General features: G+C 37.0%; 3 protein-coding genes across 3 annotated transcripts; all 3 read left to right on the top strand.

Annotated features, from left to right (window-relative positions):
• Positions 1-15,380: 15,380 nt before the first annotated feature.
• LOC145157267 (uncharacterized) lies at positions 15,381-21,375 on the top strand. Its single transcript, XM_079076329.1, has 11 exons — positions 15,381-15,705; positions 16,104-18,990; positions 19,284-19,422; positions 19,504-19,626; positions 19,854-19,966; positions 20,065-20,198; positions 20,306-20,387; positions 20,461-20,551; positions 20,633-20,787; positions 20,862-21,256; positions 21,332-21,375. Exons 1-11 carry the CDS (start codon positions 15,381-15,383, stop codon positions 21,373-21,375), a joined length of 4,488 nt encoding a protein of 1,495 aa, XP_078932455.1.
• Positions 21,376-24,940: 3,565 nt separating this feature from the next.
• Positions 24,941-28,331, top strand: LOC145158933 (mechanosensitive ion channel protein 6-like). Its single transcript, XM_079077794.1, has 5 exons — positions 24,941-26,755; positions 26,856-26,979; positions 27,096-27,389; positions 27,520-27,722; positions 27,824-28,331. The coding sequence occupies exons 1-5, from the start codon at positions 25,050-25,052 to the stop codon at positions 28,110-28,112; spliced, it is 2,616 nt and encodes an 871-aa protein (XP_078933920.1). The 5' UTR covers positions 24,941-25,049; the 3' UTR covers positions 28,113-28,331.
• Positions 28,332-30,829: 2,498 nt separating this feature from the next.
• LOC145157265 (uncharacterized) lies at positions 30,830-58,640 on the top strand. Its single transcript, XM_079076328.1, has 6 exons — positions 30,830-31,457; positions 55,403-56,227; positions 57,304-57,593; positions 57,654-57,869; positions 57,960-58,436; positions 58,533-58,640. Exons 1-6 carry the CDS (start codon positions 30,830-30,832, stop codon positions 58,638-58,640), a joined length of 2,544 nt encoding a protein of 847 aa, XP_078932454.1.
• Positions 58,641-72,089: the final 13,449 nt, after the last annotated feature.

Raw genomic sequence — 72,089 nt, 5'->3', positions numbered from 1 at the left:
CTCATCAGACTCTTCCAGCCATCCATTATTTCCCTGATTGGGAAAATAAGGATCTTCGGGGAGGTGGAAACCAGCCATACTGACTGCACGATAGTGCAGGAACAAGTCATGTTTTGATTATTCCTATAGTATATTTTTAGTTATTTAACTTTTGGGTTCCCTAGAGTTTTTGGAGAGTGAGGTAGGCTTTTGGATTCATTTCCCGCTATGATTACTCCCGAACACATGTTGGTCATATTCTTAACAAATATAGTTGATCATGCTATATTTATCCCTAATATGACTACATAACTGCCCGGGTTTAATCATAGTGTTCAATTTCCTCCAGAAGCTTTTATTAGATATTGTTAGATTGCTATTCAAATTTGCGCACATAAGTGTGAAATTTTTGTTTTGTTCAGAGTTATTTAGTCCCATTGTGTTTATAGTTGCATATCATGTATGGTTAGATATGCTAGTTCACTATAAGCATTGCTCTGATACCAACCTGTCACACCCCCGAACCAGACGGCGGAAACGTCTGGGGGATCGTGTGACTAACAATTGAATAATCATCACAATGAATATACATGAATCATAACACGATCATCACCAACATTACATAGTACAACTAGAATTGTTCACATCAAGTACATTGTTAAAATACATAAGTTCAAATTGTTAAAAGTACGATAAGTGTTATTACATAAAACGAAACCATACATACTTGCATATCTTCCAGCTTAACGATTACCTGAGAATACAAGTTATTTTGAAAACGGTCAACATATATAATGTTGGTGAGTTCATAAGTATGTTTGAGTAAAAGTCTTTGTATCTTTCATAAAAACCCAGAAAATCTGATATTTTCTGTAAAATGTTTGAAAATGTTGTGAAAATCAAGTATAAATGCATGTGTGAATTTCATAGTTATAACTTATAGGAGTGAAGTTTAGATTCATTGTATTGTGAATAAATGATAAATGTATATGAATAATTTTCCCAGAAAATCTGATATTGTCTGTTTTATAACAACGTCTGGATTCTTATATCGTTAAATAGTTTGTTTTGCATTGACACAATCGAAGAGTTTATCTTCGAAAGGTTAAACTTTTGGTATTGAATCCCTATTGGAGCCGTTATAACCATGCATGATAATGACTAAGTCGCACGTCTTGGTATTTTTCCAAATGTCGGTCTTGCTAAGGATGTTGTCGCCCTAGACTGGCCTAGTCTAGCTGTAGCGAACAGCTAAGGCGTGAGGGAGGGGGGGTCACCCCGTATAGATCTATACACAAACTACCGCTTTCCTACCAGGAAACTCTGATTATAACTACAGGCCACGATTGTACACTCAGAGGTGACAACCGACATGTCTCACTAGATTCTCAACCTCTTTTCGTACTATGTTTAATGTTTACGTGTAATTGATAGGTTTTTGTATTCGAAAGGTACATGAATAAGTATACTAAATTTAATGATTTCGTAAAGGTATCGTTACGGCTTACTAACACATGAAATTTCCATTCCAAGCCCTATTAGCATGTAATTAGGCCACAAAGGCCCAATCACATGTAAAAGGGTAATTTAGGCCCAATATGCATGTAAATGGGCCACAAAAGCCCAATAAACATGTAATCCATAACTTAGGCCCAAATTAACATGTAAGTGGGTCGCAAGACCCAAAATACATTTCATGGAAAACATTGGACTCAATATACACTTAATTGGGCCCTTAGGGTCCAATGGCCAAGTAACGTGTATATTAGGCCCAATAAATAGTTATCGACGTATTCCGTTTGTTTGTATTATTCTGTTGTTTGTTTTAGCTCGAGGTTTAATAGATTGTTGATAAAAATCCTCCTCTTTGTAAAAATGACGTTTTTGGACAATAATCCTCAAATTCTTAATTAAGGCCCAAAGTTTTGTAAAAATGACACTTTAGTCCATAGTTTATAAAAACTTGCAATTTTGTCCCAAATGTCTAAAAATTTACAGTTTGAGCCCAAAAAGTTATACTTTCACATTTAGAACCTTGTTTTGCAAAAAAGTGCATTTTCAGCCCCTTGTTTGTAAAAATTTACACTTTCGACCCCATTTTGGAAGATTTTACATTTTTGGTCCAATTTGAAAATAAATGTTATTTTCACCCCTAAATTTGGTTTATTTATATTTATGACTCAAACTCTGGCCCTATAACATTTTTAACCCCAAAACTTCTTTTTTTCACAAATTGGGCACAAAACCGTGAGGCCCAAAAGTTTTGGCCCATTAAGCTTAAATTTGCATTTTTGGCCCTTTTTAAAGTATGTTTAACATAAAAACCCCTTTTTATACATGTAGGATCTGTTTAGCCCTTATAAAAACATAAATGTCACTTTTTGCCCTTCTCTTTTGTTTTCTTGACAATTTTGACCTCTAACAAGGTTTTTGTTGAAATCTTTTGTGTCTTAAACATGTAATCACTTTGGCTTGATAATGTGATGTATATAATGTCATAGTTCATAGATCTTTGATAAATAATACTTAAGATTTCGAGATTTACTAAGTTCTAACACATTATTACCAAATAAGCTAAGTATTCACACCAAACATGCATATAACACATAGATCTACACATTTTACTTGCATTCTCCCCCAAAATCATATGAAAATCGAAAACAAGGGGGGTATGAACTCACCTTAGCTTGATGTTTTGGTTTTTGAAGAAGAATGGAAAGGGATGAAGTGATTTTCGGCCCTAGCAACTTTCTTAAATGGATCTCGAGCTTAAGAAGTTTTCTAGGAGTATGATCACCAAAATCTTGTTTAGAAGGAGTGATCTAACATGAGAAAGAAGTTATATAACTTGGATATGTAAAGACTTACCAAGAATGATGATTTTTGGTGGTGGATATTGGGACCCTTAACATAACATTTTTCGGCCCATTGGGCCCTTGGAAGCATTCACGGCCCAAATAGAATAAAAGAATGGGCTTATGGCTCACTAAGGTTAATTGGATTAGTTTTGGCCTAATAAGGCCCATTAGGGTTAGAATGAATCATTCTAGGCCCAAATGGTCCAAAATGTTTTAGATTTATGAATTGGGTCCAATTAGGATCCAATTAGGGCTTCTAAGTCCAATAAAGTTGAATTGGGTGCTTATTGGTCCATTAGGCCCAATAAGGAACTCCTAGTCCAATATGGACTTAAACCATGGATCTTATGGCTTTAGACTCTTTGATAAACATGAATGGTGAATCTAAATGAGCATTGAGTGAGATTTACTTAGAGTATATGTTTTATAATAGTTGAATGGTTACACATGAATAGAATTTCCTAGCTAAAATGCCAATTGTGACAATACGTCCTATACTCACTCTCTCAAGAGTGGCTAATCACTCCTTACGTTGTCCTCCTAACAACCATACTCACTTATGAAACTTCCATTAACCCTGTAGCCACCTTATGTATGCTAATCATACATAACACTAGATTCAATAGACAATCGGATAATTGATTCTACCCTAAGTCCACAATTAGACAAGGAACAAGAAATAAGGCTAAATAAAACATTCTCAAGCTATAAAATCTTAGTTATGCATAACTATGATGCACACACCAAGAAACCAAAGTAATAATGTCAGTTCCATATAGCATATCAAGAATTCCTTTTATGCTACTAGGCATCAAAAATCAGGCAATTCTATCATGCAATTCTTGAAGATCCCTAGCCTACATATCATCAATACACAAAATAGTTTGGGTATCTTGGGGAATGCTTTCCCTGGCTCTGGCTGATTGACACATCGCATCCTCTTTGTCGATCATTTTAAAGTTACTTTTGGAAAAAATATTTTGCAGATCCATAGTTTGAGTTTGGAACCATAGTTTGTAACATCCCAAAAATCATGATAAAAATTTTTCATTTTTGTAAACCATTTCCACAACCATAATATAATAAACCATTGTTTTAGAAAAGATCCATAAAATCAGAGTATCAAAAATCTCACAAACATATATCAACAAGAGGATGTGTACGATCACACATTCGTCTTGCCCTGATCATCTGATGTACCTGAAACCATGAAACCAACAACTGTAAGCCAAAGCTTAGTGAGTTCCCCCAAAATACTCCACATGACAATACATATACAATGCATGCATATTGGGCCTACAACATCAGACTGGGTTACCCTTGAGCCCACAACTTGAGATTGGATTTCCCACTCCCGGCCCACAACTCATGACTAGCTTGCTCCTGATCCCACAACATAAGACTGGATTCCCCTCCCGTCCCTCAGCTTATGGTTGGATTTCTCTCGAGTTTGTTGGCTTACATCACAAAGCAATACTGCCTCAACCCACCCGCACTATTTCGACATATGCAACAGGTAAACAATAACTAGCAAATATAGGTAATCATATAGATTTACCAATCTAACAGATCACTACATCATAGCAATATCATATACACAAGGATACATAACAAAATCTAGTGGGTCGGTATTGGTGTCTTCGACTCACGAGTACAGTGAGGAAAACTCACCTCAAAGTCTAGAAGATAGCTGAACTAGTCACAGATCCAAACACTGACTTTACAGGTCACCTATACAACAACCAAGGACCAAGTCTCAATCTACAGCTCAAAATACTCAATATGAACTAAAGTCAAACTTGGTCAAAGTCAAAGGTCAACGGTCAAAAAGTCAACGGTCCACTCTGGTTAGTCTACGCCCAATGTAGTAGCTCTATGCCTTACATAGAGCCTAAGGTGGAAAAGACAAGGAAATTCAGGGCTACGCCCAATGTAAGGAGATTTACGCCCTGCGTAGACCCCTGATGCCCTGACTTAATTATTAAGCCCTTAATACAAACCAACAACTCTTCCAACTTCCATATTTATATCTTATGAATGTATTAATGGATAAAGTCTCTGACTTTATCCATTTGCATGTATACAAAGAGTACAAAACCATAACCTACGTGTAAAAAGCCTTCTATTTCTCAAAAGCTCATGCATGGATATATGAGAGTGACCAAGATCTCATTTTTATGACTTAACAATCCCCAAAACGTATGGAAATGGTATGCCAATGGTATGGAGTAGCTCTTACTCATATACATCATGGATATGGAACAAAAGCATTAAATCCTAAAGCAAAACTAGATCTAACATAAAACAACATCAAGGTTGGAACTTTATACCTTCTGGAGATGGATGAGTAGATGAAAATCCTGAATCTATACAGATTTGAGCTCCCACGTAATTCCAAAATGCTCTTATTTCTTCAAAGGTGAACACAAAACACTCAAAATGCTCAAATCTCAAAAATAAGGATTAGAGTTTCTAAGGAGGCCGTTTGGAAGGATGGAGGTTGAGGATGGAAGGGCCTCGAGGGAGTTAGATCCTTTAAATAGGGCTCAAAACCCCAAGATTAAGGTTTTGGTTCTGGGAAGTTGCGCGTTGTGTACCTTGATCTATGTCATGCGTAGATCATTTAAATCCAGTGAACATGATCCCTCCTACCTGCGTAGGAGACTACCCTACGTCCCGCGTAGGACCAACTCTAACAATTAAACATTGAAAATAAATGAACATTTTTGAATTATGGTTGCATGGAATATAGGACACACTGATTCCATTCCCTCAAAATGGGAAGTTTCGGCCGAAACCGTTCCTTTCCATTTAAGATTCGAATGTTTCCTCTTCTTTCCAACAACATTCAGAAAGGCGATAACTAGAATTGGATAAGAAATCTAATTCCTTTTCAGTTTCTTCATTTTGTTTAAGAATTCCATAAATGTTTTCTCCATACTATTTATATGATAAATCAAGTTGAAATTATCATAATAACTAATGAAAGATCCAAGCACAAGATTTATAGCAAGACTCTTGTCAAGGGTAACATTGAGATTCTTGAGTTTGTCTATGTAGCTTTCATTGATTACATAAAAACCCTTTTCTTCAATTCGAATGTAATTAGGAACTTTTGACGATTTTCAAATCACCCTTGCCTTGCCTTTTGGTGAAACATTTCACTCAATTGCAAATTCATTTCATATTTTCACACGTCCACAAAAAAACTTTTGGAACATCGAGGACATAGACATAATGATGCAAGAGACCTTATTTGACAAATCTACATGATTATGGGAATAACAACTTCTTCCAAGTTGACACATTATTGATTTGAGGGAGATGCTCATCATGGACATCTTTCCCAATGTCAAAATTAATGAAGATTCCATAGCAAATGAGTTATTCCCGATAGAGAACAAAGAGAAGTTAGGATTAGAAAGTGACGAGGAGGGGGATAGGATTTTCATCTAACCTAACATAGAAAGTTTAAAGAAGTCGATTCAATCCTTAATTATTAACCCAATTTTAAATTAAGGCTAGGATCCATAAATACGATTCGTAATATGAAGAGGGATGTCTTAATGAAATCACAAAACTGTTTTAGGTAGGTAAAGCACTTTACCAATTTCAATCATAATGAAATTCATAGATCTTTTGAGATTCATTGTATAATCAATGGCGTGTTAATCTCGGATTATGCTCTTCGATTTATGGTTGGGATGTTGAGGATCACAAACAATATGTGAATAACCATGCAAACCCGTGCGACACTCTCGATATCGTTTATGATCTCACATTGACATGCCAGTTAACAAAACACGCTCCATCAACAATCATAAATTTCGATAATGTTCCATCATTTTCACTTTGTAGTCCCACATTAGTGTGACGGTTGACCACCTACGCTCCAGTAACGAGTCACAAAGAAATAATGTGCGTTTTCATGGATTAGCATATAATTTCTCATTTTTCCTAAATTAATTAAAGGAAGATTTTTATAGAAGGTTCTAGTACTTTATACATTATATTTTTAATGTAATTTAGTGTCATATGAAACTCGTTCGGCTAACGACCCTCCACCACACAAAGAAGCGCTGGGTGAAAAGGACACCCATTCAGCGATTATTTTATAAGTCGTTTCCTTATACATCTCTTATAGTGTGGCTTTGTTTTTTACTGTCTTTTAGTTATACATATAGTAATATACTATTATACATATGTATAGGGTGTATTTTATAACATTTTTAATTTACAAGGTTCAAATCATATTAATTCAATTAACCTTTAATTAATTAATATTTGAACTAAATAAGATTTAAGAATTATCTTTAATTAACTGATAAGAACCAGATAATTAAGCAGGCAAATGATTCAAACTTTTATAAAAGGAAAGCCAAATTCGAGATGGCAGGTCTCCAATACAAACAAGATGACAAAAACTGAAATATTCAACAACTGAACTCAAAAAACTAAGCCTGCTAAAATATTAAAAACTGAAGTTAACTGCTCCTGAACTGAAGGATTTGAACTGCTCCTCTCCCTTCAGTTTTCTCGGTAGTTTGTTGACCCAATGGGTCTAACCAAAATCCGAAAATAGTATTAAGTTGCTCCTCATCTGCTGATTTAACCCGTGTCTTTCTCCTAGAGTATACCTTGAGGTTCTTATCATTACTTCCCCCTGGTAAACCGACTTGTCCTCAAGGCGAAAATTAGGAAATTGCTCAGCTAATAAGTGGTATGTCTCCCAGGTAGCTTCTTCTACAGGTCGTTGATACCAAAATACCAGTAATTCTAGCACCAGTTGGCCTGCCTCTCTCACCCAGCGATGATCTAGAATTGAAGCAGGTTGGACATCAATTTCACAATCTTTTTTTATGGGTAATGGCGCAATCGAATTGGAAGAGACTGATTCATAGGCTGGTTTGAGCATGGATACGTGGAAGACAGGATGAATCTTAGCATTATCTGGTAATTCGAGCTCATAGGCAACAGGTCCAATGGCACGTTTGATACGGTATGGGCCAAAAAATCGAGGAGAAAGCTTTTCATAACGACGTTTGGCCAAGCTTTTTTGTCGATAGGGTTGAAGTTTCAGAAAGACATGGTCTCCAACCTGATAAGTTACCTCTCTTCGTTTAGAATTAGCTTGATTGCGCATGCGATCCTGAGCCTTAGTGAGATTGACACAAAGAAGCTTTAACATATCATCACGATCAATCAGTTGATGTTCCAACTCAGCATTTTTTGTCTCCCCTTTGACATACAGCAAGAGAGATGGAGGTTCTCGTCCGTAAACAACCGAGAAGGGTGTAGTGCCCGTAGATGTATGGTATCCTGTATTATATGAATATTCTGCTCATGCAATGTAAGAGCTCCATTTGGTTGGTTGTTCATGAGCGAAACAACATAAATAGGCTTCGAGACATCGATTGAGTACTTCGGTTTGACCATCCGTTTGAGGGTGGTAGCTAGTACTTAGCTGTAACTTGGTCTGGTTCAAACGAAATAGTTCCTGCCAAAAGGTATTTAAAAAAATAACATCCCGATCAGAAATTATGGAACGAGGAAACCCATGTAGACGAATGATTTCCTTACAGAATAGGACAGCTACGCTTTTGGCTGAAAAAGGGCGAGATAAGCATAGGAAATGGGCATATTTACTCAGACGATCCACCACCACTAAGATAGTATCAAATTTGTTGGATATAGGCAGTCCAACAATAAAATCCATGGAAATATCCTCCCAAATTTGAGTTGGAATTGGTAAAGGTTGTAGTAAACCTGCTGGGGATAATGTTTGATATTTCTGTTGTTGACAAACCAAACAGTGTTGTACAAATACCCTAATTTCCTGCTTCATTTTCGGCCAATAGAATTGAGTAGACACGCGTTTAAAAGTCTTTTAAAACCCGCCATGGCCACCAACTGGAGAAGTGTGACATTCTTGAAGCAATTTGAGTTTGAGATTGGGTATATCAGGAATGACCATTCTGCCCTTAAAAAATAAAATCTGATCATGCAAATAGAAATCTGGAACTGATGATGGGGAGGATTGAAGTTGTCGGATTATATTTGTTGTGTAAGCATCTTGTTGGAGTCCCCCTTTTATGTCGGTTACCTCCACACAATAAGGAATCGACATAATTAATAACTCACCAGAATGGGGTTTCCGTGAGAGTGCATCTGCTCCCTTATTCTCTTTCCCAGCTCTGTGAATTATAGAAAAGTCATAGGGCATAAGATTGAGTAAGAGTCGTTGTTGTTCGGTCGTGGTAATGCGTTGCTCCAATAAAAACTTCAAAGTATAATGGTCTGTACGAATTAGGAAATGACGCCCCAATAAATAATGATTCCATTTCTGGACAGCGAGAACCAATGCTAATAATTCCCGATCATAAGCTGATTTAAGCCGATTAGACAGAGAAAATCCTTTACTGAAATAAGCTATCGGGTGATTCTCTTGAGACAAAATAGCTCCAACTCCTGAAGAAGATGCATCACACTCCACAACAAATGTTTTCGAAAAATTCGGTAATCTGAGAACAGGAGTAGAAAGTAATGCTTGTTTCAATGTAGTAAATGCGATAAATGTCTCATCAAACCAAACAAACCCGTTTTTCTTTGTAAGGGCTGTTAGGGGACGTGCGATTAGACCATAGTTCCGCATAAACCGTCTGTAGTAACCTGTAAGACCAAGAAATCCTCTGGCATCTTTAAAATTAGAAGGGACAGGCCAAGATTGTACAACTGAAATTTTTTCCTGCTCAACTTGTACACTCTCTGCAGTTATGATATGCCCGAGAAAGGAGACTTTGGACTGACCAAAACAACATTTGGAGAGTTTAGAGAGAAATTGATGGTCATGTAATAACTTCAGGGTTTGTGTAAGGTGTGAAAGATGTTGTTCCATGCTGGTGTTGTATACTAATATATCATCAAAAAATACCAGTATGAAACAACGCAAATAAGGGCGAAACAAGTCATTCATAACAGCTTGAAATGTAGAAGGGGCATTAGTTAGGCCGAATGGCATAACTTTGAATTCATAATGCCCGGAATGAGTCCGAAAAGCTGTTTTTGGTATGTCCTGATCGAATACCCTGATTTGATAATAACCGGAGCGTTAATCCAGTTTAGAAAACACTGTTGCGTCATATAACTCATATAACATTTCATCAATATTTGGAATTGGGTACTTGTCAGCTACAGTTATTTTATTGAGAGCGCGATAATCTACGCACATCCTCCAAGTATTATCCTTTTTCTTGACCAGTAAAATTGGGCTTGAAAATGGACTATTGCTCGGTTGAATAAAACCTGCTGCTAACAGTTCTTCCACTTGCCTTTCTATTTTAGCCTTTTGAGAATGGGGGTATCTGTAGGGTCGTATGTTAGGTGGAGTTGAATTTGGGAGTAGTGGAATAGAGTGGTTTTGTAAGCGGTTTGGAGGTAGAGTTTTAGGTTCTTCAAAGACAGGGTTGTATTGGTTTACAATTGGCTGTAATATCAGTGGAATTTTTGGATTAATACCTGATTCAACAGCCAAATGTTGAAAACTAGCTGACTTTTGAGGTCCCGTTGAAATACCCTGCCATTTGTAACGTTTACCATCTACATAAAAGATCATAAACATTTCCTTCCAGTTAGCTTGAACCGTGTTTAATGTTGCTAACCATTGCACTCCCAACACCACATCTGCTCCATCAATAGAAAAAGGATAAAAGTCTTGAACTATCTTTAATTCATCAACTTGAAGTGGAGTATTCTTACATACATCGCTGCACTTAATTACATCTCCATTTCCTATTTGAACGCCAAAAGGTGCTACAGTTTGGGTCTCGATTTTCAACTCAGTTAGCAATACATCTGAAATGAAATTGTGTGTAGATCCCCCGTCAACTAAAACAAGTACCTCGGTAGAATTAAGCATACCTTGTACCTTCATTGTTTTGGGCTGGGGTTTGCCAAAAATAGCATGTAAACTAATCTCAGCAATTTCGTTAGTTTCCCCTTCAACGTGACTGACTTCGTTTATTGGTGTTTCATCCAGAGCTTCCTCCACTTCCAGCACCTTGAAAGGGCCAGTTTTACATCGGTGACCCGACCCATATTTTTCCCCACACCGAAAACATTCTCCCTTGAGATAACGGGATTGTTTTTCAGCATCTGTGATTCGTGAGGGCGTTTTGGAACTGCTGTTGGACAAAACTACGGTGAAATTTGAAGTTTTGGGTTCTGATTGAGTGGGTTTTGAAGGTGTTGTCCAGGTTTGCCCTTTCACGGGACGAGTATGACTGAGTTTTGATTTGAATTCCAAGGCGATACTCACAGCTTTGTATACCGTTCTTGGTTTCTGAATTCTCACATCCACCTTTAGTTCTTCTTTGAGACCATTAAGAAACACCCCTAGGAGGCAATGTTCAGGCCAATTAGAAACCCGAGAAGAACGTTTAGCAAATTCTTGTCGATATTCTTGTATCGTCCCTATTTGTTTTACATTGCACAAATGCTCGTCTGGGTTTTGAAACTCAGTAGGCCCACAGTTTTTCTACAAAGCATGGACTAGTTCTTCCCAAAGCTCTATTGTTTGATCTGTAGAAAGCCACGAATAAAAATCTAAAGCATCCCCTTCCAGGTGCATTGAAGCAACATCTACTTTCTCTTCTTCTGGTATGTCGTAATAATGGAAATACTTCTCAGCCTTAAGGATCCATCCTCGAATATCACCATCACTAAAGGTGGGAAAGGGAATTTTATTATTTGGACGATCCCTTTGATAACGCCATGAAGACTCCCCTTCGTCATGCTTTCCATAACTGTTACCCGATCTATCCATGTTGTGTGATTGTGATTTAAGAGCTGCAACATCCTTCTGTAAGGCATCTATAGACTCTAATTTCTTCACTATGGCAGCCAATTGCACTGCCACTGGATCAGGCGGTTGACTGCTTTCTTCTGAATTGTTCCGGGTCTGCACCATTCTTTCGAATTCCCGGCAATGGAACCAATGATAAGAACCAGATAATTAAGCAGCGAATGATTCAAACTTTTATAAAAGAAAAGCCAAATTCGAGATGGAGGGTCTCCAATACAAACAAGATGACAAAAAATGAAATATTCAACAACTGAACTAAAAAAAACTAAGCCTGCTAAAATATTAAAAACTGAAGTTAACTGCTCCTGAACTGAAGGATTTGAACTGTTCCTCTCCCTTCAGTTTTCTCGGTAGTTTGTTGACCCAATGGGTCTAACCAAAATCCGAAAATAGTATTAAGTTGCTCCTCATCTGCTGCTTTGACCCGTGTCTTTCTCCTAGAGTATACCTTGAGGTTCTTATCATTAACCTTTTAATTAATTAATGTAAAACTTATTAAAGGATAATCATATTATCTAATTATCTTATAATTGAATAATTACCTTTTTTTTAACTTCTTTATATTCAAATTAGGATTTCTAAATTATTTAGTTATAATATTCATATTATAAACATTTAAAATAATATTAAATAACTAATAATTATCCTATTTTTTAAATAAGGTAAAAAATCACGAGTTTAAATCTCAGGCAGTTCCCACGACATGGCAGAGGACTGCCTACGTTGTGGTTTCAGCATTTTGACGATTTTTCTTTAGTTTTATGGTTTCATCTTTATGCACTAATAATTGAACAAGCATGGCTATGATACCACTAATGGGGTTTTTTAGGTTACAATAATATTATACATGCGGAATTCCACTTAACAGTTAAGGGCACATGCAACCTAAAACATGATCTTTGGTCTTTCACTATTATTAGCAACATACTTTATGAAACAAAACATCAAATATATTAGAATCGAAATTACTATTAAGAGAACATACCTTTAACATAATCAAATATGTTAATCTCCTTTGATCTTCAAAGTCCATGGAAAGCAAGTGCCAAAAGTATGAACACCTCTAATAGTTCATACCCAAAACCCTAGAACACTAGAAAGACAAGAGGATAGAGGAAGAATGAAGAGAATATCGTTCTGCACCTTATATGTATAAGAGATCATGAAAATATGATGCACAAGGGTCCTATTTATAGTTTAGGTAACTTGTAGATAAATCTAGATTTGAACAATTAAATATTAGATTTGATCCTAGTTCAAATCATTTCCTTATCAGCAACCAGGAGGCTTTTAGAAACCCTAAAATTCTCCTTAAAATTGTCCATGCTTGGATGGTTCTAAAACTATTTCTTTTGTTCAAACACTGAACAATTACAATTCACCATTTGCACCTTTATTTAATTCCAATTAGTCTAGAGTTAATTTCAGATTAATTCAGATTAGTTTTTAATTAATTATGACTATCTCTAATTACTTCATAATTAATTATTAACTATTTCTAATTAATTTATTAATCACATAATAAATTAAAAATCATTTTATGTCTCTATCAAAGTCATTTCTAGATATTTCTAGATTTTGAGGGCAATCCAAAAAAGACTTTACTTTTATTCCATAAAGTTATATCAATTTAGTTATGACCTTGAACAATTTACTTATGATTTTAGACACTTATTCCAACAAAAAATTTTTACACCAAAACCTTCCTTGCTTCAACTTCAAGCTTCATAAAAAGAACCAAGATCACCAAAAGAGATGGAAGGGGCTAGTGTCTCAATGGTTTGAGGGTTTCTTGACATTGAGGTTGATGAAAATGACTAACCCTAAACATTTTATTCCTTAAATAGGGCTTAAAAACCGAGACCTAGGGTTTTGAGTTGTGGTGGCCACTACATCATGACTAACTACCAATAGCGTCACTACTTAATGACGTTGCACGCGCCACGAACACCAAGCAACCGCAACACGACCCAACCATAAACCCAATTCGAACTTAAAGATGATTAATAGATAGACCATAACCCATAAATCGGGTGTAACAGTTTGGATTGTCGGAAGAAAACATTTTTTTAAAAAATATTGAGAGAAAAAATATAGAGACATTGAAGAATGTATTGAAGTGTGGTATGTATGGGCACTGGAAATTTTATCTATAGGTAAAAATCGAATTAGAAAAAATGGTAACATTGAAGAGAGAGAGAGAGAGAGAGAGAGAGAGAGAGAGATCGTGGCAAGTTTTGGTCGAGCTCAGTTCAAACCACGCACCCACACGCGGTGTACACCGAAAGTGACGTGGCGAACCGTACCCGGTACCAAGCCTACACCCACAAGCCTAAAAATCAATGTTAAATAAAGAAGTTTACTTTAACTAGAAAATTTTGAATCAAATAATTAGGCTGCCGTTAATAAAAATAAAAATTATTTATAAACATATTAATAGCAGGTTCCTTAGCCAACAGTAAACGCCTCCTATTGGCTTTTTTTTTGGATTTTTTCTTTTGTCTCTTTTGTCTTTTTATTCAAAAGAATTGAAGGAGGGGGGTTTTCCTGTAAACGCCTTAAGTGAAGGAGGGTTTTTTTTGTCCACGGGGGTTTTCTTTTGCCACCTGCTTCTCTCTCAGGCGTTTTCTCGGTTCTGCTTCCCATTTGTTCCCGCCTTATTGGCTCCACCGTTTATGCGAGTTTACGTATTATGCTGATCTCTTTTCTTATCCTCTCCCCCCTCAATGACCATCTTCACTGTCCCCGCTTTCGTCTTCTCCAGGTAAAACCCCCTTTTCTTTTCTTCGGTTTATTTCTTTTATGATGTCTGTCATTTTCGTCGTCCCCTTCTATCCTTGCTTTTCCCTATGCCTAAACGTAAACACGCTTCCATTCCGTCTTCCTCCTCTGCATCGCCTGATGGATTCCTACGTTCTTCCCGCCGTAAGCGCCTTATTAGTATCTCGGCTATGCCTCCATTCTATGACTGTGGAGATTGCATCTGCATCTGCGAGTTCTGTGGAGCTCTTTTCTGGTTTGCTGAAAGAAATATTACCCATTCCACGGTTAGTCATCCACAATATACCCAATGCTGCAGGTCTGGTTGTGTTGTGCTTCCGTATCCTCTCCTCCCACCGCCCGAAATTCACACTCTGTATATGAATCGTTCTTTCATGGTTGACATTAGGGCATATAACAGTATGTTTTCATTGACCTCTTTTGGAGTGACTGTAGATGAAGAGGTTAACAAAGGTCGTGGTCCTTACGTTTTCAAAATATCAGGGCAGATTTTCCATTCCATTGGGTCTATTTTCCCCGATAATGATGATGCACCAAGATTCCTGCAATTGTACATACATGATACCCAAAATGAAATCTCTAACAAACTAAATGCATTCAATACCCCTAAGAAGCATAACCTTGACCCTGCCATTATACAACTTCTTATACACTTTCTGACGGTCCATAATGAATATGTCCGGACATTTAAAACAGCAAAACAAATCGCAGATGAGATGGGTTTAGAAGCTTATTCAGTTTGTCTCTATAATATTGTTCCTGATCGTTGTTACGGTCCTCCAGCTCCTGGTACCCTTGGTGGCATAATCATCGGAGATAAAAATAATGGTGCAAGATATGATATTATTCTGCAGTCCAAATATGGCCGTCTGTAGCGTGTTAGCAAGCTCCATCCCAGTTATATGCCTCTACAATATCCTATTCTTTTTCCTTATGGAGAGGAAGGTTGGTCCCCCCGCCTCAAACTCCACAACACAACAGGTGATACTCCAAAAAATCTCACTGTTAATATGTATTACAGCTACCAGATTCATGCACGTCATCACATTCATTCTCACATTTTACACTCTGGTCGCCTCTTCCAACAATATTTGGTCGACTCTAACACCTGTATTGAGGAGGAACGTCTCGACTACATATTGCACCATCAGGAAGAGTTGCGCACAGACTACATCAGTGGTCTTTATGATGCACTCTCCAAAGGTGATAGAGACAGCCATGTTGTAGGTAAACGCGTCTACTTGCCTGCATCCTTTGTAGGCGGTCCCCGCTATATGTATACACATTACCAGGACGTCATTGCCATATGTAGAGTATATGGCAATCCGCAGTTTTTTGTCACCTTTACATGTAATGTAAAGTGGCCAGAAATCAAGCGCTACATGGATTCCCATCATTAACACGATGTCCACAGCAGAGCAGATATAATCGCACGAGTTTTCCAGATTAAGGTTGATGCCTTCATCAAATTTATTAAAGAAGATAACACATTTGGCAGTGTTCACGCATGTATGTATACATTTTTTTGCCTCAAATACTTCAACGTCTTTTTTTTCTACGTTAACACTTTCACTAAGTCATTACTAGGTTAACACTTTCACTAACTCTTTCCTAAATTATTGCAGATCTCTATACAATAGAATTCCAAAAAAGAGGCCTTCCACACTGTCATACATTGTTATGGACAGCACCTTTCGATAGAATCAAAGAGCCTTCTGATATCGACATATACATAACTGCAGAGTTGCCTGATCCAATTTCAGAACCATCACTATATCACATAGTAACAACCTCCATGCTTCATGGGCCATGTGGTTTATTAAACAAGAATGCTCCGTGTATGAAACAAGGAAAATGCAGCAAAAAGTTTCCAAAACCATTCCAAGACGCTACAGTGTTTGACAAACAAGGGTATGCACACTATAAAAGAAATTGTCATGCACGTTACATAATGCCAAACGGTATTGTAGTTGACAATGGATACGTTGTTCCCTACAACAAAAGATTGTGTTGTAGGTTCGGTGCCCACATAAATGTTGAATATTGCGGTTGGAACATGATGGTGAAGTACCTTTTTAAGTACATATCAAAAGGTGTTGAAAGAGTCAGGTTTCACATCCAAAGAACCGAATCCAACGACGTCATGTCTCCAAACGTCCCACCACGCCCTGTCAACGAGGTTCAAAACTTTTTGGATGGCCGTTATATTTGTCCCCACGAATCAGCATGGCGGATCCTCAATTTCAAGATCCACCTCCGTCATCCATCAGTGCATAGACTTCCTGTACATCTCCCATATATGCAGCATGTTATCTTTAAAGGAAACACGAGATTAGATCAGGTTCTTAGTAATCCTACCTTCAGCAGAACTCCTCTTCTTGCATGGTTTGATAGTAATGTAAGAGATCCTAAAGGTCGTAATCTCACTTACATAGATTATCCAAACAAATACAAGTGGGACAGTCGATCAAAAGAATGGTCACGGAGGGCCTTTGACTCTTCTAAGGCTGTTGGAAGGCTTCTATTTGTACATCCATCTTCCGGAGAATTATTCTTTCTCCGGATGTTATTGTGCCATCAGAAAGGATGCACCTCTTATGAAGATGTTCGTACAGTATCTGGCCATCTGCATCCAAACTTTAGAAGTGCATGTAACGCTTTAGGATTAGTAGGCAACGATGTAGAATGGATGACTTCTTTTATAGAAGCATCTTCATGGGCAACATCTTCTCAGTTGCGTTCCCTTTTTTGTCATTTATTGTTGTTCTGTGAAGTAACCAACCCAGAACTGTTATGGGAAATCGCATCACAAAAAATGAGTGATGACTATATTCATAAGATGCACGTTGATTTTCCAGACACACACTTCAGCATAAATGATAACATCATTCAACAACAGTTACTTTTGGATTTGGAAAACATACTCCAGTCCTCCACACCATCAAAATCTTTGATTGACTTCCAACTGCAGATGCCATCAACTGCATCCCTTGATATCCTACACAACCGTCTTCTGTTAGAGAAAAGCACATATGATAAAGAATTATTGAAAAGACAACACCTGCAGATGTTATCACAGCTAAATGTTGAACAGTCAGCTATCTACCAGGCTGTAATCACATCTGAAAGCCAGAAACAACAAGCCCTTCTTTTTGTGTACGGACATGGCGGTACTGGAAAGACCTTCCTCTGGACGGTTATAATTGCATACTTTAGGTCTATCGGAAAAATTATTCTGGCGGTAGCTGCTTCTGGGATAGCGTCACTTCTACTTCCATCCGGAAGAACGGCACACTCAAGATTCAAGATACCAATCGACTTAACAGAAAAAACATCATGTGATATCAAGAAAAGAACCTCCCTTGGACAGCTACTCTCTCAAACGTCAATCATTATCTGGGATGAAGCTCCAATGAGCGATCGATGGTGCTTTGAATATGTTGACCACTCACTGCGTGATGTTCTTGAGTGTGATACACTGCCCTTCGGTGGAATCTCTGTTCTTTTAGGAGGAGACTTTCGTCAAACACTTCCAGTTTTACCGAACAGCACACGCAGTGCTATTATCTCTTCGACCCTGCCAAATTCGTACCTATGGAAATCCTTTCGCTTATACAAACTACATGACAATATGAGGTTACATAAATCACCTTCCCATACTAACCATCAGTTCTCCACATCTGCGTTCGCTGAATGGATACTAAATATTGGGGACAGAAATATAGGTGAACCTGATGAAGACAATCCACACAACACATCATGGGTTAACATTCCATCATCTTTTTTGATTCCTCCAGGTGACCATTCATTGCATTATCTCATACAATTTGTATATGGAAACAAACTGCTTGATAACCCATCTGCTGCAGAACTTTCAGTTAGGGCAATCTTTTGTCCAACAAATGAAGCTGCTGATGAAATCAACAACAAGATACTCCAAATGACAACCTCCCATGAAAGGCTTTATAAAAGCACATATGCCATGCAGCCAAACGGAAAATACACATCAGATTTAGAAGGGTTGTATCCAATGGAATACCTAAATGAATTACACTTTGCTGGGCTACCGCCACATGCACTACTATTAAAAGTCAATACCCCTGTCATCCTACTAAGAACCATCAACCAAAGGGATGGTCTGTGTAACGGTACACGTCTTATAGTCTCCCAGCTACTCCCTTTTGTGATAGAAGCAACAATCATCACTGGAACATGTGCTGGCAAGCGGGTGTATATACCTCGAATAAAGTTCATCCATAACCCACCAAATCTACCCTTTTCGTTCTCACGAAAACAATTCCCAATAAAAGTCTGTTATGCGATGACAATTAACAAAAGCCAGGGACAATCACTACAGAAAATTGGAGTGTACCTCTCGCAACCAGTTTTTGCTCATGGTCAACTTTATGTTGCGTTATCTAGAGCAACATCCCCTGACTCAATCAAAGTTGTCATAAATAATAATGAATACATGCCATATAATGTAACAAAAAATGTTGTCTATAAAGATTTGTTATCCAAAGTTGATATGAAAAGGGTTTCTACCCATATTAACTAAGAAGTCCTTTCCTATCTCACTTTCTTCTTCCATTTCGCAGCTTTTTCTTCTTTCCTTTTCTATATCACGTTCAAAACAAAATTTTGTAATAAACTACTGTCCTTAGTCAAGGTTCAAATCTATTTATTGTTGTGTGTAACTGATTGAAAAGTATCTACATGATAAGCATCTACTATCAACCCAATCTTCTTATACTAACTTATTTTCTCTTACTACCTTTAACTATTGTATGCTTCTTTCTTTTTAGAAACAGCCACCAGAACATGACATCTATTTCAGACCTAAAGTATGCATGTGTTGGAGATGCAGTACAAGTACGGATACTACGTAAATGGAAGCCAGATAAACGTCGGTATGAAACTTGGTTTCTCGGTGTTGACAAATATGTAGGTTTTATTATATTATCCTTGCTCTCCATCATATATATATTTTTACATGTACAATTCTGACATCTGAAAATGTGTTAGGGGGATGCAATACAGATACTAGGACAAAGAACAAACCAAGAATATATAGAGACGATCCTTACTGTATCCAACTGCTACACCATTAGTGAATATACATGTCTACTGTTGGACGAGTATCAAAAGGTTCTTCACAATGACATATACATTGATGTTGGGATTGCCTCTACAATCAGACCTCTACCAGAAACATCAATTATCCCTAAGACCTAGTTTCACTTTGTTTCAAAATCTCAGCTGCTGGAACTTGGAGAACATCCACCATACCTTCCAGGTACATATATACCCCCAGCTTAGCAAATGACCATATAAAATACAAATGATTTCTTTATTTTTCTTATTGTGTACTTCAGTTTGTATACATATTTTCTTACATTTTTGTACCTTTTACCACAAAGATTTCATCGGTGTCCTTACAAAAATACGAAACTGCACAAAAAAGAATGGAGCACCTTTTGTGCTTCTGGTACTTACTGATGAAAGGTTGATAAACAAACACTTCAGATATTATCTCTTGCAATTATCTGAATATCTCCTAACCCTTATGTTATAAATTGATATTAGCGGGGACGAACTGGCGATCAACCTCTGGAAAGAATGTACCATCTCTCCTGAAAAATTCAACCTTGAACAGCTGATACCACCACCTGCAACAACGGTTGTTGCAGTCACTAACTTAAAAGCATCAAAGAACGAAGGTACGAATAATAAAACAAAGATGATATAATTATGATATATACATTCCACATTCTCACCTAAAAACTAAATTAAAACTACCATCACACCCCTTCCATTTCTAATACAGGAACGCTAAGGCATGGATCATCCAGTGCAACTCATATATATGCAAATCCACAAATTCCAGAGACAACAATCCTTATCAATAGGTAAATAACATTTGGCATTCATTGTAACTCTATCATGCAGAAATAGGTTGTATCATTTCATTTCACTATGCAGATTCACAGGCCCCTGTAGACCAATCCAAGCCCCATCAGGTGTTCCAATAACTTTGGATAAATTGACAACCAAATCACGCTCTGAATTGCAGGTATGTGAAAGATAAAAATATTTACAAACCAAATATTAACAATATTAGATACACCTGTTCATTTTCTTTTCTTATCTGTAGGACAAAACCTTTGCAGTTAGAGGATCCATCCTGGAAATCTCATTCAAGGATTATTGGTGTCAAGTGATGTGTCCTACATGTAAAGATCCGATTTTTGAAAAAAGAATGCATTGGTTTTGCAGTGCCCATGGAACAGTGCAGTCACCAACATTTCTGTAAGTGTCAATTCTTTTTGTTTATATACAATTGTTATCATTCCTCCTTACTAACTAAAACAACATCTAAACAGTTATAAATTAACCGCAAGAGTCACAGACAATATTGCCACCATAACTGCATCTATCACTGACAATGCCGCACGCAAGATTACTGGAACAACTCCAGACAAGATTTTCTCTGAAGATAACCGCACGAACCGAAGAACTATGCCTCCCATAATTAGCCAACTAAAAGGGTCACTGAAAAACATATCAATTCAATTGTTAAAAACATCACCACCAGAAACTATCCGTTTCTTGATTGTAGATATGACAGACACCAATAGCCTTACCCCATCAGCACTTCCAACAACCTCTACACCTCCATCTCATATGAAACACATCACTTCCAAAGATACCTATGGTGATTCATCATCAACTCCACAGACATCAGACAGTAGAAGAATGCTATCATACGAAACTCCAGGTATATACCCATGTTCCCATCTTTTCTATATGTATTTAATATTGCAGCACATAATTTCTTTTTACAAATATACAGATGACACTCCACCACAGAAAGTACAGAAACAGTCTCACAACTAAACAGACGAAACAAGGATCAACTGACTTCCGTACTTTCATTTTGCTGAAATCAAGACTGAACAATAGTATCCTGTGTTTTGAAAAATCTTTGTGTTGTGTGTTTTCTGCCCCTAAATGACATATGAGACACGATTGTGTTTGTAGTTTTTCATACACTGCTATGTTCCATGCTTTTGATGTCGAATCTACTATTACAAAAAAATTATTAAAGAACTAAATATGCATATTATTATGTTCCCTGTAACCAACAAAAAAAACATTGTGTGTGTTCTTTTTTCAAAACATTTATGAGGCTCACCAAGAGTCGCCACGAAAACAAATGAACAGTACCAAACAAGACCTGTAAACATCTATTACACGTATGTACACTACATGCATACACTTCACTATCCAGATTCCAGCTACCGATTTCTCATTCATATATAAACCCTGTTATTTCCCAATCCCTTTAAAAAAAACCAACTAAATGTCTTCCCAAGCTATCGATAAGGTTCTACTCTCCCTAATCGCATACCTCCGAGAGATCCAAGATCTGATGGAAGCAACCGAAACAAAGCTCCAAGAAGGATTCAACATGGACGACAACTCCTACGACATCATCTCAACCACAACTGATGAACAGAGGTACAAAAGTCTAAAAAAAATCCTTCAGGACGCAAAATCAGACGACGAGTCCATGGAAGACAACCTAGCGTTCATGATTGCATCAATCCATACAAGAATCGGAGCTTACAAACGTCAGATGAAGAAAAACTCTACCGACTAGATGAGCTTCACCTTTTGCATAATATATCAATGTAGCATGTATCCACCGATAATTAAATAACGAAACCATATATCGTTCCCTGTTGTTGTTCATGGTTTGATCCGAATGTAACCCCCGCTACACGGGGGCTCTTTTCTAGTTATATATATTAAAACAAAAGTTCTTAGGAATAGTATAGTTTTTGTGTTTTATATTTTTGACACAAAAGTTTTTTGTTTGAGATTTTGGCTTTAAGAAGATTTAGGAATATTATAGTTTTTGTGTTTCACGCTTTTTACATAAGAGTTTTCTATTTTAGATTTTGGCCGTAAGACTTTCTTATTTTAGATTTTGGTCATAAGATTTTTCTATGTTGGTAAGTTTTATTACTGGAATTTTATATGTTGACACTTTCCACCGCTACTTTGTATAACGACATTTTTCACTCCTCTACTTTGTAAAATATCATTTTCACCCCGTCAAATTTAAACAATATTTTCCACATTTTACCTTTCATACATCGTTTTGTAAGAATTAACGCTACTCCTCCACCGTATTTTAAAACATGCTTACATCCACGAAAAAATACCTATAGAATAAAATTAACATCAAATCAAATTACGCCCTCTCCCTCGCAAACCGTGCACATAGAAGCAAAACTTCACATACGTCCCTCACGAAACCGGAAGGGGGCAATTTCTAGTATATAATTAATTTTAAATTTTAAATTCATCTCGAGAATCCTTTAAAAAACATATTATATCTATTTTTCGAAATATTATTGAGAATCAATGTTTATTTACATATTTTATAGCTTTAAAATAAAAAAAATGATTTGGTCGCCAGATAAAATCCCAACGACCAAAGTTCAATCTTAATATAGGTAACCAAATATATTTCAATATGAATTTATATCATGCTTTTATGTGATCAAATCTCTTACATAATTACAAACTGACCTACATATATTAACATATAGAAAATAATAAGTTATAGATACATGTAACAAATATTTGTAAAAATGGCAACACCATTAATTATAATATCTTGAAAAATTTTATATTACATTCCATGTTTTCTCGCACGTAGACTATGAGACGTGCAATTATATGCCACTGTTCCCACAGACGCGGCTTTCAGACAAACGAAAAGATTGTTGACAACTGTTACTATGGTGTTGATTGATCTGAAGAGACCCTTAACGTTTAAGACCATTTGCAATATCAACCCTAATAAACCATATTTTAACAACTACAAGTCCATCAATAAGACAATAACCACTGGATACTTTCAAAAGGCATTACGTACTTTTAAATTTTAATAGGCAAATATCATTGTTGTAGAATATAATTTTATAATTAATATTCATAAATATATTATTATATTATTATAACTAACTATAAGATTATATTTTGTACATGAAAATGATATAAAACATCGTAATAATTATGAACAATGTAATAAAAACGATATCTATTAAAACTGCAAAATGATTTATATCGTGATATAATTAAATATAATTAAATATAATTTACGATTTGTGTTCAATAACACATTTAAAATAAGAAATTAATTATAATTATATCAACTCAAACGTTTGTAGCATAAAAAATGACGGTAGTTTATATCTAAAAATATTTAGCTAAAAAAATTAAATATATTAGATAAAAAAAGTAAATAGTTAATGTTAAAATTAAATTATAAACACGTTTAATTTATTAAAAATCCAATTATTGTGATTCCAGATAACTCTTTATTTTGTAGAAATGAAAATGATGGTCTTTTATATAAGATAACATATTTGTGTCCCTTGGTTATACATGATTATAATTATATTGTAAAAGTATTAAGGATCTTAGACTAATACTATATGGGAAATAAAATCTTTTATTTAATAATTTACAAGGCAATTAAAAATGTATAAATAAATACAAGAAATAAGTGATGATAATGGAAATAAGTCAATAAGCTACTTTATAGGGTGTCTAATGTTTGAACTTTGAGAACTCCGTTTATACGTCCCCAACTGTTATCTAGAATTCTTAAAATCGAAAAATATATAATTATAGATGAAGTTTTTCTATTTATATATTATTTATCAATGAAAAGAAATTATATTTTATAAATTTAATAAGTAATTCTTTTATAGTAAAACAACTTGTACAAAAGAAATCATTTTTCAATTGATCCATTAAGTACCATTAATTAAAAAAAAAATTGTTGGTCACATAAGTATAATCAATCGCTCAATGTGTTTATAAACACATAGTAACATCAATGTGTTTATAAACGCAAAGTAATATTTTGAAAGTGACGTTATAATTTACGGATTGATTAATGAAAGTTTAATAGTTCAATTAATAAATGTGTTAATTGGTAAGTGGATGCTCATATATTAATTAATAATTCATTTGTTAGACATTTTTTTAAAAGAAATGTAGTGTTAGAAGTTTAAGATTAGTTTTAACACATTAAAATATTAAATTTACATTAAAAAATAGTTATTTTACCATGATATCGGGAATGATAAATTCAAAATCAGAAATGTTACTGCGAGAGGATGATATGTTTTATAAAAAAAGTTTATTTTACAAAGTGATGAGTGATGGCTTTTATTAATAACCTCATTAACGGTGATTAGTTTAGTTAATAACCTAGAATACAAACGTTTAAGAAGGTCGGGTCTCGGAGCTTCTAGAGAAAACAATATTTAGAATTTAATTTGAAATAATGATTTTATGAGGTGTAAAGTGCAAACTAATATAAAGTTGAAGGTATTTCTTCTTCACAAAAAACTGTGTCGTCCTTTTTAAAATTAGTAGGTGCTTTGCCTTTGATGATTCATCACCTTGCTTTGTGCACCGTTCCTGAAGAATAATAATTTAATCTGACGCTTTCGATTTAAATTCTTCGAACATTGTTGACTGTAATGGACAAATTCAGAAAATCTTTCAACAAATCTCCCCAACACGAACCACAGATCGAGCTTGAAGAAAAGCAAATCCTGCTTCACGTGAACGATAACGCCGTTGATCAGTTTCCATCAACTACTATGTCTTCCTCTCTGCCACTTCCGGATTCCGGCGAACGCCGGAGAGATACAGGTAAGGGTACAAACGGTAATGTCGATCTTATAAAAGAAGCAGAGCTGGCGGCATACAAGTTCAACTCTGTTGTGGACCAGCAAAACCCTAACAAAGTTTGGAGAGAATCGAGTTACGATTTCTCGAAAAACAATGATAACTTTGATTTCATGACTTCTGATACGCCATCGACGCAACAGTCTCCGCCGTTATCAAGGATAGCCGAGAGTCCGAGTAACTACGGCATGCTCTCGCCTAAGGAAGTTAGGGTTTCCTTTCATGAGGAGGTGATTGAGCCACAGCCTCTACGGCAGAGGTCTAATGGTAGTGGTAGTGGTTGTGGCGGCGGCGGCGGTGGCGCTGGTGGTGGTGGTGAAGAAGTGTTGATTTGCTCCTCGAATTCTTCGTTTAAGAGAAAATCGAGCTTAATGCGAACGAAAACGAAGTCTAGATTAATGGATCCACCGGAGATAGATCAGAGGTCCGGTAGACAATCGAAGTCGGGATTTTTAGGGAAAGGTGGTAGTGAAATCGACGAAGACGATCCATTTTTGGACGATGATTTACCTGATGAATATAAGCAAATAAGGTATAACAAATGGACTGTACTTCAGCTATTCGGTTTAATCCTCATTCTTGCTGCTTTAATTTGTTCTCTCACAATTCCTTATTTCAAGAACAAGGAAATCTATGAACTTGTCTTGTGGAAATGGGGGGTTATGATGTTAGTTTTGATCAGTGGACGATTGGTTTCAGGGTGGGGGATTAGGGTTCTTGTAAACTTGATAGAAGGAAACTTCTTACTTCGGAAAAAGGTTTTATATTTCGTGTATGGATTACGAAAAGCAGTTCAAAATTGTGTTTGGTTAACTTTAGTTCTAATCGCATGGCAATGCATATTTGATAAAAAAGTTGAACGAATGGCACATGGGAAGGTTTTGCCTTATGTGACAAAGATTTGGATATGTCTTTTGGTGGGGACAATCGTTTGGCTATTGAAAACATTGTTAGTCAAAGTTCTTGCATCCTCTTTCCATGTGAGCACATTTTTTGATCGGATTCAAGAATCTTTATTCAATCAATATGTAATTGAAACCCTTTCGGGCCCACCGGTGATTGAGATCCAACAAGTACAGGAAGAGGAGGATCGAATGATGGCAGAGGTTCAAAAGCTTCAGAATGCTGGTGCCATTTTGCCACCTGATCTTAAGGCAAATATATTCAAGAAAAGTGGGAGGTTTATAGGCACTTCAAGAACCAGTACTCCCATGGCTGGTAAAAGTGGTAAATTTTCTGAAGCTAACACGCCTAAGAAGGCTGAAGAGGGGATCACAATTGATCACTTGCATAGGTTAAATCAGAAGAATATATCAGCTTGGAATATGAAAAGATTGATGAATATTGTTAGAACAGGAGTGCTGTCTACTTTAGATGAACAACTTGAGGGCGCAACAGGTGATGAAGATGAGTCTGCAGTGCAGATCACAAACGAGAAACAAGCCAAAATTGCAGCCAAGAAAATATTTTGTAATGTCGCTAAGCAAGGCTCAAAGTAACTTCTTAATCCTATTTTGAAACCTTAACTTTTATCCATTATTCCATTATCAAACATGTTTTCAGCATATCTTTTTTTTAAAAAAAAAACTCCACAGGCGTATTTATCTAGAGGATTTAATGCGTTTTCTGAGAGACGATGAAGCATTGAAGGCAATTCGACTCTTTGATAGTGATTGTGAAACCAAAGGAATTAGCAAGGCACTTCTCAAGAATTGGGTGGTAAGACCTTTTTTTCATCTTTTTTCCAATATCAACTTTTTTTTTTCCATATTTAATGATAATTTAATTCACACGAATTGAAAAAAAAAAAAAAAAAAAAATCTTTGTTTATCCAGGTTAACGTATTCCGAGAACGAAGAGCTCTTGCATTGTCTCTCAATGACACAAAAACAGCTGTAAACAAACTCCATCAAATGCTGAATATAGCTGTCGGGATCTTAATAATCGTGATCTGGCTTCTTATACTTAAAGTTGCAAGCACGCATTTCTTCATATTCCTTAGTTCACAACTGCTTTTGGTTGTGTTTGTGTTTGGCAACACATGCAAGACGACATTCGAAGCCATTATTTTCTTGTTTGTAATGCATCCGTTTGATGTCGGTGATCGTTGTGAAGTTGACGGCGTTCAGGTGAATATTAAAAATAACAATGTACTTTCACTTATATCTCTATACATTAGCATTGTAAAGTAGTATTTACGTTGTGGTTATAAACTTTGTTATTGTCATGGTTGTAATTTTTGATTTTGTGATATTGCAGTTGATAGTTGAGGAGATGAATATATTGACCACAGTTTTCTTGAGGTTCGATAACCAAAAAATTATATATCCGAACAGTGTCTTGGCCACAAAACCAATAGCCAATTACTACCGTAGTCCGGATATGGGAGATGCTGTTGAGTTCTGTATTCATGTATCAACTCCTAGCGAAAAGATTACTCTCATGAAGGAGAAGATAACAAGGTATATCTCTATACTAATCTTTTTGTCCGGTCCGAATAAGCAAATGACCATTTTACCTTTCTATTTGATAAATGGTTAATGACAATTTGTTGGGATTGCAGCTATATTGACAACAAGAGTGATCATTGGTACCCGGCGCCTATAATATGCTTGAGGGACATAGAGGACATGAACCGGTTAAAGATATCGATATGGCCATCACATCGTATGAACTTTCAAGATATGGGTGAAAGATGGCAACGAAGAGCTCTTTTAGTTGAGGAGATGATTAAAGTCTTTAGAGAGCTTGATATTGAATACCGTATGCTGCCTGTTGACATCAATGTCCGTAACATGCCAAATGTGACATCGAATAGGCTTCCATCCACGTGGAATACTTTGGCAAACTGATATAGATATGTCTCAAGTGAGGTACATGACCTGTTTATTGAAGAAGGCATTAGGTCTAATTTTGCAGTGCGTTGTACGCTATGATCTTGTGGTTTGATACTTAGACGGTGCGATATTTGGATGTATATACAAATAACATAAGGAATTCTTGGAGCCCATTCCCTTGGCACGTTTGTTCCATATATGATCAGTTTTGTGGGTCGTATGTTTTTTTAATTATATATACTTTGACGCTCTTATGAAAAAGCCATCCTTATAATTTTTTATTTTTTTTATTTTTTTTTCTAGACCTACCTTTGAGAAATAGGATTTTAGTAGGTAAAAATGCTTCATCTAGTTGCAGTGGCTTTTACAAAAAGTTCGGGGTTCAAATTTTCTCACGTACAAAATATTGATAGTTTATCATTTTTTATATATAAAAAAAATTGAATACATCCCCTTACTTTTGACAAGAATTTGCGGATTTACTTGTTGCGGAATTTAGGTTTTGAACCTTCTTTTTCAATTTTATTTTTTATGTATTTCTGGTTTATTAAACTTTTTTATATTTGACAGAAATATGTTCGGTTTTACTTTTTTTTTCTTCTGATTCATAAAAGTTTTAAGTTTTTTTTCCCTGGGTTATTAAGGGCTTTAAGCCCCCTAAGTTTGACAAAATATTCGATTTAACTGAGTAAATGGTGGCAACTGATGATACAACACGACAAAATACACGGTACAAAACGAAATTCAAATTCAAATTCGTTTTAGTGTCAAGTGTGAAAAACACGACTTCGTGTCGTATTGGTGTTCAAAATTCGACACGAAATTGACACGATTTAGCTTTTGACTGTTGTGTTTTTCGTGTTTGTCGTGTTATATATAATTAAGTATTAATTAAATAAGTTAATTGTTATTTTTGGCATGTCGTGTTGTGTTTATCGTTTTTTAATCAGTTCGTTTTCATGTTAGTTAAAAAAACACGACGTCGTGTCGTGTTCGTGTTACATAAAACATTGTCGTGTCGTGTTAGACAAAACATGATATGATGACCCGATTTGTCACCCCTAAATAAATTGACAAAAATGGTAAAAAAAAAAAGTTACAAATATCTAATATTAGTGAACCTAAATTCACAAAATGATAAATCTATACAGCTAAACTTAAGGGCTTTTATATCATTATTCCCAAAGATAATGAGTTTTTTTAAATGGATGTTTAGTAATTTTTATATTCTCTATGCTTTAGTATATTGTTTATGTTTGTAACAGAAAGTAGATAGTGCATCGGTCGTCAAGCAAAGATAACTTCCTATAATTTTATTATATTTTTACTATCTAAAAGATAATATTTGATATTGGTTGTCAAGCAGAAAAGTCTAATAGTGAGAGAATATTTAACATTTGTTGTCGAGCATGAGAATCATACTCTAATTTTACTATATTTTATCTATATGATCCATTACGGTAAAATAATACTCAACAAAAATAAATTAGTAATACAATAAGATTACAGTAAGCTAATACAATAGATAGAGATAATACAATTAGGCTAAGTAATTAACACTATTTAATCCATACTCGATTGATTAGGGTTACTAAACTAAGTTAATTATTTAACCTTGAAACCTTCATAACATTTTTCTTATAAGACTAATGGAAGCATCCAAGAGACATCCAGAAGATTTGGCATCAATGCATCATAATATTGAGATTGAGTCAGAGTATCACACAAGCAATGTGAACTAACAAATAATTTCACACGGTTGTGTAAGTGATCCGACATGCCCATTTCATGTAGAAATACCAAAAAATAATACTGTACTATTTTTGCCAACTTGCTTCAAATTCATTTTGATCAAAGTTTTAATGAGCTAGATTGATTATAACGGTTTCAAAACTTAACCTAACATGAAATATCATCACCGAAGCCCAAATCAAAATTGAACTCTAAACTTATAACCAAAACGTATTTTACATGAATCGAGGGATCACTCACCATTTTTTAGAAACCAAATTCATTAGAGCACCATCAAGTCCAACTTTACCTCAAATAATGGTTCATCTCTTTTAATCGAACTAACCTTGAAAAATCTAAATTAAATCATATCAAAACACAGAAACCACCATCAAATTCGGATCTTGGTGAATCAATTGTTGGTTCATCAAAGCTAGGGCTAGTTACCCATTTATGTTTCATAAACCCTGAAATTGACTAGATAGATTGATTAGCTTCAATAATCTAGATATAAAACACCAAAATATATACCTAAATACATTGAACTATTGGATTCAACTAACATTCCGTGATCCATGAAACTAAAAGGTGAAACACTCATGTTAGAAACCCCATACATCAAAACAAGCATCCATGAGAGAAATTGACAAGGGTTTTGAATCTTGATTTTGATGCTAAAGATGATTAGGACTCACCAACTTCTCTCAGTTTGAAGTTATTTTTGTTAGATGTATTTTTGTATGTATACGTTTTATATTTAGTTTGTATTTGGTTGGGCTGTCCAACATTGTATTTAGCCCATTACTCTTATTTGTAGCCCTTTTTGTATTATTTGTGGTATTAATATACGTGAGAGGCTGGATGCCTATTCATGGGAAAATATTCACTGTAACATGGTATCAGGCTATTCTACCCTCTAACCCTAGCCAATCCCTTCCTGTGGTCGTATTCTTCTCACATTTCACCCCTGTTCTTCATCTTCTCTCTTCTCCTTCGTCACAATGACCGGAGAATCTTCTAATCCCAAACCTAGTCCCAACGATAAAATCTACGGGATAACCAATATCAAGTCTTATGTCCCCCTTCTTCTCGATCTCGACCGCTTTAATTATGATCCCTGGAAAGAGCTTTTTAAAACTCACTGCATTGGATACAAAGTATACGGTCATCTTGATGGGTCTGCTAAAACTGAAGATGATCCAGAATGGGAAACAGTGGACAATATTGTAAAACAGTGGCTATATGGAACACTTACTCAATCCGTTCTCCAATCTATTCTCAAACCCAACGCTACTGCAGCAGATGTTTGGAAGACTATTGAAGACCTGTTTCACGAGAATAAAGAAACGAAAGCCATGGAATTAGATGATGAACTACGTTCTATCACCATTGGCGATTCTACAGTTATGGAATATTATACATGTATCAAGTCCATCTTTGATCTTCTTGCTAATATTGGATCCCCGGTACCTGAAAGAAACCTCGTCATTTATGCCATCAATGGTTTATCTCAGAAATTCGCCCATGTCGTCACCACCATTCGACATCAGAAGCCGTTTCCCACTTTCCTTGAGATGCGTTCCATGTTAACCCTTGAAGAACGGTCCATGGCAAAAGATCACTCCCGTTGTAACATCCGGATTCCCAGGTATTCTATGTTATTCATTTATTTTGAGTTATGAGGAGGGACTCGACGAGTTGACGCCTAGACTCGTCGAGTAGGATCGCGATTTGCTGACTGGATTAATGAAGGGACTCGACGAGTCGATGGGTGGACTCGACGAGTCCGCGCTGTGGATAGAAACCCTAAATCTTTGGGCCTGTGCCCTATTTAAGGGTCCTTATAGCCCTCATTTGCGGCTACCAGTCCAGAGAGAGAAACCCTAGAGATCTTGAACGAGTGGTATAAGAGAGAGAGCCTTTTTGATCCCTATTAGTGTGATTTTGCAAAGAAGAAGGTGTTTCCAACAAGAGGAGGTCAAGGGGATTGCTATTCTGTGGATTTCCAGCTTGGATCTACAATTTTGAGGTAGTAAATCGATCCCTTCTTCTGTTTTGTATGAGATCCTTGAATTTAGGGTTTTCTATACCCTTTTATTGGCTTGAAATGATGAGTATATTGTCCCTTTGAGTGTTAGACTCTGGATCTGGACCTTTAGAGGTCCAAAGAGCCTTATCCAACCTGCTTTATGTTGTTCCATGGAGGAAATGATCTTAGGTTGCCTTTTTAGAGATGATTTCACCAAAGAGAGCCCTATGTGTGTTGCATGAGTGTAAAGGTCGGACCTTTACGTGATTCTTGTAGATGGGGAGGGCAGATCTATAGATTAGAGAAGCGGATCTGACCTCAGAAGGTCATTTGAGTGTTGCCATGGACGCTACTCGCCGAGTTCATAAGTGGACTCGACGAGTCGAGTCAGGGTTGCCTCGCGATTCGTGACAGGTGTAACCCGTCGAGTGAAGGGATGACTCGACGTGCCAAGTGAGACTAGAAGGATTCTGAGGACCCGCATGGACTCGCCGAGTCGCCCATGTGCACTCGACGAGTCGGGTCAAAGTTTGACCGTTGACTTCAGTTGACCTTAGGGTTTTGGTCAAGCTGATTCAGGAGAGTTCAGGGAGGGGTAGGATGGCATTCTACCCAATCTTTAGAGATGAGTCTATGAGAGGGTATTGATCAGGAATGTTATTCGTATGATAGGAGGAGGCTAGGTCAGGACGTCAAGCACGAGAGTTTATCCGACTTCGTACGAGGTGAGTCTTCTCACTATACAGTACCTAGAGTGGTACCTATGTGTGACCGAAAGGTCTTATATGCTATGAGATGTATGTGTTGTATGCTGTTATATGATATGGATGTGTTATGTATGTTATGAATGCTAAGGACCGGAAGGTCATTATGATATGGACCGGAAGGTCAAGATGATATGGACCGGAAGGTCATTACGGGTAGGACCGGAAGGTCTACCAGGATTGTAGGACGGAAGTCCTCTGAGACACAGTGACCGGAAGGTCTTACAGCCTTGAGTGGCGTATGTGCGTATGTGGTATTTTGGGGAACTCACTAAGCATTTATGCTTACAGTTGTTGTGTTATGTGTTTCAGGTACTAGCGAGGATCGTGGGAAGGCGCCGGCATGATCCATACACACTCATGGAGTTTATGTCTTGAGATTCTAGGATATGTTTTGTTATGATAACATTGGATACATTATGTTTTGATATTACCTTATGAATAAAAGTATGTTTTAAAAAAGAAAAATTGTTTTGGAAATTTACGTTGTTACAAGTTGGTATCAGAGCCTTGGTTTGAGGGATTCGGATGCACCTTCGGGTGTATTTGAACTCAAACTGAGGATTTGAGAAAGTTTTTCATAAAATAAACAATTTTCTAAAAAGTAAAAGAATTTGAGAAAAACAGAAGGAAGCAGTGTGTACGATCAGCCAGCGCCCGAACGGTGATTTCCCAAAATACCCTTACATTATGTGTTATGAGTTATGTTATGATATGTTACGCATGCTAGCGTAGGCTAGGTATTCATATTAGGACTAGAGTGGCCTGATTTGTGATGCCTTAGCCTAGGAAGATTTTTGCTGCTATGAGATGCTTGAGAGTGAGTAGGTAGCAGTAAGGAGCTTATTAGAGGTCTACCGAAGGGTAGCCTATGCTAGCGAGATGTAGAGTACTTGTGATCTGGGATCCTAGGAGGAGGACTTGGGGTGAATACTGATGCGGTGTGGACGGTAGTATAGGGCCCGTACTACTGAAGACACCGGATCAGTGCGCAGTCCAAGTAAGAATCCTTAGGGTACTAGGGAACAAGTATGGTTGAGTGATCGAGTGTGAGTATACTCGATTAGTCTCTGATATTCTATGTTTGTGTTACAGAGACATCATGGTTGGGACACGCCACAGACCTGAGATGAGCGGCGTGAGTGACGAGGAGCTTCGTCAGATGATCCACGATGAGGTGGTTGCGGCGATCCTAGCCGAGATTCCAGAGATGTTTGGGTCTATCAAGACCACATTGATTGAGACATTTGATGAGCGGTACGCAGCGGTTACTGAGGCTACGGCCGCTGCAGCTACTGCAGCTGTTGCTGCTGCTAGACCTTGGGTGACTCGATGTTGTTCCGGGAGTTCAGCAACACAAAGCCACCGGAGTTTGATGGGACGCAGGATCCGATTGCTGCGATGAGATGGATTTCTGATATCGAGGGATGCTTCTACACCTGTTCGTGTCCGGAGCATTTGAGGGTTCGGTTTGCACTAAACCAGCTTCGCTTGGGAGCGAAGGACTGGTGGAAGTTTGTGACAACGAACTTCACTCTTGCAGAGATTTCGGAGGTGACCTGGGAGAGGTTCACCATCATGTTCAGAGACGAGTACGTTCCCCCGGTGGAGAGGGAACGGTTGGCACAAGAGTTTTTGTCTCTCAAGCAGGGGACGGAGTCAGTGACCGTGATCACATGGATGTTCCATGAGAGGGCGTTGTTTTTCCCTGAGCACGTGTCGTCTGAGCAGGCACGCATGAGTCGGTACTTGAGCATTTTGAGGAGGGATATCAGGGAGTTCGTGGCGAACTCATCATACCAGACATTTTCTGAGCTCCAGGCAAATGCCCGGAAGAGGGAGATTGAGCTGGAGACTCAGGCCCGGGAGGAGGCCGAGTCTCAAGGAAGGGACCGGTGGCCGGCACAGTCTCAGCCGGCAGCCAAGCGGGCAAAGCCCGCCGATTCGAGATCTGGAGGCCAGAAGGGCCGCACTTGTGGGAAGTGCGGCAAGGGACATGATGGGGTTTGTCGATCAGGTGCTTGCTACAAATGTGGCAAGGAGGGGCACATAGCCAAGGATTGCCCCAAGGGGTTCATGGTTTGCTTTCATTGCAACCAAACCGGACACCGGAAGGCCGAGTGTCCGCAGCTGCGGGGGACAGCACAGGGAGCACCGCAGGGATCTGCCCCTGCTGTTGTGCGAGCTACTGAGGTTCGGCCGATGAAGGCCGAGGCACCGAAGGCTCGCGGGAGAGCCTTCCAGTTGACAGCAGAGGAGGTCCGCGCGGCGCCCGATATCGTGGCTGGTATGTATTCTTTCATTTATTTATGCTGAGTTTGAGATATTGTGCTTATATTATGATATACGTAGATACTTTTCTTGTGAGTTTTGTACCTGCTTTGGTGTTATTTGACTCGGGTGCGAGTCGGTCATTTGTGTCGTTAGCGTTTAGTCAGCACATCAGTATCCAGCGGGAGGCGTTAAGTCGACCTCTACGAGTTTCCATAGCTGACGAGTGAGCGGTGTATGCTAAGGATGTGATTCGAGGATGTGTACTCGAGATCTTCAGTGTTGAGTTCCCGATAGATCTAGTCCCGATTGCGATGGGGGACGTATGTGTCACAGTGGGCATGGATTGGTTGAGCCGATTTGGGGCTGTTATAGACTGCGAGCGACAGTTGGTGACGATACAAGACCCTAGTGGGGGATTACTTATGGTGTTCGGCGAGGGTACCCGTTCGGGGTCAGCATTTTTTTCGGCTGCTAGAGCGAGGCGGAGCCTACAGCAGGGCTATAGCGGGTTTGTGGCTTATGTGATGGATTCACGGGTGGCCGCAGAGGGGCCGGGTTCGGTTAGTGATGTGCCGATAGTGCGTGAGTTCCTGGATGTTTTCCCTGAGGAGTTGCCGGGTGTGCCTCCCGAGAGGCAAGTGGAGTTTCACATCGATTTGGTTCCGGGAGCGGCGCCTATCGCCAAGGCGCCCTATCGCCTTGCGCCACCAGAGATGGAGGAGTTATCCTTACAGCTTCGGGAGCTGTTGGGGAAAGGATTTATCAGACCGAGTAGCTCACCTTGGGGAGCGTCGATCCTTTTTGTCAAGAAAAAGGATGGTTCACACCGGATGTGCATTGATTACCGGGAGTTGAACAAGTTGACGGTCAAGAACCGTTATCCACTACCGAGGATTGATGATCTGTTCGATCAGTTGCAGGGAGCATCTTGGTTCTCCAAGATATATTTGAGGTCTGGATATCACCAGATGAGGGTGCGAGATGAGGATATCCAGAAGACGGCGTTTAGAACTCGTTATGTGCACTACGAGTTTGTGGTGATGCCTTTTGGGCTCACCAATGCACCAGCAGCGTTCATGGATCTCATGAACAGGGTATGCAGACCGATGTTGGACAGGTCGGTAATTGTATTCATCGACGATATTCTGGTGTATTCGAGATCTAGAGAGTAGCATGAGGAGCATCTGAGAGAGATCCTCGGAGTTTTGAGATCGGAGAGGCTCTATGCCAAATTCTCCAAGTGCGAGTTCTGGTTACGGGAGGTCCAGTTCTTGGGGCATCTCATTAACCAGAATGGGATATTGGTCGATCCGGCCAAGATTGAGGCTGTGATGAGTTGGGAGGTGCCGAGATCACCCACCGAGATCAGGAGTTTTCTGGGGTTGGCAGGCTACTATCGTAGATTTATCAGGGATTTCTCCAAGATTGTCGTTCCTCTCACCAAGTTGACCCGGAAGGGCGTTGCTTTTTCGTGGGGTCTGGAGCAGACCTCGTTTGAGACTCTTCGCCAGAGGTTGTGTGAAGCCCCGATGTTATCCCTTCCAGAGGGAATGGAGGATTTTGTGGTGTACTGCGACGCATCGATATCGGGGTTGGGGGCGGTGCTTATGCAGAGAGGGCATGTGACAGCGTATGCATCGAGGCAGCTAAAGCCTCATGAGACGAGGTATCTCACCCACAATCTGGAGTTGGGGGCAGTGGTGTTCGCCCTCAAGATCTGGCGTCACTATTTGTATGGGGTTCGGTGTACCATATACACGGACCACAAGAGTTTGAAGTATTTGATGGATTAGCCCAACCTGAATATGCGCCAGAGGAGATGGTTGGATGTGGTAAAGGATTACGATTGTGAGATCCTGTACCACCCGGGCAAAGCTAATGTCGTAGCTGATGCTCTGAGCCGTAGGGTAGAGAGTGCCCCGATTCGAGACACTTGTATGCGATTGACAGTGATGACTCCGGTGTTGGACACCATTCGGTAGGCCCAGGCAGAGGCCGTAATACCAAAGAACCGCAAGAGGGAGCGGGTGATCGGGCAGGTGACTGAGTTCGTTACCGATAGCCGAGGGCTGATGACCTTTCAAGGTCGGATTTGGGTGCCGTATACAGGCGGGGCACGTACCATTCTGATGGAGGAGGCGCATAGATCGAGGTTCTCGATCCATCCCGGAGCCACTAAGATGTATTTGGATTTGAAGAAAGACTATTGGTGGCCCTGTATGAAGAGGGATGTTGCGTGGTTCGTTGAGAGGTGCTTGACCTGTCGCCGGGTTAAGGCCGAGCACCAGCGTCCGCATGGAAAGTTGTAACCACTTGAGGTTCCCCAGTGGAAGTGGGAACAGATTTCCATGGATTTTATCACCAAAGTGCCAAGGACCGCGAGGGGTGTCGATGCAATTTGGGTGATTGTTGACCGGCTGACAAAGAGCGCTCACTTCCTTGCTATCAGTGACAGCTCTTCCGCAGAAAGGCTGGCCGAGTTGTATGTTGTTGGATTAGTGTCTAAGTCCATAACTATAATTGGTATATATACTTGACCCGACCCGGCATGGTCCATTTGGGTTGCATGGCATCATGCATTTGGATAGACTAAAATGAGAGAAATAACACATATGGTTTATTAATATATTATAAGTTCTAATATATTAATAAGATTATTTAATTAGTATTGATCAAGAATTAATCTAGAATTAATTAAGTGATCAAAAGAAGACCAATTAAATATATGGGTTGATTGTGTAAATCATCCATACTTATATAGTAGGCTAATGCTCCATGGATTATCAAGTTGGGCTAAAACCCATAGGATGCTCCATGGTGTATTTGAACCCATGGATCCAAGGAAATGGAAAGCCATGACAATTAGGGTTTACCCTAATTGTGACTAACTATATAAAGACCTTATTATTGAAGAAATTGTCCACTAGAAAAAGGAGTGAGGGCAAACCGATTTGAGGAGTGTTCTAATTTCTCTCTAAGTTATTCCAAGTGCATATGATGTTGTGTGAATCATTTGAGGTGTCACACTTGGGGCACTAGGCTCTTAAGCTCCATGGAATCAAGCACCAAACAAGAGGTATGTAATTCTACTAGAATTTATATTATGTGTACTTTATATTATGCTAGTTAGAACAATACCTTGGAAAATTGATATTTGCATGTATAATAGAGAAAACATAGATCCAAGGTATTTAGGGTTGCAGGTACACCATAGGAGTGTTAGAATGCTCAAAACCCAACAGTGGTATCAGAGCCAAGACTTGTTTTCAATTATACTTGATGCTATTTGCAAGAAAAATCGTTTTTTTGGAATCTGCCAGTTCACCACGAGGTGGTAAATTTTACCACGAGGTGGTCACTGTTCAAAAAAAATAGTTTTTGGCCTGTTTTGGATTAGAATCATTACCACAAAGTGTTTTTGTTCTTAAAACTTGATTTTGAAGTTATGGTAATGTTTATTCTCATCCAAATAAATGATAATTGTCATATTTTCAAGACTTGTTTTCGTTTATGTGATTATCTAAGTTCTTCAAAATTGGTGATTATGAATGTTCATGCTTGTGTTTTTTGTTAGATCATAGGAATTATGTGCAAATTGTTTTGTTAGTATAATTCTTGATCTTAATGAAATTGTATGGACTCCATAACTTGTCCTCAAGTTATGGATTACCAAAAGTTTTTTGTGTTACCTTGTTTATGAGTTGATTTAGATTAATGAAAAAAAATTATGTGTTAGTTGTTTTCAATCCATATTGATCTAAAAGAAGTTCATAAAATATGTTTTTGTAACTTGTCCTCAAGTTATATGAAAAGTCATATTTATGAATCTTAAAACTCATAAAAGTGTCATAGGTTACACAAAAATGAAGAGTCTTTTTCATTAAATTGTTTTTATGACTCCATAACTTGTCCTCAAGTTATGGATGTGTAAGAGTCACTTCTTTAAAAGTGTTATTAAAGAATAAGAGGTTACATAAAAGTGAAGAGTCTTCATTTTAATGAACCATTAAACTCATAAGTTATGAAATGAAAAGTCTTGAATAGTTTCAAAACTTGCCCTCAAGTTTTGGAATTTGTAAAGTTACCTCTCATGTATACTTTAATTCCAAATTGAACCTTAGAATTTTAAAAGTTTAAAATTCAACACTTATACTATTATTATAATTTTAATTATATAGATATGTATAAGATAAAGTCAGTCTTACCGTTAGTAGGCCTCATTCACGAAGTCGGTCTATAAGGGAGGTATAAGGTTACTGCCTATGAAATGGAAGTTTAATGGGTGTCCAGTCTCACCCACCGCTTCCTTGACTGGTGGAGGGTCGTTAGCCGAACGGGTAGGAAAGGACTATAATTCTCCCTTCATTAAAAGTATAATGATAAATACTAAGTAACTAAACACTTATTAATTCCCAATCTTAGTTACTTAGGAAAATGTGAAATAGGTGCTAACCCATGAAATTACACTTTGTACCTTACCAAGCCGATTAGTGGAGCGTGTGTGGCTAACCGGCACGCTAATAAGGACTAGTAAGAGTGGCAAAGGGTAACTTGACCTTATTATAGATCGGTGGAGCTGTGTGGCTAACCGGCACATCGATTAGGTGATAAAGTTAAGGGTACCAAGTCAATTTGCATGGTTATTCACACCTTGTTTGTGATCCTCGGCATCCCAGTCACAAACTTGAGAGGGCACAATCGAGATTAAAACATGCCATTGAAAGTTCAATGTATCTCAAAAGATCTAGGAGTTTCAAATCTAATTAAAACTTAATTATATTTTGTTTTTCATGGTGGAAATTGGTAAATCGTCATTTACCTACCTTCAACTATTTTATAATTTAGATTACGGCATCCCTCTTCCAATTATAAATAGGTTGTTGGATCCTAGCCTTAATATTTTATATTGGGTGTCATATTAAGGACTATAAATCAACTAACTTGAATTTCTCCCTTATAGATGTCTCCTTCAGACAACTATGGTCTTCCCAAATCTTTAGGAACAAGCTATCCTAATGAAGATGATATCCCAAATGGCAATCAAGGTGAAAGATCAATCCCTTTGTTGTGCATTAGTAGGACTGGAAATCATACTTCACTTCCTCCACCTCCTCCAATAAATCTCCCTATCCCACAAGTTTCAAGACTTGATAAGTTCTAAGTCACTCAATCCCTATTGGCAAACAAAGTCTATATGTGCTTAAGTCTTGGAGATTAAGTCACATATTGACAAGCTGGGAGAGTTGGGTGTCGAAGTCTCGAGGTAGCTGGCTGTTGACTTGGTTCTTCAGTCACTCCCTGATGACAGATCACGACATGACCCTTTAATGATCTTATCTATTTGCTTGGTGCTGCTGAATCAGCAATGATTTGGAACACTGGTAAAGCAAATTTGATTAGAAGATCGACTTCCCAAAACTTCATGGACATTGACAATGGTGACACTGGAAATCCAGAAAAACTTTCTCTTCCCAATGGAAAGGGATCGGCCATAGTCAACTCGGTTGACCAAATGGTAAAGAGAAATGCTAAGTCTGAGATAGTCCCATGTACCATTCCCAAAGAGTCCATATGTGCCTATTGCCAAAGGAAAGGGGCATTGGTTGCGAAGCTGTCGAATTTACCTGAAAACCTCATAAGGATGGTAAAGTCAAAAGTTTGACTCTACTTCAGGTAAAGTCCATTATCTAACTCTATTAAGTCTCTTTTGGAGATTCTTAATACATGATGTAATGTAATTACATTTTGATGTTTTTTTGAAGAATCAAAGGAAGCTTAAAGAAAAAGTGTGCTGATTCTGATCGCATGGTTCGATAACCAGAATTTTGAGCCACTGCATAAGCGTTATGAGATATTGCTTAGGAATAGATAACAACAAAGTTTTCATATGAATTTGCATTGTAAGGATAAGTTTTTCCGCAAGTTTTAAAATAAAAGAAAAGTTTTGATTTTATTTATTTTAAGTATCCTTACAAAGGCATTTGTGAAAAATTGTTGTTTATATGTTTCCATCAATAAGCAATATTGGAAAATGAATTTGATTCTTTCGTTTGTGGTAGTGTCATAATTTATCAAATAAGGAAAGATTCTCATCACCCAAGTTTCAGTTGGATAGAAACTTGGAATCATGCAAGTTGTATTATGTGATGAATGAGATTTTTCATCTTTGGTAAATTAAGACTAATTCCTTATTCACATTCGCATGTGAGTCAAGCGAAGGACTAAAGGATCGGGTACATTAGGTTGTGCACTAGTCAGGTCCACCACAAAGGTTGATAAGATTATTCGTTATGATTTACTAAAGTTTAGTAAATATGATTATGCTTACAAGTTTAAGTGTAATTCTAAAACATTGGAAAAGTTTCAATATATGGCAGAATGAATAAGAAGAATCAAATAAGGCAGAAAGATAAAAGTTTCTCCAATCTGAAGAGATAGGAGAGTACTTGTGTATCTTGTTTTATGATTATCTTAGTGATTATGGAACCTTATCACAATTGATCCTCTAAGGACACCTTAGTGCATTTGTTGGCTAAGGAGAGGAATCGTGAATTGTGGAAATGGTTAAATCAAAAGATAAATCATACTTCGTTCCAAAACAAATCTTAGAGTCATACTCCAAGATTGAGCCTTGAGTGACATAATCTTTAGAAAGTTTATAACACTTGTCAAATGTAGAGTAAAATGTTTTTACTCTTGTACATTTGAAATTGGTAAGTTGTGATGTCTTGGAAAAGACAAAGACCAACTAAGACCAATTGTGTGAAGTGTTTAACTTGATAAGAATCCACACTAATTCTTGAATATTTGTTTTGTCAAGGAATGGTTCTTGACGAGGGAATTTTATATGTCAAGAGGACAGTGGGAGTCTTGAGATAGTTTCAAGAACTAATCAAGAGTATTGTTGATCACTAGCCCACGACTTGAGGTTTGTAACCTATCGTGTTGACATATTATTATTTCTATGCCTATTCCAGTTAAAAGTTGACTATGCTTGTGAGCTCTATGAGTTCTCAATTGTTTGCATAACAACCTGGAAGTAATGGTAGGCCCTTGTGCTGCCGGGTGGCAAGAAATTAAGATTGAACAAGTTTAGTCGATATGTGTTTGGATTTGCCACTAACCTTGTCTTGTGATTATGGTTATGACAAATTCACATGGATAGGAACACATACACCATAAAATCTAAGTGTCATAAGGTTTCTCTCCGATTCATGAAAATGATGGTGAGGAAACTCTTTCACTAAGTAGATTTTAAGTAGATAGCAATTGTGAGAATGACAAAAGGTCTAAACATTATGATTACGTCATCCCTCTTCATAATTGTTTAGATAGACAAGTGAGCTATCTAAGGAAAGGTGTATGATTTTGATAAAGTCTTATCAAAGCATCTTGTATCAGAAATCTGAACTTTGGTAAGAAAGTCAATAAAGTATTGTTTTTCTAGAAGTCCAGCTGATTTCTGAGTACATGTCAAAGCTAGTGGGAGCATAAGTGTTATGCTAGTAAGATAATAATCATTATGCTAGTGGGAGCATGATGATTATGTTGCAAGTTGGCAATGTTAATTATAGAAAACAAAAGTTTGAATTCGCTTTGAAAAGTTGTTTCCCTATAATTAAGGGAGAGGATTTTATACTTCATTCCAATTCTACAAGCTTAGATTGAGATTTTAATCAACTTTAATCAAGGATATATATGAATGTTATGTTGGAATGGTTCAACATAAGGAAATTCTATATATGTTGCGTTCTCAAAATTTCGATTATGATTACGGCATACCTCTTCATAGTTCGAATTGTGAGAATATGGCAAATAAAAAATTTATAGCATGAATTGTGTCCCATATGCTTCGGGTATAGGATCGATTACATGAGCCATAATAGTTATCCTTTCTAAATTTTCCTAATGCTTAGGGAATTAATAGGGGAAAAGGGATTAGAACTGGATATGACTAAAATGATTAAGCAATTGTCGAGGACAATTTGAGGTTTACCAAAGATTGGTTACTCATGGACAATTGGAAGTATAGAGTAAGGACCATATTGACATATTTTGAAAAGAGGCAACTCTTGTTCAAAAGTGATGGTCAAAATGGTAATATGGAATTGTTTCCATAGGTGGAAGTTATTCTTTGAATCTGTGTAAGATTAGAGAACTTAATGCAAGAAGGATGTTCAAAGGAATGTACTTTGAATTTGAGACTTCGTTTCCATGGAATTGATCTCCATTGGAATTCTTTGTAATGTTTGTTGCCAAGTCTTTGTGACTTTTGGGTATAGTCATTACAAGAGGATCAGTGCATATAAGTTTAGAATCTAACATATTATAGTAGATGAAAAGAGGATTGGGATTGTGAAATGAGCATCATTGAAATGTTGTTAATCGATCTGTTTCACAAAGAGAGGACCACATGTAAACATAGTGTGCATACTTGGAGTATGGCATAGCTATTTTTTGGACGAACATAGTGTGCATGCTTAGAGCATGGCATGACTATTGTTTCAATTCAAGTATTAAGTTGATTAATCGAAACATGAATAATGAGTAATCAATATGGTGCTTAGATAAAAGGTGTTTTTTATTTACACTCAAAGTGTTGAGGCCATACAAGATTAGTATTATTTTTGTGTTTCACTTTGCATGTTTTGACCTCCAGAATAACTAGGTCATTCTTCCCGACTGACTAAGTTATTCAAACCATCCACAGTCGGTCATATGTTGGAAGTAGATATGATTTAAGACTGTCATGAATTTGGCTTGTATGATTTGTCTAATGTGCATTAGACATAGCAATGGTTGCTACAACATTCATGAGTGCTCATAAGTTCTGAGTATTGGATTCAACCCACGCTCATTTGGATTCACTTCATGGATTTTATCACGAGTGAATCATGAGACGATAATATCTTATATTCTTCAAGCCTAGAGATATGAATTGTTGACTATAAGTTGGTTATACATTGATTGCACGAAAACACATTGGTAACTCGATGTTATAAAACGTGCCTTTGTGCATGATTCAACAAGTAGTCAGTACAAGCATATGAGTCGAAGTTTATCCATTCCTTTTACCTTCGGGATAAAAGCGATATATGTGGGCCCCTCGATGATTTAGTGATGACAAAACGTAAGTGCTCGGCCGGGCCTGGACTGATTTGATTTGTTCAATTAGTCAGTCGTCATAAATCAGAAATCGGGAAACAACAAATGGACAGAGAGAATGATTATAATCCATGTCTCAGTCCATATGATACCTAGAATGGAGGAATATATGATCACTTATCTAATGGACGCGTCATTGATTTGTTCAGAGTTCGGCAGCAGCTTTTAAGAGCTACGATTGCAGGTCAGGTTATGAAGGCGTACTTGCAATAATAGTTATTAGACTTATCCAAGTGGGAGACTGTTGGATTAGTGTCTAAGTCCATAACTATAATTGTTATATACTTGACCCGACCCGACATGGTCCATTTGGGTTGCATGGCATCATGCATTTGGATAGACTAAAATGAGAGAAATAACACTTATGGTTTATTAATATATTATAAGTTCTAATATATTAATAAGATTATTTAATTAGTATTGATCAAGAGTTAATCTAGAATTAATTAAGTGATCAAAAGAAGACTAATTAAATATATGGGTTGATTGTGTAAATCATCCATACTTACATAGTAGGCTAATGCTCCATGGATTATCAAGTTGGGCTAAAACCCATAGGATGCTCCATGGTGTATTTGAACCCATGGATCCAAGGAAATGGAAAGCCATGACAATTAGGGTTTACCCTAATTGTGACTAACTATATAAAGACCTTATTATTGAAGAAATCGTCCACTAGAAAAAGGAGTGAGGGCAAACCGATTTGAGGAGTGTTCTAATTTCTCTCTAAGTTATTCCAAGTGCATATGATGTTGTGTGAATCATTTGAGGTGTCACACTTAGGGCACTAGACTCTTAAGCTCCATGGAATCAAGCACCAAACAAGAGGTATGTAATTCTACTAGAATTTATATTATGTGTACTTTATATTATGCTAGTTAGAACAATACCTTGGAAAATTGATATTTGCATGTATAATAGAGAAAACTGTTGGATATAGTGTCTAAGTCCATAACTATATTTGGTATGTACTTGACCCGACCCGGCATGGTCCATTTGGGTTGCACTTCACCCGAACAATTTACGGATAATTTTTGAGAATAGTATAAGTTATGATTTATTAATATATTATAAGTTCTAATATATTAATATAAAAAATCATATTATTTAATTAGTGTTGATCTATAATTAATTTAGAATTAATTTAGAGATCAAAAGTATGACTAATTAAATATGGGCTCTTGTATTTATATAGTGTGGGCTAATGCTTATTTGGAATGGGCTAGGCTTGCATGGAAAGTCCATGGATACTCCATGGAGCTTTAACCCATGGATCTCATGGAAATGAAAAGACATGGGTATTAGGGTTTACATGGATGTAACCCTAAGCCACCACACTATATAAAGGAGGCTTTGGTTCTTGAAATAATACTAGTTGATGTGTGTAAACTAAGAGGGCTGATTTCAAGAAGTTTGTGACTATTCTCTCAAGTTTCCAAGTTTGTGGTGATTTGTGACTTCCATTTGAGGCATCCACATTAATGGTGCTAGGCTCTCAAACTCCAAGCAATCAACTACTACTACTACAAGGTAAGTAATTCTACTAGTTTTATTTGATTCAAGTACCCCATGCCATGCTAGTTAGGATAAGAACCTTGGAAAATAATTATTTGCATGTATCTTAGTCAAACATAGATCCAAGGTTTCTAGGGTTGCATGTACACCATAGGAGTGTTAGAATGCTCAAAACCCATTAGTAGTATCAGAGCCTGGTTTGTTTATTTGATACTTGATGCAAAAAAAAAAAAAAAAAAAAAAAAAAAAAAAAAAAAAAACTTGAAAATCGAAGTTTTGTTCAAAAGCTCGTATCAAAATTTCAAATTTTGTATATGTTCTTACGATTCTTGAAATTTTTGATATGAACATTCATAAACATATGAGTTTAGAAGATCATAGAAATTATGTGCTAATAATTGATTAGATTAATTCTTGATCTTTATGTGTTTTAATGGAGTCCATAACTAGTTCTTAAGTTATGGATAGCCAAAAGTCACATTTATAAATAACCATTAAAAGAACACATAGGTTACAAAAAATGAAGAGTCTTCATTTTTAATAACCATTAACTCATAAGTTATGAGAAATGAAAAGTTTTGAAAGTTTACAAAACTTGCCCTCAAGTTTTGGAACATGTAAAGTCATATTAAAAACTTTAGTTCCAACCCCTAGAATTTTAAAAGTTCAAATTCAACCCTTATACTTTATAATATTATAAGTTTAATAATATTTATATATGTATAAGATCAAGTCGTCTTACCGCTAGTACGCCTCATTCACGAAGCCGGTCTATAAGGGGGGTATAAGGTTGTTGCCTATAAAATGGCAACTTAATGGGTGTCCACTCTCACCCACCGCTTCCTTGATCGGTGGAGGGTCGTTAGCCGAACGGGTAGGACAAGGACTTATAAATTCTCATTAAAAGTATAATGATAATACTAAAGTAACTAAACTTTATTGAATTCTCAATCTTAGTTATTTTAGGAAAATGTGAATAAGGTGCTAATCCATGAAATTACACTTTACACTTTGTTTAAGTCGTTAGTGGAGCGTGTGTGGTTAACCGGCACACTAACTTGAACTTAACAAGGTAGGTAAAGGGTGACTTAATGTTTATCATAGTATCGATGGAGCATGTGTGGTTAACCGGCACATCGATTGAGGGGTAATACATTAAGGGTACCAAGTAATTTGCATGGTTACTTCACACCTTGTTTTGTGATCCTCGGCATCCCAGTCACAAAACTTGAAGGGCACACTCAAGATTGAAACATGGCATTGAAGAAACTTCAATGAATCTCAAAGAATCTAGGAGTTTCTAAACCAATTAAAACCTAATTAAATATTTTGTTTTTCATGGTGGAAATTGGTGAATCGTCATTCACCTACCTTCAAATATCTTATAGCTTAGATTACGGCATCCCTCTTCTAAGTTATAAAATATTGTGTTGGGTCCTAGCCTTAATATTACATTTGGGTGTTTTGTTAAGGACTATCTCTATATCTAATCTAATCTATTCCCTCTTCTTTTCAGATGTCTTCCAATAACAATGCTTCTGGCTCAAACCCTACTAGCTCCTTCTCTCTCATGAATCTTTGTGGGAGAGTCATCTTTGATGGGTCCAACTTTACAGATTGGATCAGAAAAATCAGGATGGTCACTCGGTATGAGAACAAAGAATATGTTCTCGAGAAGGAGCTGAAGGTACCCGAGCCAACTGCTACTCCTGAAGAGCTTACTGAATATGAGGTACATGAAAGAGATGCTACAAAAGTGGCATGCATCATGATGGCCACCATGACAGCCAAGCTCCAAAAGTCCTATGAGGACTATTATCCTTTTGAGATGCACCAGGACTTGATGGACCGCTACCATCAAAGTGCTCGTCAAGAGCGATATGAAATAATCTCCTCCATGATAACAACCCGAATGAAGGATGGTGAACCCATCACGGGCCACATGCAGAAAATGCAAAGGTATGTGGACCGTTTACTGAAGCTGAATGTGAACTTCCCTGAGGAGTTAGCAATAGACATCATTTTGCACTCCTTGCCATCGTGTTATGATCAATTCCGCATGACATATCACATGAACAAGGAAGAAGTCACCCTCAGCAAACTTCAAGGACTCTTGAAGACCGCCGAAAGTGGTCTAAAGGGTAAGTCGGTTGTTACTACTCCTACTCCTACTCCAACTGCGGCCAATGTCTTGGCAATCGGGCATGGCAAAGGGAAGAAGAGAAAGAACCCTTCTAAGGGTACCAAGGGTAAGACCCTTGAAGGCTCATCTTCAAGCAAAACCAAGAAAGGTTTTGTCACTCCTTCTGCTAACCCTAATGAGGCTGAATGCTTCTATTGCCATGAAAAGCGCACTGGAAGCGAAACTGCCCAAAGTACCAGCAAGATTTGAAGGATGGGAAAGTAAAACCCAACCATGCAGGTATATACACTATATTGTCTAATAACTCACCTCATTCTAAGTCTTGGGTCCTTGATACAGGTTGTGGTATTCACATATGTTGTGATTTGCAGGGACTAAAAAGAAGTGAGAATGTGGAGCAGGGAAAGATAAACTTGATCATGGGAAACAGGAAAGCTTCACCTGTCACCAAGATAGGAGTTTATTCCTTAGTGCTAAATAGTGGGTTTACATTAGATTTGAATAAATGTTATTATTCGCCAGAAATGGCAAGAAATGTTATTTCCTTTCATGCATTGTATAAACAAGGTTTTACCTTTTATTTTGATAATAATAATGGTAGTATTGATGCTTTCTTTAATAATGTTCTTTATTTTAAAGCATTACCTTGTGATGGTGTGTATGAAACTGTATCTGTTGTAGATAGTCTAGGAAATAATGTATTGTGTATTAACTCTTCCACTAGCTTAGATAAAGCATCCTTATGGCATTGTCGTCTTGGACATGTAAGCAAGAAACGCATAGGCCAACTCCAAAAGAATGGAGTCTTGGAGTCATTTGACCTAAAGTCAGATGATAGTTGTAATCTTGTTTGCTTGGTAAAATGACAAAGTCACCTTTTACTGGCACTTGTGCTAGGGGTGAAGGTTTGTTGGACCTCATACACACGGATGTGTGTGGACCCTTCAGAACCGCCACAAGAGATGCTAATCGGTTCTATGTGACTTTTACTGATGATTTTAGTAGATATGGATATGTCTACCTAATCAAGCATAAGTCAGAAACCTTTGAGAAATTCAAAGAGTTTAAGCAAGAAGTGGAGAATCAGTTGGGCAGGAACATTAAGATGCTTCGATCCGATCGTGGTGGTGAGTATCTTAGTACTGAGTTCCTTGACCATCTTAAGGAATGTGGGATTGTCTCACAATTGACACCTCCTAGGACACCATAGTTGAATGGTGTAGCTGAGAGGCGCAATCGGACCTTGTTGGACATGGTTCGTTCCATGATGAGTCGAGCTTCGCTACCAATCTCATTTTGGGGGTATGCCTTAGAGACTGCCGCCCATATCCTTAATCTAGTCCCTACAAAGAAGGTTGCCAAAACACCTCACGAGTTGTGGACTGGAAAAGTTCCCAATCTAGACCACATCAAGATTTGGGGTTGCGAGGCTTTCGTGAGACGCGAAACTCACGATAAGCTCGAACCCCGAAGCGAAAGGTGTATTTTCATCGGCTACCCACAGAAATCCTTTGGTTACATATTCTACAGACCCAGTGATAATGTGGTCTTTGTAGCAAGAAGAGGATTCTTTCGAGAGAGAGAATTCATGAGCCAAGGAGACAGTGGGAGGCAAATTGACCTTGAGGAAATTCAAGAGTCAAGTGGTGAAGGAACCTCAAACCCTAGCACTCAACCTGAGGAGGAAACTCCTGTTGAGCATACTGAAGAATCTATACCTCTGAGGCGTTCCACCAGAGTTAGGACTGCACCTGAGCATTATTATGGTTTCCATATTACTGCAGAAGGTGAGACACTTATCAGTGATAACACACTGGCAAATCTGGATGAGCCTAACAGCTACACGGAAGCCATGGCAGGCCCTGAGGCTGCTAAATGGAAAGAGTCTATGGATAGCGAGATACAGTCCATGTATGACAATCAAGTTTGGAACTTGGTTGATAATGTACCAGATCGTAAGATAGTTGGGTGCAAATGGATCTTCAAGAAGAAGACCGACATGGATGGTAATGTACACACTTATAAGGCACGACTGGTTGCAAAGGGTTATTCTCAAACTCCGGGAGTTGATTATGATGAGACCTTTTCACCAGTGGCCAAGATTAAGTCTATTAGGGTTCTGTTAGCCATTGATGCATTTCATGATTATGAAATATGGCAAATGGATGTCAAAACCGCTTTCCTTAATGGAAAGTTGGCTGAAGATGTTTACATGGTTCAGCCAGAGGGTTTGTCAGTACAGCGTACCCCAGTAGAGTGTGTAAGCTCGAGAAATCCATTTATGGGTTAAAACAGGCACCTCGCACATGGAATCTTTGCTTTGATGAGAAAGTCAAAGAATTTGGCTTTTCAAGGAGTGAAGATGAATCTTGTGTCTATATCAAGGCTAGTGGGAGTATAGTCAGCTTTTTGGTATTGTATGTGGATGACATACTACTTATAGGAAATGACATCCCAACCCTGCAGGAAGTAAAGTCCTGGCTTGGGAAGTGTTTCGCTATGAAGGACCTTGGAGAAGCTGCCTATATCCTAGGGATAAGGATTTTGAGAAACAGGAGTAAAAGACTAATTGGACTTAGTCAAAGCACCTATGTGGACAAAGTGTTGAAAAGGTTCAACATGCATAACTCCAAGAAAGGAGAGTTACCCATCCAGAGTAATGCCAGATTGAGTAAGACACAAAGCCCTAGTACTGAGGCTGAGATAGCAGAAATGAGTCGAATACCTTATGCTTCAGCTGTAGGATCGATCATGTATGCTATGACGTGTACTCGACCTGATGTAGCCTTTGCTTTGAGCATGGTTAGCAGGTATCAGGGGAACCCTGGCAAGGCACACTGGACTGCGGTAAAGAATATCCTCAAGTACCTACGGAGGACTAAGGACTGGGTCATTACCCTCGGTGGCAGTGAGGACTTGAGAGTTGTAGGGTACAGTGATGCTAGCTTTCAGACTGACAGGGATAATTTCCGCTCTCAGTTGGGATGGGTCTTTACTCTAAACGGAGGGGCAATTACTTGGAAAAGTTCCAAGCAGGAGACAGTGGCTGATTCCACTTGTGAATCAGAGTATATAGCAGCAAGCGAGGCAACAAAGGAGGCTATATGGCTAAAGAACTTCATCGGAGACCTTGGAGTTGTACCAGCTATAAAGGAGCCAATGGAGATTTTCTGTGACAGCAATAGTGCGGTTGCCTTAGCCAAGGAACCAAGAGATCATGGGAGATCCAGACACATTGACAGAAAATATCACTTCATTAGACATCGAATAGAAGAAGGAATCCTCGTGGCAAAGAGGGTATCATCGGATGAGAACCTAGCAGATCCCCTCACGAAGGGACTAACTCGGGCTAAGCATCTCCAGCATGCTCGGAGCATAGGGTTGAAGGATGATATTAGTTTTAGTAGTTAGATAATCTTGAAATATGTAAAATGTAATTGACATTTGATGATAAATAAAAGCTGTTATTTATGAGTAAAGTGTTGCTATCTCTTGTCAATCGTTTACTATTATTTCTTTTTGCATGTTTTGACTTCCAGCATAATTATGTTATGGTTTATATCATATTATTCAAACTCTCCACAGTCGGTCATATGTTGGAAGTAGATATGAATCAAGACTGTCATGGGTTGGCTTGTAGAGGTCTAAGATGTTAGACAAAGCGGGGCTACAGCACTCATGAGTGCTCATAAGTTCTGAGTATTGGATTCAACCCACGCTCACTTGTATCACTTCATGTAATTTATCTCGAGTGATCGTGAGACGGTAATATCATATAAATCTTCAAACCTAGAGATATGATTTGTTGCCTATGAGTTGGTTATGCATTGATTGCACAAAAACGCATTGGTAACTTGATGTTATAAACCGTGCTTTTGTGTGTAATTCAACAAGTAGTAGAGCAAACATATGAGTCGAAGTTTATCTGTTCCTTCTAGAATTAGAAGCGATATCTGGGCCCCTCGATGATTTTGTTTTGACCTATGTACCGGGCCCGGTCAGAACTAAATTGATGTGTTCAGTTAAGTTCTATGTCAAACAAATCAGAAATCGGGAAACAAATGCTGGACAATAAGGAAGACCATGTTCCATGTATTTGTCCGGCTGATATCTAGAACAGAGGATTATATGATCACTTATCTAAAATGGCGCTTCATAGTTCAACAGAGTTTAAAGAGCTACGATTGCTGATCGGTTCCTGAAGTCATACTTGCAACTATAGTTATTAGACTTATCCAAGTGGGAGACTGTTGGATATAGTGTCTAAGTCCATAACTATATTTGGTATGTACTTGACCCGACCCGGCATGGTCCATTTGGGTTGCACTTCACCCGAACAATTTACGGATAACTTTTGAGAATAGTATAAGTTATGATTTATTAATATATTATAAGTTCTAATATATTAATATAAAAAATCATATTATTTAATTAGTGTTGATCTATAATTAATTTAGAATTAATTTAGAGATCAAAAGTATGACTAATTAAATATGGGCTCTTGTATTTATATAGTGTGGGTTAATGCTTATTTGGAATGGGCTAGGCTTGCATGGAAAGTCCATGGATACTCCATGGAGCTTTAACCCATGGATCTCATGGAAATGAAAAGACATGGGTATTAGGGTTTACATGGATGTAACCCTAATCCACCACACTATATAAAGGAGGCTTTGGTTCTTGAAATAATACTAGTTGATGTGTGTAAACTAAGAGGGCCGATTTCAAGAAGTTTGTGACTATTCTCTCAAGTTTCCAAGTTTGTGGTGATTTGTGACTTCCATTTGAGGCATCCACATTATTGGTGCTAGGCTCTCAAACTCCAAGCAATCAACTACTACTACAAGGTAAGTAATTCTACTAGTTTTATTTGATTCAAGTACCCCATGCCATGCTAGTTAGGATAAGAACCTTGGAAAAATAATTATTTGCATGTATCTTAGTCAAACATAGATCCAAGGTTTCTAGGGTTGCATGTACACCATAGGAGTGTTAGAATGCTCAAAACCCATCAAAAACATAGATCCAAGGTATTTAGGGTTGCATGTACACCATAGGAGTGTTAGAATGCTCAAAACCCAACATATGTGAGAGAGGTGGTATCGCGTCATGGAGTACCAATCTCGATTGTGTCAGATCGAGATGTACGTTTCACTTCCAGGTTCTGGAAGAAGTTCCATGAGGAGTTGGGTACGAGGTTGCATTTCAGTACCGCCTACCACTCACAGACGGACGGACAGAGTGAGCGGACGATTCAGACGCTCGAGGACATGCTTCGAGCATGTGTGTTGGATTTCGGGGGAAGTTGGGACACGTACTTGTCGTTGGCTGAGTTTTCCTATAACAACAGCCACCATTCGAGTATTGGTATGCCTCCCTTCGAGTTGTTGTATGGGAGGAGATGTCGGACTCCCATTTGCTGGGGAGAGGTAGGGCAGCGTGTGATGGGTGACACTGAGATAGTGCTTCAGACGACTGAGCAGATACAGCAGGTCAGGTAGAGGTTGTTGACAGCTCAGAGTCGCCAGAAGAGTTATGCGGATAGGCGACGATCCGAGCTTGAGTTTCAGGTGGGAGACTTCGTACTCCTGAAGGTGTCTCCTTGGAAAGGAGTGATCCGATTCAGGAAGAGGGGCAAGCTGGGGCCCCGGTACATTAGTCCGTTCAGGGTGACCACGAGGGTGGGAGGGGTAGCGTATCGTTTGGAGCTACCTGCGGAGTTGAGCCAGATTAATGATACCTTCCACTTGTCTCAGTTGAGGAAGTGTATAGCCGACGAGTCGGCGGTGGTGCCGCTGGAGGATATTCAGGTGGATGCGAGCCTGAATTATGTTGAGAGACCGATCGCGATCCTGGATCGGAAGATCAAGGTTCTGAGGAACAAGGAGGTGCCCCTGGTTCAGGTCCAATGGCAACATCGGAGAGGGTCCGAGCTGACTTGGGAGCCGAAGTTAGAGATGCGGGAGCAACATCCAGAGTTGTTTGCCGAGCGAGACTTCGAGGGCGAAGTCTGATTCTAGTGGGGGAGAATTGTAACTTCCGGATTCCCAGGTATTCTATGTTATTCATTTATTTTGAGTTATGAGGCGGGACTCGACGAGTTGACGCCTAGACTCGTCGAGTAGGATCGCGATTTGCTGACTGGATTAATGAAGGGACTCGACGAGTCGATGGGTGGACTCGACGAGTCCGCGATGTGGACCGAAACCCTAAATCTTTGGGCATGTGCCCTATTTAAGGGTCCTTATAGCCCTCATTTGCGGCTACCAGTCCAGAGAGAGAAACCCTAGAGAGCTTGAACGAGTGGTATAAGAGAGAGAGAGCCTTTTTGATCCCTATTAGTGTGATTTTGCAAAGAAGAAGGTGTTTCCAACAAGAGGAGGTCAAGGGGATTGCTATTCTGTGGATTTCCAGCTTGGATCTGCAACTTTGAGGTAGTAAATCGATCCCTTCTTCTGTTTTGTATGAGATCCTTGAATTTAGGGTTTTCTATACCCTTTTATTGGCTTGAAATGATGAGTATATTGTCCCTTTGAGTGTTAGACTCTGGATCTGGACCTTTAGAGGTCCAAAGAGCCTTATCCAACCTGCTTTATGTTGTTCCATGGAGGAAATGATCTTAGGTTGCCTTTTTAGAGATGATTTCACCAAAGAGAGCCCTATGTGTGTTTCATGAGTGTAAAGGTCGGACCTTTACGTGATTATTGTAGATGGGGAGGGCAGATCTATAGATTAGAGAAACGGATCTGACCTCAGAAGGTCATTTGAGTGTTGCCATGGACTCTACTCGCCGAGTTCATAAGTGGACTCGGCGAGTCGAGTCAGGGTTGCCCCGCGATTCGTGACAGGTGTAACCCGTCGAGTGAAGGGATGACTCGACGTGCCAAGTGAGACTAGAAGGATTCTGAGGACCCGCATGGACTCGCCGAGTCGCCCATATGCACTCGACGAGTCGGGTCAAAGTTTGACCGTTGACTTCAGTTGACCTTAGGGTTTTGGTCAAGCTGATTCAGGAGAGTTCAGGGAGGGGTAGGATGGCCTTCTACCCAATCTTTAGAGATGAGTCTATGAGAGGGTATTGATCAGGAATGTTATTCGTATGATAGGAGGAGGCTAGGTCGGGACGTCAAGCACGAGAGTTTATCCGACTTCGTACGAGGTGAGTCTTCTCACTATACTGTACCTAGAGTGGTACCTATGTGTGACCGGAAGGTCTTATATGCTATGAGATGTATGTGTTGTATGTTGTTATATGATATGAATGTGTTATGTATGTTATGAATGCTAAGGACCGGAAGGTCAAGATGATATGGACCGGAAGGTCATTACGGGTAGGACCGGAAGGTCTACCAGGATTGTGGGACGGAAGTCCTCTGAGACACAGTGACCGGAAGGTCTTACAGCCTTGAGTGGCGTATGTGCGTATGTGGTATTTTGGGGAACTCACTAAGCATTTATGCTTACAGTTGTTGTGTTATGTGTTTCAGGTACTAGCGAGGATCGCGGGAAGGCGCCGACATGATCCGTACACACTCATGGAGTTTATGTCTTTAGATGCTAGGATATGTTTTGTTATGATAACATTGGATACATTATGTTTTGATATTACCTTATGAATAAAAGTATGTTTTAAAAAAGAAAAATTGTTTTGGAAATTTACATTGTTACACCCGTCACGTTGAAGCCTCACATCAAGACACTGCATCTTCACCAACCATTCTCGCCACCGAGCACCAAAATCGACCCCCCCTTTCTCGATTTTACTCCTCCGACGGTAGAGGTGGTGGTCGGAATCAGCGTGGCGGCGGCATGGGCGGTTGGAACGGCGGGAGAGGTGGCGGCAGGCAAGGACGATCCGGAGGTGGAGGATTTGCTCGCGGTCAAAATTGGGAGGGATATTATCCCTGGATAACGCCGTCGCAGGTTCAAGGTCAACAACAACATCGTGGGCTGCTGCCTTCTCCACCGATCCAACAATTCCCATGGCCCAATAATGCTTACTCAATTTCTCAACAGCGGCCCAATTCGAATTTAACCCACCAGCAAGCTTTTTTCTCCATGTCTCAACAGCCCAACAGTCAGCCCAACAGCTGGCAATGGTTTCAATACCCGAATAATATGGATCAACCGACCTCTTTACCACAAGCATTTAACACCATGACCCTTCAAGATCCAAATAATGCAAATTGGTACATGGACACCGGGGCAACCGCTCATCTTCATGCCGATTCAGGTAGTCTCAAGTCCTTTAAAAATAAGTGCACTAATTCAAATATATCAGTTTTAGTCGGAAATGGGTCTCGTATTCCGGTCACCAAAATTGCTCACTCTACTCTTGCTTCAAACCCTTTTCGCACCCTTATTTTAAAAAATGTTCTTATCACTCCCCAAATTATTAAAAATCTTGTTTCTGTTCGTCAATTTACTCGTGATAATAAATGCTCTATAGAATTTGACGAGTTTGGTTTTTCTGTGAAGGATTTTCTCACCAAACGCACCCTCCTTCGATGTAATAGCACCAGAGATCTTTACCCAGTCACCTAACCGAGTCCTCAAGTCTTTCTCAGTCTTAGCTCATCATTGTGGCATCAAAGACTCGGTCATCCTAGTCAACCTGTTCCGAAACAATTAATTTCTAGCAATTCCATTTCATGTAATAAAAATGATTCATCATTTCTTTGTCATGCGTGTCAACTTGGCAAGCATACTCGTTTATCTTTCTCGTTATCTAAAACTCATGTTTTATTTCCTTTTCAAGTTATTCATTCGGATGTATGGACTTCACCATTGCAAAGTCATAGTGGAATAAAATATTACGTCATTTTTCTTGACCAATTTTCTCATTTTGTGTGGGTGTACCCTCTTAGATTGAAATCGGATGTGTTCTCCAAATTTCTTCATTTTTGTGCTTATGTCAAAAATCAATTCAACACCGATATCTAAACATTTCAATGTGACAACGGAAAAGAATATGACAACTCTCTCTTTCATCAACTTTGTGACACCAATGGCATACACATTCGTTTCTCCTGTCCATACACTTCCCAACAAAATGGGAAATCTGAGCGTATGCTTCGTACTTTAAATAATATGATCCGTACACTTCTTTTCCAAGCTCATCTACCCCCCACATATTGGGTGGAAGCTCTCCATATGTCCGCTCATATTTTAAATATCCTTCCATCCACATCTCTCCACAATGACACTCCATTTCACAAACTCTTCAACAAACATCCGTCCTACTCTCATCTTCGCGTGTTTGGGTGCCTGTGCTATCCTCACCTTAATACAAACAATAAACTTGAGCATCGATCGGTCCCATGTATCTTTCTCGGGTATCCCTCCAATCACAAAGGTTTCCGTTGTCTCAATCTTCATTCTAAACAAATAATCATCTCGAGACATGTCACCTTTGATGAAACCATTTTTCCTTTCGGCTCAATGACCCCGGACCATCCCCCCACTTATGATTTTCTTAATATATCTGACTCCCGCAATTGCTTTAATGATCCCACCATCACTTCCCATTCTCCTTCCTCTCCCCTTTTCCGTCCCCCGTCAGTGACACCTCCACCGACAATGCAGCTGTTTCTGTCGACCACAACATTCCTATCGACGTTGCTGCAACTCCAGATGCCCCTTTATTTCCTTCAAATAATAACCGGTCCACCGTGTTGGGTCCTTCTAGCACTCATTCTATGACCACTCGTGCTAGACTTGGTATTCATAAACCCATTGACCGTCTCAACCTTCATACCGACACAGTTTCTAATCCCTCCCCTCTTCCTAGAAACTATTCTGACGCTTTCCAAGACCCTAACTGGTGTAATGCCATGCAAGACGAATATGATGCACTTATTTCTAATGGAACTTGGGTACTTGTACCTCGGCCTCGAAATGCTAATGTCGTTAATTGTATTTGGCTATTTAAAAAGAAACTTCATGCAGATGGCTCTCTTGCTCGATATAAAGCACGGTTGGTTGCTAATGGACGTAGCCAACGTCCCGACATTGATTGTGATGAAACTTTTAGTCCGGTTGTTAAACCTGCTACTATTCGGACAGTTCTTAGTATTTCCATCTCTCATTGTTGGCCAATTCATCAGTTGGATGTAAAGAACGCTTTTCTTCATGGCCATTTACAGGAAACAGTTTATATGCATCAGCCACCTGGTTTTCGTGATCCCTCCGCTCCAGATCATGTATGCCTATTATAACGGTCTCTTTATGGTCTCAAGCAGGCTCCTCGTGCATGGTACCACAGATTTGCTCAGTATATCAATCAGTTCGGCTTTACTAACAACAAATCTGATACCTCTTTATTCATCTACAACAAAGGGGGTCACATAGCCTATCTTTTACTTTATGTTGATGACATTGTGTTGACTGCTTCATCTACATGTCTCTTACAGCAGATTATCACCACCTTACGTGCCGAATTCTCCATGACTGATTTGGGTGCTCTCAATTATTTTCTTGGTATATCTGTCGTTCGAGACCGTCATGGCATGTTTCTCTCTCAACAGAAATATGCCATAGAGATTCTGGACTGTGCTAAAATGTCTAACTCCAAACCTGCTCGAACTCCAGTTGAAACATCTGCCAAATTTGATGGCTCGGGCCCTCCTGTTGCTGATCCAACCTTATATCGTAGTCTTGCGGGTGCACTTCAATACTTGACTTTCACTCGGCCAGATATATCTTATGCAGTTCAACAGGTGTGTCTATATATGCATGATCCTCGAGAACCTCACTTTACTGCTCTCAAGCAGATCCTTTGATATGTTCGTGGCACTCTTGATCATGGCTTACAGCTCTATGCTTCTCCTGCTCGTGGTCTTGTTGCTTACTCTGATGCTGATTGGGCAGGCTGCCCTACCTCTCGTCGATCCCCATCTGGCTATTGTGTCTTCCTTGGTTAGAATCTTCTCTCTTGGTCTTCCAAACGACAGGGTACCATTTCCAGGTCTAGTGGTGAGGCAGAGTATCGTGGTGTTGTGAATGTCGTTGCTGAGACTAGTTGGCTTCGTAACTTACTCCGGGAGCTCTTTTACCCTCCTCTGACCGCTACTCTTGTTTACTGTGACAATGTTAGTGCCATTTATTTATCTACCAATCCTGTTCAGCACCAACGCACCAAACACATCGAGATCGACATCCATTTTGTGCGTGATAAAGTGGCCTTGGGTCAGATTCGTGTTCTTCATGTTCCCTCTTCATCCCAATACGCTGATATCTTTACCAAGGGGCTACCGTCTACTATGTTTCTTGACTTTCAGTCCAGTCTGAACGTTCGTTCGCGACCTCTCGTTCGGACTGCGGGGGGCTGTTAGATGTATTTCTGTATGTATACGTTTTATATTTAGTTTGTATTTGGTTGGGCTGTCCAACATTATATTTAGCCCATTACTCTTATTTGTAGCCCTTTTTGTATTATTTGTGGTATTAATATACGTGAGAGGCTGGATGCCTATTCATGGGAAAATATTCACTGTAACAATTTTCAAGTTCCACCCTTCTCCGCAATAGGGTTGTTCATTATTTGGATAAAACCGAATTGTCCAATTGGACAATTTGGATTGGACTATTCGGTTCCGATATTCGGATTTTTGGATTGGTTTTCAACAAACCCGAATTATTATTTTGGATTTCGGATTGGTTTTGGTTTATAAAATAAGAACCGAATAGTCCCAAAAAAAAACGAGTAAACATTTATTACTTATTTATTTATAATATATATCTATAGTTATCTATTAATTTTATAATTTATTTTTTTCAAATAGATTCAAAACGTTTCACCCGATAAAAAAAACATCAATATGTATTATCTCTCAAAAGTTTTTTATCTATAAAATATTTAACTATAATATATCTTCTAGTAGTTGTTTATAAATTTCAAATCACAACTAAATAATTTGTTGTCGCTTCTTGTGTAAAATTGAGTAATATTATAATTATATTTCGTTTTAAAATGTTTCGGTTTTTGAAAACTGAATATAAAAACCAATCCAACCGAATTATAATTGGATCGGATCGGATCAGATTTGAATTTAGTTTGGACTATTCGGATCCATGTTTTGAAAACCGAAATCAATTTGGATTCACTTGATTGGATCGGATCAAACCGATCCATCCAGAACACCCCTACTCCCCAACTAAGATCGTTCAAATTGTGAGGGAAAAGAGGGTTTGGTCTTAAGCCTTCTCGGTTTTGCATTATGGCAAGAATAGTCCTTGAAATCCCCATGTTCACAAAATAATCCATGCTGGATTTTTTCTAACATTACAAGTCCTTAGGTTCCTAGTTTGAACAGATTAAAATTATTTTTATGGTCCAAATCTAGTTATAAAATGTTTAAAAAAATACATTAACTCCAATTATTGAAAAGACACCTCTTGTCTTAAAACTGTTAAAATTTGAGTTCTAACATTTTTAATTCTGGGAGTTACTAAAAGGTGACATTATGGGGATGATTAAATACTTTGAAGCGGGGGGTAAGATTACTAGAGGATGTAATTCTTCTTTTATATCCTTAGCAGCCAAGACGAAAGATCCACTTCATTTTGGTGACTTTAGACCAATCAGCCTAATTGGTTCCATATACAAGATCATTGCAAAACTGTTGGCACTTCGATTAAAGAAGGTCATTGGCGGTGTAATTGACGAGGTCCAATCCGCGTATGTTGAGGGAAGAAATATACTTGAAGGTCCTTTGGTGGTTAATGAGCTTTGTTCGTGGGCAAAATCAAAAGGAAGAAAGATGCTTCTTTTTAAAGCAGATTTTAATAAAGCTTTCGATTCAGTGAATTGGGTATACCTGGACTCAATTATGAATCAGATGGGTTTTGGAAATAAATGGAGATACTTGATTCGTAACTGTCTGGAATCGGGTCGAGCATCGGTGATTATTAATGGTAGCCCAACGAATGAATTCTCAATGACTAAAGGAGTAAGACAGGGCGACCCGCTTTCTCCCTTCTTATTCATCATTGCGATGGAAGGGTTGAATGTGGCGATGAAAACTGCGGTTAAGAAAGGAATTTTTGACGGAGTAAAATTCCCTAACTCTAACATCTGTTTGTCTCATTTATTTTATGCAGACAATGCTTTATTCATTGGTGAATGGTCGAGACGCAACATTGCCAACTTAGCAAGAATCTTAAGATGCTTTTATGTTTCATCCGGGCTGAAAGTAAACTTTAGCAAGTCCAGAGTGTTTGGTATAGGTGTATCTCCTAGTGAAGTCTCGAACTGGTCGGCTCCTCTTGGATGCGAACCATCATCCCTGCCATTCACTTACCTGGGTATCCCCGTCGGTGAAAACATGAACCGAAAGAATGCTTGGAGACCAATTGTCGAAAAGTTTCATTCTAAACTCTCATTGTGGAAAGCAAAAACACTTAGCTTCGGAGGCAGATTAACCCTAGCAAAAGCGGTTCTTGGCAGTCTCCCGACCTACTATATGTCCATCTTTACCATTCCAAACGGTATTATTGAGACCCTTGAGGAAATTAGGAGGAGATTCATATGGAGTAGCAACCTGGAAAGGAAAAGCATCAGTTGTGTGGCATGGGAAACACTTATTGCCCCAAAAAAGGTGGGTGGTACAGGGCTTGGATCGATTAAGAGTCTCAACATTTCTCTACTAGCTAAATGGATGTGGCGATTGAAAAACGAACACACGCCACTTTGGGCAAATGTTATACGTTGCATTCACGACCTGGATGGACGACATCGTGCTTCTTTGGCCAACAGATCTAGATCGGGGGTATGGAAAAATATAGTCAAAATCAGAACCGCGTTAAAAAATTTCAACTTTGATTCCAAGGAAATTTTATATTGATTCCAAATGATGATTGCTTTGTGGTTGATACCCATTTTTCGGTAAGATTGTTATGTGAACGGATTGAAATGGCGAGTCACATTGTCTGTGATAGTCCATTTGAATGGTGCAAAGTAATACTGAATAAAATCTTATGCTTTATCTGGAGAGCGAAGCTTGGCAGAATTCCATCATCCGTTTCGTTAAAAGCTAGGGGTGTTCCTGTGCCATCGACCATTTGTGGGTCATGCAACTTGGATGAAGAGACGAGCGATCATATTCTTCTATTATGCCCAGTGGCGAAGATTGTCATGAACTCGATCTTATCTTGGTGTGAAATTTCACATGATGGATTTTATTCGGTCAAAGACATGTTACTCTTCATATCTCGGTGGTCTAAATGCAAAAAGAAAAGAAGCATGTTGAATAAGATCTTATACGGAGGATTATGGTGTATATGGAATGACATGAACCACAAGGTTTTCAGAAACATCCCTATCGTACCGGCGAAGACAGTGGTAAAGATAAAATCAATAACTTTCGTATGGTGTAAACATAGAGGTTCATTTAAAAACATGAATTTGAGAGTTTGGAATCTCGGTCCATTTCTCTATTTGTAACATTTTCTCTTGTTCTTTTCTTCTTTCCTGTTTTGTTTTGTACTTCCTCATTCTTGATGTGAGGTGTTATCTTTTAATATATATTTGCCGTTTCAAAAAAAAAAAAACATTTTTAATTAATTTCTACTATTTGATTTAAATAGAAGTTCATTTATTTGATAAAATTTACACTTACATGCCAAAAGTTATATCCCATATCACGGGTGTTACAAAAAAGTATTAAATTGCAAAAAGATCATTTATAAAGGTGTCAAAGCGATAAAAGTATGACTAAAGTCATTTTTAAGTCTCTTCGGAGTTACGACATACCAACGATTGTTGTAGTGGCGTCATACGTTCCCAAAATGAAGAATGTTTTTTTGTCATTACTAATTGCATCAATGCTAATAGTAACCCATAATGTTGCAAATACATTGTTTTCCACAAAGACTACTTTGATCTATTAGACTATGGGAAGTGAGTACGGTTTGACCGCACTCTTTGCCAGATAGGCATGGGAAGACCGCCCCCTTCTGCGGTTTTGGATGCAGTTTTACCGCACCTCTCCCTTCAAATGTCGCGCTTTTAATTGGTTAAATGGGTATATGACCGTTGAACAGACAAATGTTTAATATATATATATATATATATATATATATATATATATATATATATATATATATAGGGTTGAGATCGGTTGAGAACTCATAGTTTCCCGAGAATCCGAGAACTAAAAGTGGAGCGTTGGATCAAAACTAATTCATTAAGGGCATGATCGTCATCTTACCGATCTCATTTAATATTTAATTTTTTTTGTTATTGGAAATATTAATAAAAAGTTCTAAAAATTAACATAATAAATCAAATTTCGATTTTTTTTAAAAAATAATTTTTGAATTTACATAAAAAAAATGGATATTTTTTCATTTTTTAATTGAAAAAGAATATTTTTTTTTCAAAAAAACTGCATTTTTTTCAAAAAAAACTGCAATTTTTTCAAAAAAAACTGCATTTTTTTTAAAAAAAATTGCATTTTTTTCAAAAAAAAAAAACTGCAATTTTTCAAAAACTTTATTTTTTTTAAAAAGTAAATTTTTTAAAATCAATAAATTAAAAAAAAAACTAGAATATTTAAAAAAAAAACCTAATTTGTTTAACAAAAAAAATCAACGTTTTAGGTGCATATATGCATATTTTTCAAGTACATATATGCATCTTTCTTATACTATAATACTCGTAAGTAATCATATAAAAAATCCATTTTATTTAATAATCTATAAACACAATAATACAAGTATTTTATTCGATACAAAATAAAATATAAAAAAACAAAAAAACACTACAAAATTTCAAAGCATTTTCATGTGTTCGTGTCAAGATTTCCATATTTTCTTTACTTTATTATTTTTCACCTCTTCAATATTTTCCACAAATTCTTCCAAATCTACAAAAAAAATAAAAAAAAAAATTGATTAATGCAAGAAAAACTCACAAAAACACATGTGTGTATATAGACGTAATTCATATGTGATTCACTTGTGATTTATATGTGAATCACATGTAATTCATATGAAATTTACTTGTGAGTTACATTTAGTAATTCGTATGTGATTTACTTGTGATTTACATATGAATCACATGTAATTCATATGTGAATTACATATGATTTATATGTAAATTACATATGAATAACCAATAACTCATATGTGATTCACTTGTGATTTACATGTGAATTACATTTGATTTACATGTGAATCACATGTAATTCATATGTGAATCACTTGTGATTTACTTGTGAATTACATATGATTAATTTGTGATTTACATGTAAATCACATGTAATTCATATGTGATTCACTTGTGATATATTTCTAAAATGAAACAAATTAAAATAAACTATATGGTTAGAAAAAAATAAATAATTAAGATAATTTACATGTGAATTACATGTGATTCACATGTAAATCACAAATGATTCACATGTGTCACAAGTGATTCACATGTGAATCACAAGTGATTCACATGTAAATCACAAGTGATCCATGAAGCTCAATATAGAAACAATTAAAATAAACTATATGGTTAGAAAAAAAAATTAAGATGATTTACATGTGAATTACATATGATTCACATGTAAATCACAAATGATTCACATCTGTCACAAGTGATTCACATGTGAATCACAAGTGATGCACATGTAAATCACAATATCTGATAAATGGACATTTTATTGCCCATCTTTTGAACCCTGAAGCTAAATTCTGAATTTTAGCAACATTTGTAGATTCATGTTTGTTAGCAAAAAGGTAAAACAGATAAAAAAACCATACCTTCATTTCATTAGTAGATTCATGGTTTAGTGGAAGTCTCTTCATTCGACAACAACACAGCTTCAGCCAACTTTGTTCCATTCTCATCTAAATCTTTTTAATACAAATGATTTAATAAGAAGAGTTTTGAGTTTAACTTTATTCCATGCTGTAAAAAGTGAAAAGAAAAAAAAAACACCTGTTGATTCATCTTCTTCAGTATTGGTATTTTCCTGATTATCAGTCAAGCTCTCATCTACATTAAAATCATTGACTTTGACCTCTTGTGAGGCTGCAAGAAGCTCTTTAATAAGTTTGTATCCTCTTCTTCTCACAAGGTTCGCAAGATCTTGCCTATATAGTAATGTAAGAACAAAAGAATAATTCAAAAAAATTCTCAACAAGTAGAAGCCATTTCCATAAAGCATATAATTTTCTTTCTAATGAAATGTATGTTTTAATACAGTGTGAGGATAGACCTGAAATCAAATGATATACAGATTTCTTAAGCCAATATGATAAATTTCCATTGAATCTCCATGATTACCCAGGTAAGAAGTGATTTTCCTCACAGAAAAATTTATAAACACCCTCATATCATGTCACAGCTCTACTAATTTTTTTTGACTGATTCCTACTGACCATTTGTTACTAAGGATGCAAGCAATTTCTAGTATCAGGAATGTTTTCCATGACAAGTAAAGCATATATATCAGCAGACATGTATTCAAGTGCAGAACAAGGAATTGGAAATAAAGAAGAGTAATATAATGCTACAGAAACTAAACCTGCCATGGTGCGAAAGCTCCTTCAAAGAAGGAACATGTCCGTCAGGAAACCCAACATCGGACATAAATTCCCTTAAATCGTTGCAGAGATATGCATTGGTCCTCGCCGGTTTCCTACTGGCAACTCTAAAGCACAAAATTCGTTTAATGAACCTCGAATTAGGTAAACAAATCAGCACGAACAAATACATACAGAGATACATGCAATTGAAAATGAAGCAACAAATTGCAAATCTTATTTCATGCGGTGACGAAGCACAATCTGTGACGAGGAGGCAGCGGCGGTGACGAACGCCGAATTGACAAAGGCGAGGTTCTGGAGCGGCGGTTAAGAGGAGTTTGTAAGAAGGGAGGAAGAAGTGAGAGTGAGTGAGGTGCAGGTGCGTCGCCATAAAGGAGACTCAGGCATGGATTAGACCAATTGATCCATGGAACGAAATCGATCAATTGAAACGTGATATATGCATAAAGCAAGGTAGAGAATTCAAAACTTTGAAACATGATATATGCCCTAGCTGTCATTTTTGGATCTTAGGAACCGAACAAAAACTAGAAAATTCAATGATCAGAAGAAAATTACCTTCACCGTGTGATTAATGATGAATTGTTGATGGTCGACGGAGAGGGAAGGAGGCTGATGTGGAAGATCTTTGACTGGAAGAGTAGTAGACCGATGTAGGGAGGAAGGAGAAGAGATCGTCAATTTATAGGAGACGATGGCGATGGTGTAGGTCTTACAGGAGGTGATGGCGGTGATGTGGTTTCTAGGGGAGATTGACGAACTCCATGGCAGTCATGTAAGGGTTTACAGAGAAATCATCCACCAGAAGGTATCATCTTCAAAACTCGAAACAAGGCGTCTGGATTGATGTTCTCTAAATAGGGTCAATATCTATATCCCTAAAATACCCCCAATTCAATTTTGTTTCAGTACCCCCGTTCATTTACTTTCTCATTTATTTACAAAAATGCCACAAAGCATCTTGACCATCCTTTTTTTTATCTAACGAATGACTTTTAGTTCTCGGGTTCTCGGGAAACTATGAGTTCTCAAATGATCATTCCTCAATATATATATATATATATATATATATATATATATATATATATATATATATATATATATATATATATATATATATATATATATATATATATATATTTGTTTTTTACCTACAAAACCCAACTTTAACCCTTATTTCTTCAAACCAAAACCAACTTTTTATATCTTTCTATATTTTTTCTCTCAAAATCAGTAGAAAATGTTTTCGTCTTCGTGTTTGAAGAATTTCAAATTATTTTTGATGTTGTTGTTTGTGGTCAAATGGCAGAGCAAGTGTATGTCGCTTGTGGTCAAATCGTTTGATGTGTGTTTTTTAATGTCATGGTATGTTGTTTTTTTTAAGTAATGCAATGTAATGTTTTTTTTAAATTTTAAGTAATGAAATGTTTTTATTAAAAATAAAGTTTTTATTATTATAATTTAGTTTTTTTTTAAATAATTTTTAAAAAATAAGTGTCACACCACTCTTTAGGTGTGATAAAAAACCACAAGTGTGGTAACATGAGAGAATCTGATACGACTCCCTCCGGCTATAACTTCCATCGCTTTCATGTATGTCAACACCAATATCTGAATCAATAGATTCAAACCCTATTTGTGTTAGGGTGGAAACTGGTCACCATCTTGGATGTGAATATTGTCAGAAATGACAACACGTATCTTCCGTGATTCGTTGAAGACATAAACATTGAATATGGTTGTGGATTATCATAAAAATAGTAGGCATACGGCATACCAAAGTGGTTAGGAATTTCCTACCGATATTCAGTGGGTGTTGGAAATATTTGATAGCATTTGATTAAGAAAGGTTACTAAAATTTATTATTAATAATTAGAAGAAATGTATGGAAAATACATTGGTTGAAAGGACAAAGTTGAGAATTTATAGGTTTATACATACACACAAACCCACTATTTTATTCATAAATCTACATCTTTTTTCCACATCAAACCCTCAATCTTCGTCTGAAAGAGACATTTATCCGTTAACTCCTGATACCGTTAGGCCAAAGTTAACTACTACATTTATTCATAAAAGAACATAAAAGAATGTAATACGTTACAAAAACATATTAAATATAGACCAACTAATCGCTACTTATGAACTTTTTTTTTTTGATAATTAAGAACCCAGAAAAAGGTATTGCTACTTCCTAAACTTCTTTTTATTTGAGATCATGTTGAGAAAGATGTTATTTCTAATTTGGTATGCTTGTTTGTAGGTTGAAGAAATAAAAAAAATGTTCCTGTTGGAGTCATATTTAGTAGAGTTAGAGGATAGCTGTACAGATTAAATAAAGTTTCAGGGGTAGAAGTGAATAAGTCGAAGTTATAGATGCGTTGCTCTTGTACTATTGCAGTTATCGATTGTACTCTATTCCTTAATACTAATATAATAGTAATAGCTGATGTATTATATATATTAGTATGAGTCATTGAGTCTGACATTAGGCACTTAGTGGAATAGGTGAAATAAGTATACTTTATATAAGTCGGTCTTATGACAAAAGTAAAGAGTTGTAGTTGACATAATTTTCTTGTTTCTTGTATATATTTTTCTCTTAGTAGATTAGGTTCTTTTGTATGTTCTTAGAGTTAAGGTAGTGTAGGTAAATGTAATGAGAACTTTGTAGGTAAGTATGAGTTGTTTTTAATAATAAAAAAACAAGTTATGTTTCGTAAGAGATCATTATCTGTGATCATTTTGTGTCCATGTCCTATTCCTAAACTTCTTTCTCTTGACAAAATCATGTTCTAATAGGGAATTGAATAACTACTTAGATAAGATGCAAAATAGCAGGGAAATATATTGGCTACTAGTCGAATCCTCGCGCATTGTGCGATAATATAATTATTTAATTAAAATAATAATTTTTAACAAATTGTAATTTAATATTTATACATGAAAAACCAATGTTAGTTGCAAAACAAAACCTATAGTTAACATATTGGTTTTATCATATCATAGTTTTATATATATTATTAGTCATATTTACTAGAAATTGATGAATTTAAAGACTATTTTAAATTTTATAAATTGTATATCAAACGTATGTTGATTTCTATATATAACAAAAAACAAAATAGTATGAAAAAAATAATTACTAAAACTTTTGGTGATTTATAGACCATTTTAAACTATATGAATTGGATATAAACATATGTTAATTTCTATATATAACTAATAACAAATAGTATTAAAAACTATTATAATTTTTAATTATATAAAAATAATACAACATCTATTATAACATTCATATCAAACAAAACTAATTAAACACTTATAAATCATACAAAAAATATATATATAAAAATCAACATATTTCTATTCTATATTTATCTATCTATCTATATCTATCTATCTATATCATATCATATCATCATTTCATTATATACTTATAAAGGATGCATTTTTTCTTGAACCTCATGCATTTGAAACCCCCACAAAAATTTGCAAACACCTCATGCATTTGAAACCTCATATTTTAATGAATACCACTCAAAAGTCTCTTAATAATGATTAACAATTCAAAGGTTTTATAACTTATATAATATATTTAATAAATAATTAATGGATAGTCTACTATAAAAAGGTCAATCTCTTTGAGTAGACACATAAATACAAACCACATACAAAATTCGCAAAGAAAACAAGTTTAAAGGTTTTTTGTGTTGGTGTAAGGGTTTTGGACCATTTTTCGAGTCATGTTATTATGTTGAAGTTTTTAATTTTTAAGTTTGTTATATACTAATTCTTTTTTATATTTTCTTGGTTTAAGTATTTTTTTAAGAACATCATTGTATGTTGTGGTTGAAATTTTAATGTAAATTAGATTAGATTCACGTTATCGATCATATGTTATGGAAGGTGATATATATATAATATTTATTTAACTATTGTATACATGTTTGTATGTTCGTGTTGCTTCAAAGCAATAATTAATTAAAAATCATGGATATGTCATATTATACATATTATCCATGTAAATCTCTTCTAAAATGCAAATTGTCTATCTTATCACTTTATATTTTAGTATATGTTTAACATTTTAATTATAATAATAAGTGCTTTTTAAAAATTTCTTTCACTTATTAATAATAATTAGTGGTTTTAAAATTAATGAACAATAATTATAAATAATAAAATTAAATTATAAAAATCATGGATATGTCATATTATCCATGAATATCTCTTTTGAAATGCAAATTGTCGATCTTATCACTTTATTATTTAGTGTATGTTTCACATTTTAATAATAATATTAAGTGTTTCTTAAAAGTCTTCTTTAACTTATTATCAATAATAAGTGGTTTAAAATTAATGAATAGTAATTTTAAATGATAATAACATCAAATTATAAATTACATTTAGCTACAAATAAATTGTATTTTAAATTAACATCATTAATGAAATTAGAAAATGATCGCATAAGTAAAAATATAATTAATCAATCATAATAATTGTTAAAAATAATACTAAATAGATAATTAAATTTAATTTCATTAATGAGGAAGGTGGGTTGATGTCAATGAATATTATTGTTTAAAATAATTGAGATTATATATATATATATATATATATATATATATATATATATATATTAGTGTAAAAATATTATCTCAAAGTTAATGTCAATAACATAACCATTTTAAACATATATTTTTCAATATTTTAATAATTTATTTTTAACCTGCGCTGCACAACGTGCGAGAATTCGTCTAGTTATACTATAAATGACGCATTTTTCCTTTCACCACATTCATTTAAAACTCTCATGACTTTTCAATTTCTTTCTAATAATAATTATAAGTTGAATAATAAGGTTAAATAAATATAAACCTAAAGTGTAATCATATATAAACTAAATTTTAATATTAAAACAATATCTTTACTTCTACTTATAAAGTTATGTTTTTTAACTTTTAATATATTATACTTAAGAGTAAATTACACGAATGGTCCCTATGGTTTAGGGTAATTTGCGCGTTTGATCCCTAACTTATTTTTTTAACTCGGAAGGTCCCTACTGTTTGTTTTTGTTACGCGTTTGGTCCCTGTCTTACCTAAAAAGACTATTTTCCCTTGATTTTTTTAGTTTATTTAAATAAACACACCCCAACCCCACCCCCTCACCTTACCTTGCCTACCCCATCATTTTTCCCTATTTAAATAATAGTCTTTGTAGGTAAGACAGAGACCAAACACGTAATAAATACAAATAATAAGGACCAAATGCGTAACAACAACAAACAGTAGGGACCTTACGAGTTAAAAAAATAAGTTAGAAACCAAACACGCAAATTACCCCAAACCATAGGGACCATTCGTGTAAATTACTCTATACTTAATTTACACATAGATATGAAGTATTTTATATAAAATACGTGTTATGTGTATATATGTTGTTTGTTTATTTGAAATGGATGTTGAATAGATGTTTTATACAAGTTTTAAACTGTATATGTATTTTTATCTACAAATATGTTGAGTAAAACATGGGTAGATGAAATAGTTGATGTGGGATAAAATGATGAAAGGCATCGATATTGTTGTTGTTTCAGTCATCTAGCGGAGTATAGATGATGACCACAGACTTTTCTAAACAGTCAAGTGGAACGTTAACAGGATCGTAAACTGTAGATGTAATTCGGGAGTATGGATTAAGATATAGCTATTCATTATTAATCTGGGAGTATGGATTAAGACGTAATTATTTGTTATTAATCCGGGAGTATGGATTAAGATATAGTTATTCGTTATTCATCCGGGAGTATGGATTAAGACGTAATTATTTGTTATTAATCCGGGAGTATGGATTAAGATATAGTTATTCGTTATTAATCTGGGAGTATGGATTAAGACGTAATTATTTGTTATTAATCCGGGAGTATGGATTAAAATATAGTTATTTGTTATTAATCTGGGAGTATGGATTAAGACATAGTTATTTGTTATTAATCCTGGAGTATGGATTAAGACATAAGTTATTTGTTATTAATCCGGGAGTATGGATTAAGACATAGTTAATTGTCCCTAGTCTGAGGGTATGGAATAGGCACAGTTATTGATCCGGGAGTATGGATCAGACATACCCGATCTGGGAGTATGGATTAGGTAAAGAGGTAAATTTTAGATTCGGGAGTATGGATTAGGTAAAGAGGTTGATTTTAGATCTGAGAGTATAGATCATGTCGTTGTGAGGATTCTTAGGGTGAAAGCTTAAGAAACTGCAGAAGTATCCCTTAAGCAGTGTTGTTACCCCGATGATGATCCTTAGGCTAGGTCCCTTATGATAGGTGTTTAGGGACGTAAAGTGAGGATAACGAGAATGGGTAATCAGGGTTATTTTTTGTTGATGAAATTAATAAATTTATTATTGGTTGATGAAATTAATAAATTTATTATTATTTGTGGGTTGAAAACCCTATATGCTCACCAGGCTCCCAAGCCTGACCCACTCAACCTTTTTTTATATTACAGGCAGTGGACTCATAGCATAGTTGAATGATGACGAGAGATTTTTGGATTATAGGCCAGTAGATGTAAATATCTGTTGTAAGGCTTATAATGTACTGTTTATGCTTTTGGTCTGTATCGGAACATGACATCCCAAGGTTTTGATATATAATGAAAATATATATTTTTTTAAGAAATGTTTTGATAAATTTTTATCATGTTTTGATTTGGAGACAAATTCCGCAACGTCTTTTAAAAAGATTACTCTGATTTTATTTTAAAAGCATAAACGAAATCGGTCTTTTCTGGCCGAGAAAATTGGGGATGTCAC

The sequence above is a fragment of the Lactuca virosa genome, chromosome 2, assembly GCF_052849685.1.
Source record: "Lactuca virosa cultivar CGN04683 chromosome 2, Lactuca_virosa_CGN04683_v6, whole genome shotgun sequence".
Classification (NCBI taxonomy): Eukaryota; Viridiplantae; Streptophyta; class Magnoliopsida; order Asterales; family Asteraceae; genus Lactuca; species Lactuca virosa.
The sequence above is the reverse complement of the archived record's forward strand: the minus strand, read 5'-3'. Positions and strand labels throughout refer to the sequence as shown.

Bases quoted from the DNA above. Each gene is read 5' to 3' on its own strand.
- LOC145157267 (XM_079076329.1), top strand. From the start codon at position 15,381: ATGCCTCTACAATATCCTATTCTTTTTCCTTATGGAGAGGAAGGTTGG. The intron at 20,388-20,460 runs GTAAATAACATT...TTCACTATGCAG, and splicing joins ACAACAATCCTTATCAATAG to ATTCACAGGCCCCTGTAGAC. The intron at 20,788-20,861 runs GTAAGTGTCAAT...ACATCTAAACAG, and splicing joins GTGCAGTCACCAACATTTCT to TTATAAATTAACCGCAAGAG.
- LOC145158933 (XM_079077794.1), top strand. From the start codon at position 25,050: ATGGACAAATTCAGAAAATCTTTCAACAAATCTCCCCAACACGAACCA. The intron at 26,980-27,095 runs GTAAGACCTTTT...TTGTTTATCCAG, and splicing joins CACTTCTCAAGAATTGGGTG to GTTAACGTATTCCGAGAACG. The intron at 27,723-27,823 runs GTATATCTCTAT...TTGGGATTGCAG, and splicing joins ATGAAGGAGAAGATAACAAG to CTATATTGACAACAAGAGTG.
- LOC145157265 (XM_079076328.1), top strand. From the start codon at position 30,830: ATGACCGGAGAATCTTCTAATCCCAAACCTAGTCCCAACGATAAAATC. The intron at 57,870-57,959 runs GTTTATATGCAT...GGTCTCAAGCAG, and splicing joins ATGGCCATTTACAGGAAACA to GCTCCTCGTGCATGGTACCA. The intron at 58,437-58,532 runs GTGTGTCTATAT...CATGGCTTACAG, and splicing joins TATCTTATGCAGTTCAACAG to CTCTATGCTTCTCCTGCTCG.